This window comes from Chiloscyllium plagiosum, unplaced genomic scaffold (genome assembly GCF_037043375.1).
Source record: "Chiloscyllium plagiosum isolate Xiang-an unplaced genomic scaffold, Cpla_swu_hap1 HiC_scaffold_53X, whole genome shotgun sequence".
NCBI lineage: Eukaryota > Metazoa > Chordata > Chondrichthyes > Orectolobiformes > Hemiscylliidae > Chiloscyllium > Chiloscyllium plagiosum.
The window spans coordinates 26,931,272-27,003,360 of record NW_028270191.1 but is presented as its reverse complement, the minus strand read 5'-3'; the positions used below and the strand labels follow the sequence as shown (position 1 = coordinate 27,003,360).

General features: G+C 46.0%; 2 protein-coding genes across 2 annotated transcripts; one reads left to right on the top strand and one right to left on the bottom strand.

The window, feature by feature from the left end:
* Nucleotides 1–1,519: 1,519 nt before the first annotated feature.
* On the bottom strand, nucleotides 1,520–4,411 carry LOC148134700 (G protein-coupled receptor 84-like). Its single transcript, XM_087985513.1, has 2 exons — nucleotides 2,162–4,411; nucleotides 1,520–2,118 (listed from the first exon to the last, which is right to left on the bottom strand). The coding sequence occupies exon 1, from the start codon at nucleotides 4,293–4,295 to the stop codon at nucleotides 2,814–2,816; it is 1,482 nt and encodes a 493-aa protein (XP_087841639.1). The 5' UTR covers nucleotides 4,296–4,411; the 3' UTR covers nucleotides 1,520–2,118; nucleotides 2,162–2,813.
* A 53,927-nt stretch (nucleotides 4,412–58,338) lies between these two features.
* On the top strand, nucleotides 58,339–61,118 carry LOC148134699 (G protein-coupled receptor 84-like). Its single transcript, XM_087985512.1, has one exon. It carries the CDS (start codon nucleotides 58,482–58,484, stop codon nucleotides 59,610–59,612), a length of 1,131 nt encoding a protein of 376 aa, XP_087841638.1. The 5' UTR covers nucleotides 58,339–58,481; the 3' UTR covers nucleotides 59,613–61,118.
* The last annotated feature ends 10,971 nt before the right edge of the window (nucleotides 61,119–72,089 follow it).

Sequence of the window (72,089 nt, the reverse complement as noted above, 5' to 3'; positions counted from 1 at the left end):
TGCTGAGGGAGTGGGTGCTGTGGGAGGGTCAGTGCTGAGGGAGTGGGTGCTGTTTGAGGGTCAGTGCTGAGGGAGTGGGTGCTGAGGGAGGGTCAGTGCTGAGGCAGTGGGCGCTGTGGGAGGGTCAGCGCTGAGGGAGTGTGTGCTGTGGGAGGGTCAGCGCTGAGGGAGTGGGTGCTGTGGGAGGGTCAGTGCTGAGGGAGCGGCTGCTGCGGGAGGGTCAGTGCTGAGGGAGCGGCTGCAGAGGGAGGGTCAGTGTTGAGGGAGTGGGTGCTGTGGGAGGGTCAGCGCTGAGGGAGTGGGTGCTGTGGGAGGGTCAGCGCTGAGGGAGTGGGTGCTGTGTGAGGGTCAGTGCTGAGGGAGCGGGTGTTGTGTGAGGGTCAGTGCTGAGGGAGTGGGTGCTGTGTGAGGGTCAGCGCTGAGGGAGCAGGTGCTGTGGGAGGGTCAGTGCTGATGGAGCGGGTGCTGTGGGAGGGTCAGTGCTGATGGAGCGGGTGCTGTGGGAGGGTCAGCGCTGAGGGAGCGGGTGCTGTGGGAGGGTCAGTGCTGAGGGAGTGGGTGCTGTGGGAGGGTCAGTGCTGAGGGAGTGGGTGTTGTGGGAGGGTCAGCGCTGAGGGAGCGGGTGCTGTGGGAGGGTCAGTGCTGAGGCAGTGGGAGCTGTGGGAGGGTCAGTGCTGAGGGAGTGGGTGCTGTGGGAGGGTCAGTGCTGAGGGAGTGGGTGCTGTGGGAGGGTCAGGGCTGATGGTGCGGGTGCTGTGGGAGGGTCAGCGCTGAGGGAGTGTGTGCTGTGGGAGGGTCAGTGCTGAGGGAGCGGGTGCTGTGGGAGGGTCAGTGCTGAGGGAGGGTCAGTGCTGAGGGAGCGGGCGCTGTGGGAGGGTCAGTGCTGAGGGAGGGACAGTGCTGTGGGAGGGTCAGCGCTAATGGAGTGTCAGTGCTGTGGGAGTGGGTGCTGTGGGAGGGTCAGTGCTGAGGGAGTGGGTGCTGTGGGAGGGTCAGTGCTGTGGGAGTGGGCGCTGTGGGAGAGTCAGTGCTGAGGGAGCGGGTGCTGTGGGAGGGTCAGCGCTGAGGGAGTGGGAGCTGTGGGAGGGTCAGCGCTGAGGGAGTGGGCGCTGTGGGAGGGTCAGTGCTGAGGGAGTGGGCGCTGTGGGAGAGTCAGTGCTGAGGGAGTGGGTGCTGTGGGAGGGTCAGTGCTGAGGGAGTGGGTGCTGTGGGAGGGTCAGCGCTGAGGGAGTGGGAGCTGTGGGAGGGTCAGCGCTGAGGGAGTGGGCGCTGTGGGAGGGTCAGTGCTGAGGGAGTGGGCGCTGTGGGAGGGTCAGCGCTGAGGGAGTGGGTGCTGTGGGAGGGTCAGTGCTGAGGGAGTGGGTGCTGTGGGAGGGTCAGTGCTGAGGGAGTGGGTGCTGTGGGAGGGTCAGTGCTGAGGGAGTGGGTGCTGAGGGAGGGTCAGTGCTGAGGGACCGGGTGCTGTGGGAGGTCAGCGCTGAGGGAAGGGGGTACAGAGCTGACAGCCAACAACAAACTGTTTTGTAGAAAATCGAGCTGCTTTATTTGTGAGTTGCTGTACACTTGGACGAAGGCAAAGCGAACACATTAAATAACTCGTTGAGTGATCCCACGGGGCGTGGAAATCCTCCCCAGGGGGTGGGGGGAGTGTGGCGTGGGTGTGTTGATGGGTGTTAAACCCCACTCAGACTTATCGGGCATCGCCTGCTTTCTCCCCTCGGATGCCCACCTCCGTCCGTGGGCTCTCTCCAGACGTGGCGTTGGGTTAGTATGTCCCCGGGGCCACTTGGGGAGGAGGCACGTGGGGTGGGGTGGGTCAGTTTGCGGTTTGGGGCGAGGGCCGGGAATCTGTTTTCCCCGCGGGTGGGCTTCGGCGTTCCGGGAGCTGGGAGTGGTGACGGTGCAACGTCGGTAGGAGTTGAAGGAATCTCCGCAGAGTTGGGAACGGGTTGGACAGCAGGGTGGGCCGAGTGGCCTCTTTCTGCCATTTCCCTGGGACGGGCTGGAGGAGAGGGGCTGAATGGCCTCCTGTTCCCGTGTAACTGGCCGGAGGATGGGTACAGGGGCTGAATGGCCTCCTGTTTCTTTTTGACAGGCTGGAGGACGGGGCTGAATGGCCTCCTGTTCCTTTGGGTCAGGCTGGAGGAGGGGGCTGAATGGCCTCCTGTTCCTTCGGAACAGGCTGCAGGAGGAGAGGGGGCTGAATGGCCTCCTGTTCCCATGTGACTGACTGGAGGAGGGAGACAGGGACTGAATGGCCTACTGTTCCTTTGTGACCGACTGGAGGAGGGGGTGGGGTCTGAATAGCCTCCTGCTATTCCTTTGGGACGGGCTGGAGCAGAGGGGCTGAATGGCCTCCTGTTCTCGTGTAACAGGCTGGAGGAGGGGGCTGAATGCCCTCCTGTCCCTTTGGGTCAGGCTGGAGGAGGATGGAGAGGGGGCTGATTGGCCTCCTGCTGTTCCCTGTGTGACAGGCTGGAGAAGGGGGCTGAATGGCCTCCTGCTGTTCCCATGTGACAGGCTGGAGGAGGGGGCTGAATGGCCTCCTGCTGTTCCCATGTGACAGGCTGGAGGAGGGGTGGGGGGCTGAATGGCCTCCTGCTATTCCTTTGGGACAGGCTGGAGGAGGGGTGGGGGGCTGAATGGCCTCCTGCTGTTCCTTTGGGACAGGCTGGAGGAGGGGGAGCTGAGTGGGGTGGGGGAGCAGGCCGAAGGAGATGGTGGGGGGGGGGAAATAGGGGAAGAAGGGGAGGGCAGAACCGAACTGCACACCTCCCCCCCCAACCCGCCCCAACCCCACCTCGACTCCGGGCCTAGCGCCGGCAGAAGCAGAGGCGGTAGGCCTTGAGCAGCACCCCGTGGTAGGCCTCGCGGAACTGTCGGTTCATGACAGCGTACAGCACAGGGTTGATGCAGCTGTTCAGCCAGGTGAAGTTACCAGCCACCATGTGGAGTAGCACCGGGAACCGCTTCTTACCGTCCACCACATGGAGGACGCAGAAGGGCATGTAGCAGGTGACGTAGACCAGGAACATGGCAAAACACATCCGCGTCACCTTGCGGAAGTCCCTGACGCCTCCTCTGCAGCCCCCCCCCCCGCCCCCCTGCGCCATGGGGACCTCCCCCTGCTGCTGGCGCGGGCCGGGGGTGGACTCCTCGTCAGCCACGCTGGTCCCCTCCGTCTCCCGGGAGGCCTCGTCGCCGTAGCCGCTGTCCGGGGCGCGAGGCCTGCCCTTCCCGGCCCTCTTGCTGCGCCGGCCCTGGCGGCTGGAGGAGGAGGAGGAGGAGGAGGGGACGTCTGGGTTAGCCTGAGGCCCGCTGTTCCCGTCTGGAGGAGCCTGAGGCCCGCTGTTCCCGTCTGGAGGAGCCTGAGGCCCGCTGTTCCCGTCTGGCGGAGCCTGAGGCCCGCTGTTCCCGTCTGGAGGAGCCTGAGGCCCGCTGTTCCCGCCTGGAGGAGCCTGAGGCCTACTGCCCGCACCCGGGCCCAGCGAGGAGGAGAGATCCGACAGAGCCTGAGGCCTACTGTCCGCTGCTGTCCCTTGCGAGGAGGAGTGGTCCAGCGCGGCCCGGGGGCCGGCCTTCCCGCCTGCCTTGCACCCCCCGTCGCCGCGCCGGTGCATCTTCAGGGCCCGGGAGGCGGCCCGCACCCTGCGGTCGATGAGGTAGTAGAAGACGCCAATGCAGCCCAGGCCCAGGACGAACATGAAGAACATCAGGATGGTGGTGTAGGGCTTGCCCCGGCTGCGGTGGAAGCTGCAGGTGCAGACGGCCGGCAGGAATACGTAGATGCGCCAGAGGGGCCCGAAGAGGGCCAGGCCCAGGGCCCAGGGCAGGGCCACAAATAAGGGCATGGTCCGGCGCTGGAACACCCTCTCGTAGGCCTGGGGGTTGGCGATGAGGGTGTAGCGGCTGCCGGCGATCAGCACCAGGTTGAAGATGGAGACGGCGTTGGCGACGAAGATGAGCAGGCCCACGCTCCGGCAGGCGGTGGGGCCCCAGGCCCAGCCGTTGCGCAGGAAGGTGGCGGAGGTGAACGGCTGCAGGAAGCCGCAGTAGAGCAGGTCGGCCGCCGTCAGGTTCAGGATGAGCAGGTTGAAGCGGCTGCGGAGGCGGGGATCCGCGGCGAAGGCCAGCAGCGTCATGACGTTGCCGACGGTGCCCACCAGGGTCACCGCAAGGCCCAGCGCCGCACCGAAGTAGCGGTAGCTGTGCACGTCCGGGTGGCAGGTGGCGTTGGGGGAGAAGAGGTCGTCGCCCTCGAAGAAGTGGAAGGACGAGGCGTTGGCCGAATCCATAGCCCACCGCTCACACCACCAACCCCCGCCCAGAGAGACACAGAAAGCAGCACCTCCGATGCTGTAACGGCAGCGCTCTGTCCCTCTCCCCAGCTCCCTCTGTCCGTCCGCCTCTCCCTGGCTGTTCTGACCTGGAACCGCCAGACCGAAGCCGATTTATAGGCGGCTCTGGGGACAACGAGAGCACTTCCCCCTTCCTGAACGCACGTGCGTTTCACAAAATGTACTTCCCCATCTGTCACAAGAACAAGGCCGAGGCGGAAGGGGGTGGGGAATTAGGGGGAACCGAGGAGCGAGAAAATCTGGGCTTACGACATACACTCCATTACAGAGAGAAGCAGTCCCTGTGTGTATTATAGAGAACAGCAGTCCCTGTGTGTATTATAGAGAATAGCAGTCCCTGTGTATATTATAGTGAACAGCAGTCCCTGTGTGTATTATAGTGAACAGCAGTCCCTGTGTGTATTATAGAGAACAGCAGTCCCTGTGTGTATTATAGAGAACAGCAGTCCCTGTGTGTATTATAGTGAACAGCAGTCCCTGTGTGTATTATAGTGAACAGCAGTCCCTGTGTGTATTAAAGTAAAATGCAGTCCCTGTGTATATTATAGAGAACAGCAGTCCCTGTGTGTATTATAGTGAACAGCAGTCCCTGTGGATATTATAGTGAACAGCAGTCCCTGTGTGTATTATAGTGAACAGCAGTCCCTGTGTATATTATAGTGAACAGCAGTCCCTGTGTGTATTATAGTGAACAGCAGTCCCTGTGTGTATTATAGTGAACAGCAGTCCCTGTGTGTATTATAGAGAACACCACTCCCTGTGTGTATTATAGTGAACAGCAGTCCCTGTGTGTATTATAGTGAACAGCAGTCCCTGTGTATATTATAGAGAACAGCAGTCCCTGTGTGTATTATAGTGAACAGCAGTCCCTGTGTGTATTATAGTGAACAGCAGTCCCTGTGGATATTATAGTGAACAGCAGTCCCTGTGTGTATTATAGTGAACAGCAGTCCCTGTGTATATTATAGTGAACAGCAGTCCCTGTGTGTATTATAGTGAACAGCAGTCCCTGTGTGTATTATAGTGAACAGCAGTCCCTGTGTATATTATAGTGAACAGCAGTCCCTGTGTGTATTATAGTGAACAGCAGTCCCTGTGTGTATTATAGTGAACAGCAGTCCCTGTGTGTATTAAAGTAAAATGCAGTCCCTGTGTATATTATAGTGAACAGCAGTCCCTGTGTATATTATAGAGAACAGCAGTCCCTGTGTGTATTATAGTGAACAGCAGTCCCTGTGTTTATTACAGAGAACAGCAGACCCTGTGTGTATTATAGTGAACAGCAGTCCCTGTGTATATTATAGTGAACAGCAGTCCCTGTGTGTATTATAGTGAACAGCAGTCCCTGTGTATATTATAGTGAACAGCAGTCCCTGTGTTTATTATAGAGAACAGCAGTCCCTGTGTGTATTATAGTGAACAGCAGTCCCTGTGTGTATTATAGTGAACAGCAGTCCCTGTGTGTATTATAGTGAACAGCAGTCCCTGTGTGTATTATAGTGAACAGCAGTCCCTGTGTATATTATAGTGAACAGCAGTCCCTGTGTATATTATAGTGAACAGCAGTCCCTGTGTGTATTATAGTGAACAGCAGACCCTGTGTGTATTATAGTGAACAGCAGTCCCTGTGTATATTATAGAGAACAGCAGTCCCTGTGTATATTATAGAGAACAGCAGTCCCTGTGTATATTATAGTGAACAGCACTCCCTGTGTATATTATAGAGAACAGCAGTCCCTGTGTGTATTATAGTGAACAGCAGTCCCTGTGTATATTATAGAGAACAGCAGTCCCTGTGTGTATTATAGTGAACAGCAGTCCCTGTGTGTATTATAGTGAACAGCAGTCCCTGTGTATATTATAGTGAACAGCAGTCCCTGTGTGTATTATAGTGAACAGCAGTCCCTGTGTGTATTATAGTGAACAGCAGTCCCTGTGTGTATTAAAGTAAAATGCAGTCCCTGTGTATATTATAGTGAACAGCAGTCCCTGTGTATATTATAGAGAACAGCAGTCCCTGTGTGTATTATAGAGAACAGCAGTCCCTGTGTTTATTATAGAGAACAGCAGTCCCTGTGTGTATTATAGTGAACAGCAGTCCCTGTGTATATTATAGTGAACAGCAGTCCCTGTGTGTATTATAGTGAACAGCAGTCCCTGTGTGTATTATAGTGAACAGCAGTCCCTGTGTTTATTATAGAGAACAGCAGTCCCTGTGTGTATTATAGTGAACAGCAGTCCCTGTGTGTATTATAGTGAACAGCAGTCCCTGTGTGTATTATAGTGAACAGCAGTCCCTGTGTGTATTATAGTGAACAGCAGTCCCTGTGTGTATTATAGAGAACAGCAGTCCCTGTGTGTATTATAGTGAACAGCAGTCCCTGTGTGTATTATAGTGAACAGCTGTCCCTGTGTGTATTATAGTGAACAGCAGTCCCTGTGTGTATTATAGTGAACAGCAGTCCCTGTGTATATTATAGTGAACAGCAGTCCCTGTGTATATTATAGTGAACAGCAGTCCCTGTGTGTATTATAGTGAACAGCAGTCCCTGTGTGTATTATAGTGAACAGCAGTCCCTGTGTATATTATAGAGAACAGCAGTCCCTGTGTATATTATAGTGAACAGCACTCCCTGTGTATATTATAGAGAACAGCAGTCCCTGTGTGTATTATAGTGAACAGCAGTCCCTGTGTATATTATAGAGAACAGCAGTCCCTGTGTGTATTATAGTGAACAGCAGTCCCTGTGTGTATTATAGAGAACAGCAGTCCCTGTGTGTATTATAGTGAACAGCAGTCCCTGTGTGTATTATAGTGAACAGCAGTCCCTGTGTTTATTATAGAGAACAGCAGTCCCTGTGTATATTATAGTGAACAGCAGTCCCTGTGTGTATTATAGTGAACAGCAGTCCCTGTGTGTATTATAGTGAACAGCAGTCCCTGTGTATATTATAGTGAACAGCAGTCCCTGTGTGTATTATAGTGAACAGCAGTCCCTGTGTGTATTATAGTGAACAGCAGTCCCTGTGTGTATTATAGAGAACAGCAGTCCCTGTGTATATTATAGAGAATAGCAGTCCCTGTGTATATTATACAGAACAGCAGACCCTGTGTGTATTATAGTGAACAGCAGTCCCTGTGTATATTATAGAGAACAGCAGTCCCTGTGTGTATTATAGAGAACAGCAGTCCCTGTGTATATTATAGAGAATAGCAGTCCCTGTGTATATTATACAGAACAGCAGACCCTGTGTGTATTATAGTGAACAGCAGTCCCTGTGTATATTATAGTGAACAGCAGTCCCTGTGTGTATTATAGTGAACAGCAGTCCCTGTGTGTATTATAGTGAACAGCAGTCCCTGTGTGTATTATAGAGAACAGCAGTCCCTGTGTGTATTATAGTGAACAGCAGTCCCTGTGTGTATTATAGTGAACAGCAGTCCCTGTGTGTATTATAGTGAACAGCAGTCCCTGTGTATATTATAGTGAACAGCAGTCCCTGTGTATATTATAGAGAACAGCAGTCCCTGTGTGTATTATAGAGAACAGCAGTCCCTGTGTGTATTATAGTGAACAGCAGTCCCTGTGTGTATTATAGTGAACAGCAGTCCCTGTGTATATTATAGTGAACAGCAGTCCCTGTGTGTATTATAGTGAACAGCAGTCCCTGTGTGTATCATAGTGAACAGCAGTCCCTGTGTGTATCATAGTGAACAGCAGTCCCTGTGTGTATTATAGTGAACAGCAGTCCCTGTGTATATTATAGTGAACAGCAGTCCCTGTGTATATTATAGTGAACAGCAGTCCCTGTGTGTATTATAGTGAACAGCAGTCCCTGTGTGTATTATAGTGAACAGCAGTCCCTGTGTGTATCATAGTGAACAGCAGTCCCTGTGTGTATTATAGTGAACAGCAGTCCCTGTGTATATTATAGAGAACAGCAGTCCCTGTGTATATTATAGTGAACAGCAGTCCCTGTGTATATTATAGTGAACAGCAGTCTCTGTGTGTATTATAGTGCACAGCAGTCCCTGTGTATATTATAGTGAACAGCAGTCCCTGTGTATATTATAGTGAACAGCAGTCCCTGTGTGTATTATAGTGAACAGCAGTCCCTGTGTATATTATAGTGAACAGCAGTCCCTGTGTGTATTATAGTGAACAGCAGTCCCTGTGTATATTATAGAGAACAGCAGTCCCTGTGTATATTATAGTGAACAGCAGTCCCTGTGTGTATTATAGTGAACAGCAGTCCCTGTGTGTATCATAGTGAACAGCAGTCCCTGTGTGTATTATAGTGAACAGCAGTCCCTGTGTGTATTATAGTGAACAGCAGTCCCTGTGTATATTATAGTGAACAGCAGTCCCTATGTGTATTATAGTGAACAGCAGTCCCTGTGTGTATTATAATGAACAGCAGTCCCTGTGTTTATTATAGTGAACAGCAGTCACTGTGTATATTATAGTGAACAGCAGACCCTGTGTATATTATAGAGAACAGCAGTCCCTGTGTATATTATAGTGAACAGCAGTCCCTGTGTGTATTATAGTGAACAGCAGTCCCTGTGTGTATTATAGTGAACAGCAGTCCCTGTGTGTATTATAGTGAATAGCAGTCCCTGTGTGTATTATAGTGAACAGCAGTCCCTGTGTATATTATAGAGAACAGCAGTCCCTGTGTATATTATAGTGAACAGCAGTCCCTGTGTGTATTATAGTGAACAGCAGTCCCTGTGTGTATTATAGTGAACAGCAGACCCTGTGTGTATTATAGTGAACAGCAGTCCCTGTGTGTATTATAGTGAACAGCAGTCCCTGTGTGTATTATAGTGAACAGCAGTCCCTGTGTATATTATAGTGAACAGCAGTCCCTGTGTGTATTATAGTGAACAGCAGTCCCTGTGTGTATTATAGTGAACAGCAGTCCCTGTGTGTATCATAGTGAACAGCAGTCCCTGTGCGTATTATAGTGAACAGCAGTCCCTGTGTATATTATAGTGACCAGCAGTCCCTGTGTGTATTATAGTGAACAGCAGTCCCTGTGTATATTATAGTGAACAGCAGTCCCTGTGTGTATTATAGTGAACAGCAGTCCCTGTGTATATTATAGTGAACAGCAGTCCCTGTGTGTATTATAGTGAACAGCAGTCCCTGTGTGTATTATAGTGAACAGCAGTCCCTGTGTATATTACAGTGAACAGCAGTCCCTGTGTGTATTATAGTGAACAGCAGTCCCTGTGTATATTATAGAGAACAGCAGTCCCTGTGTGTATTATAGTGAACAGCAGTCCCTGTGTATATTATAGTGAACAGCAGTCCCTGTGTGTATTATAGTGAACAGCAGTCCCTGTGTGTATTATAGTGAACAGCAGTCCCTGTGTGTATTATAGTGAACAGCAGTCCCTGTGTATATTATAGTGAACAGCAGTCCCTGTGTGTATTATAGTGAACAGCAGTCCCTGTGTATATTATAGTGAACAGCAGTCCCTGTGTGTATTATAGTGAACAGCAGTCCCTGTGTGTATTATAGTGAACAGCAGTCCCTGTGTATATTACAGTGAACAGCAGTCCCTGTGTGTATTATAGTGAACAGCAGTCCCTGTGTATATTATAGAGAACAGCAGTCCCTGTGTGTATTATAGTGAACAGCAGTCCCTGTGTATATTATAGTGAACAGCAGTCCCTCTGTGTATTATAGTGAACAGCAGTCCCTGTGTGTATTATAGTGAACAGCAGTCCCTGTGTGTCATCTAGTGAACAGCAGTCCCTGTGTATATTATAGTGAACAGCAGTCCCTGTGTATATTATAGTGAACAGCAGTCCCTGTGTGTATTATAGAGAACAGCAGTCCCTGTGTGTATTATAGAGAACAGCAGTCCCTGTGTGTATTATAGTGCACAGCAGTCCCTGTGTATATTATAGTGAACAGCAGTCCCTGTGTGTATTATAGTGAACAGCAGTCCCTGTGTATATTATAGAGAACAGCAGTCCCTGTGTGTATTATAGTGAACAGCAGTCCCTGTGTATATTATAGTGAACAGCAGTCCCTGTGTATATTATAGTGAACAGCAGTCCCTGTGTGTATTATAGTGAACAGCAGTCCCTGTGTATATTATAGTGAACAGCAGTCCCTGTGTGTATTATAGTGAACAGCAGTCCCTGTGTATATTATAGAGAACAGCAGTCCCTGTGTATATTATAGTGAACAGCAGTCCCTGTGTGTATTATAGTGAACAGCAGTCCCTGTGTGTATCATAGTGAACATCAGTCCCTGTGTGTATTATAGTGAACAGCAGTCCCTGTGTGTATTATAGTGAACAGCAGTCCCTGTGTATATTATAGTGAACAGCAGTCCCTGTGTGTATTATAGAGAACAGCAGTCCCTGTGTATATTATAGTGAACAGCAGTCCCTGTGTGTATTATAGTGAACAGCAGTCCCTGTGTGTATTATAGTGAACAGCAGTCCCTGTGTATATTATAGTGAACAGCAGTCCCTGTGTGTATTATAGTGAACAGCAGTCCCTGTGTGTATTATAGTGAACAGCAGTCCCTGTGTATATTACAGTGAACAGCAGTCCCTGTGTGTATTATAGTGAACAGCAGTCCCTGTGTATATTATAGAGAACAGCAGTCCCTGTGTGTATTATAGTGAACAGCAGTCCCTGTGTATATTATAGTGAACAGCAGTCCCTGTGTGTATTATAGTGAACAGCAGTCCCTGTGTGTATTATAGTGAACAGCAGTCCCTGTGTGTATTATAGTGAACAGCAGTCCCTGTGTATATTATAGTGAACAGCAGTCCCTGTGTATATTATAGTGAACAGCAGTCCCTGTGTGTATTATAGAGAACAGCAGTCACTGTGTGTATTATAGAGAACAGCAGTCCCTGTGTGTATTATAGTGAACAGCAGTCCCTGTGTATATTATAGTGAACAGCAGTCCCTGTGTGTATTATAGTGAACAGCAGTCCCTGTGTATATTATAGAGAACAGCAGTCCCTGTGTGTATTATAGTGAACAGCAGTCCCTGTGTATATTATAGTGAACAGCAGTCCCTGTGTATATTATAGAGAACAGCAGTCCCTGTGTATATTATAGTGAACAGCAGTCCCTGTGTGTATTATAGTGAACAGCAGTCCCTGTGTGTATTATAGTGAACAGCAGTCCCTGTGTGTATTATAGAGAACAGCAGTCACTGTGTGTATTATAGAGAACAGCAGTCCCTGTGTATATTATAGTGAACAGCAGTCCCTGTGTATATTATAGTGAACAGCAGTCCCTGTGTGTATTATAGTGAACAGCAGTCCCTGTGTATATTATAGAGAACAGCAGTCCCTGTGTGTATTATAGTGAACAGCAGTCCCTGTGTATATTATAGAGAACAGCAGTCCCTGTGTGTATTATAGAGAACAGCAGTCCCTGTGTGTATTATAGTGAACAGCAGTCCCTGTGTGTATTATAGTGAACAGCAGTCCCTGTGTATATTATAGTGAACAGCAGTCCCTGTGTGTATTATAGTGAACAGCAGTCCCTGTGTATATTATAGTGAACAGCAGTCCCTGTGTGTATCATAGTGAACAGCAGTCCCTGTGTGTATTATAGTGAACAGCAGTCCCTGTGTATATTATAGTGAACAGCAGTCCCTGTGTATATTATAGTGAACAGCAGTCCCTGTGTGTATCATAGTGAACAGCAGTCCCTGTGTATATTATAGTGAACAGCAGTCCCTGTGTGTATTATAGAGAACAGCAGTCCCTGTGTGTATTATAGTGAACAGCAGTCACTGTGTGTATTATAGTGAACAGCAGTCCCTGTGTATATTATAGTGAACAGCAGTCCCTGTGTGTATTATAGTGAACAGCAGTCCCTGTGTATATTATAGTGAACAGCAGTCCCTGTGTATATTATAGTGAACAGCAGTCCCTGTGTGTATTATAGTGAACAGCAGTCCCTGTGTGTATCATAGTGAACAGCAGTCCCTGTGTGTATTATAGTGAACAGTAGTCCCTGTGTATATTATAGAGAGCAGCACTCCCTGTGTGTATTATAGTGAACAGCAGTCCCTGTGTGTATCATAGTGAACAGCAGTCCCTGTGTGTATTATAGTGAACAGCAGTCCCTGTGTATATTATAGTGAACAGCAGTCCCTGTGTGTATTAGAGTGAACAGCAGTCCCTGTGTGTATTATAGAGAGCAGCACTCCCTGTGTGTATTATAGTGAACAGCAGTCCCTGTGTGTATCATAGTGAACAGCAGTCCCTGTGTGTATTATAGTGAACAGCAGTCCCTGTGTGTATTATAGAGAGCAGCAGTCCCTGTGTGTATTATAGTGAACAGCAGTCCCTGTGTATATTATAGTGAACAGCAGTCCCTGTGTATATTATAGTGAACAGCAGACCCTGTGTGTATTATAGAGAGCAGCACTCCCTGTGTGTATTATAGTGAACAGCAGTCCCTGTGTGTATCATAGTGAACAGCAGTCCCTGTGTGTATTATAGTGAACTGCAGTCCCTGTGTGTATTATAGAGAGCAGCAGTCCCTGTGTGTATTATAGTGAACAGCAGTCCCTGTGTATATTATAGTGAACAGCAGTCCCTGTGTATATTATAGTGAACAGCAGACCCTGTGTGTATTATAGTGAACAGCAGTCCCTGTGTGTATTGTAGTGAACAGCAGTCCCTGTGTGTATTATAGTGAACAGCAGTCCCTGTGTGTATTATAGTGAACAGCAGTCCCTGTGTATATTATAGTGAACAGCAGTCCCTGTGTGTATCATAGTGAACAGCAGTCCCTGTGTGTATTATAGTGAACAGCAGTCCCTGTGTGTATTATAGTGAACAGCAGTCACTGTGTGTATTATAGTGAACAGCAGTCCCTGTGTGTATTATAGTGAACAGCAGGCCCTGTGTGTATTAGAGAGAACAGCAGTCCCTGTGTTTATTATAGTGAACAGCAGTCCCTGTGTGTATTATAGTGAACAGCAGTTCCTGTGTGTATTATAGTGAACAGCAGTCCCTGTGTGTATTATAGTGAACAGCAGTCCCTGTGTGTATTATAGTGAACAGCAGTCCCTGTGTGTATTATAGAGAACAGCACTCCCTGTGTGTATTATAGTGAACAGCAGTCCCTGTGTGTATTATAGTGAACAGCAGTCCCTGTGTGTATTATAGTGAACAGCAGTCCCTGTGTGTATCATAGTGACCAGCAGTCCCTGTGTGTATTATAGAGAACAGCAGTCCCTGTGTGTATTATAGTGAACAGCAGTCCCTGTGTGTATTATAGTGAACAGCAGTCCCTGTGTGTATTATAGTGAAAAGCAGTCCCTGTGTGTATTATAGTGAACAGCAGTCCCTGTGTGTATTATAGTGAACAGCAGTCACTGTGTGTATTATAGTGAACAGCAGTCCCTGTGTATATTATAGAGAACAGCACTCCCTGTGTGTATTGTAGTGAACAGCAGTCCCTGTGTGTATTATAGTGAACAGCAGTCCCTGTGTGTATTACAGTGAACAGCAGTCCCTGTGGATATTATAGTGAACAGCAGTCCCTGTGTGTATTATAGTGAACAGCAGTCCCTGTGTATATTATAGAGAACAGCAGTCCCTGTGTGTATTATAGTGAACAGCAGTCCCTGTGTGTATTATAGTGAACAGCAGTCCCTGTGTGTATCATAGTGAACAGCAGTCCCTGTGTGTATTATAGTGAACAGCAGTCCCTGTGTGTATCATAGTGAACGGCAGTCCCTGTGTGTATTATAGTGAACAGCAGTCCCTGTGTGTATTATAGTGAACAGCAGTCCCTGTGTGTATTATAGTGAACAGCAGTCCCTGTGTGTATTATAGTGAACAGCAGTCCCTGTGTATATTATAGAGAACAGCAGTCCCTGTGTGTATTGTAGTGAACAGCAGTCCCTGTGTGTATTATAGTGAACAGCAGTCCCTGTGTGTATTATAGTGAACAGCAGTCCCTGTGTGTATCATAGTGAACAGCAGTCCCTGTGTGTATTATAGTGAACAGCAGTCCCTGTGTGTATTATAGTGAACAGCAGTCCCTGTGTGTATCATAGTGAACAGCAGTCCCTGTGTGTATTATAGTGAACAGCAGTCCCTGTGTGTATCATAGTGAACAGCAGGCCCTGTGTGTATTATAGTGAACAGCAGTCCCTGTGTGTATTATAGTGAACAGCAGTCCCTGTGTATATCATAGTGAACAGCAGTCCCTGTGTATATTATAGAGAACAGCAGTCCCTGTGTGTATTATAGAGAACAGCAGTCCCTGTGTGTATTATAGTGAACAGGAGTCCCTGTGTGTATTATAGTGAACAGCAGTCCCTGTGTGTATTATAGTGAACAGCAGTCCCTGTGTGTATTATAGTGAACAGCAGTCCCTGTGTATATTATAGTGAACAGCAGTCCCTGTGTGTATTATAGTGAACAGCAGTCCCTGTGTGTATCATAGTGAACAGCAGTCCCTGTGTGTATCATAGTGAACAGCAGTCCCTGTGTGTATTATAGTGAACAGCAGTCCCTGTGTATATTATAGTGAACAGCAGTCCCTGTGTATATTATAGTGAACAGCAGTCCCTGTGTGTATTATAGTGAACAGCAGTCCCTGTGTGTATTATAGTGAACAGCAGTCCCTGTGTGTATCATAGTGAACAGCAGTCCCTGTGTGTATTATAGTGAACAGCAGTCCCTGTGTATATTATAGAGAACAGCAGTCCCTGTGTATATTATAGTGAACAGCAGTCCCTGTGTATATTATAGTGAACAGCAGTCCCTGTGTGTATTATAGTGAACAGCAGTCCCTGTGTGTATTATAGTGAACAGCAGTCCCTGTGTATATTCTAGTGAACAGCAGTCCCTGTGTATATTATAGTGAACAGCAGTCCCTGTGTATATTATAGTGAACAGCAGTCCCTGTGTGTATTATAGTGAACAGCAGTCCCTGTTTATATTATAGTGAACAGCAGTCCCTGTGTGTATTATAGTGAACAGCAGTCCCTGTGTATATTATAGAGAACAGCAGTCCCTGTGTATATTATAGTGAACAGCGGTCCCTGTGTGTATTATAGTGAACAGCAGTCCCTGTGTGTATCATAGTGAACAGCAGTCCCTGTGTGTATTATAGTGAACAGCAGTCCCTGTGTGTATTATAGTGAACAGCAGTCCTTATGTATATTATAGTGAACAGCAGTCCCTGTGTGTATTATAGTGAACAGCAGTCCCTGTGTATATTATAGAGAACAGCAGTCCCTGTGTGTATTATAGTGAACAGCAGTCCCTGTGTATATTATAGTGAACAGCAGTCCCTGTGTGTATTATAGTGAACAGCAGTCCCTGTGTGTATTATAGTGAACAGCAGTCCCTGTGTGTATTATAGTGAACAGCAGTCCCTGTGTGTATTATAGTGAACAGCAGTCCCTGTGTATATTATAGTGAACAGCAGTCCCTGTGTGTATTATCGAGAACAGCAGTCCCTGTGTATATTATAGTGAACAGCAGTCCCTGTGTGTATTATAGTGAACAGCAGTCCCTGTGTGTATTATAGTGAACAGCAGACCCTGTGTATATTATAGAGAATAGCAGTCCCTGTGTGTATGATAGACGGCAGCAGTCCCAGTGCGTATTATACAGAACAGCAGACACTGTGTATATTATAGAGAGCAGCAGTCCCTGTGTATATTATAGAGAGCAGCAGTCCCTGTGTATATTATAGAGAACAGCAGTCCCTGTGTGTATTATAGAGAACAGCAGTCCCTGTGTGTATTATCGTGAACAGCAGTCCCTGTGAAAATTATAGAGAACAGCAGTCCCTGTGTATATTATAGAGAACAGCAGTCCCTGTGTGTATTATGGAGAACAGCAGTCCCTGTGTATATTATAGAGAACAGCAGTCCCTGTGTGTATTATAGTGAACAGCAGTCCCTGTGTATATTATAGTGAACAGCAGTCCCTGTGTGTATTATAGTGAACAGCAGTCCCTGTGTATATTATAGTGAACAGCAGTCCCTGTGTGTATTATAGTGAACAGCAGTCCCTGTGTGTATTATAGAGAACAGCAGTCCCTGTGTATATTATAGTGAACAGCAGCCCCTGTGTATATTATAGTGAACAGCAGTCCCTGTGTGTATTATAGTGAACAGCAGTCCCAGTGCGTATTATAGTGAACAGCAGTCCCTGTGTATATTATAGTGAACAGCAGTCCCTCTGTGTATTATAGTGAACAGCAGTCCCTGTGTGTTTTATAGTGAACAGCAGTCCCTGTGTGTATTATAGTGAACAGCAGTCCCTGTGTGTATTATAGTGAACAGCAGCCCCTGAGTGTATTATAGTGAACAGCAGTCCCTGTGTGTATTATAGAGAACAGCAGTCCCTGTGTGTATTATAGTGAACAGCAGTCCCTGTGTATATTATAGTGAACAGCAGTCCCTGTGTGTATTATAGTGAACAGCAGTCCCTGTGTATATTATAGAGAACAGCAGTCCCTGTGTGTATTATAGAGAACAGCAGTCCCTGTGTATATTATAGAGAACAGCAGTCCCTGTGTGTATTATAGTGAACAGCAGTACCTGTGTATATTATAGAGAACAGCAGTCCCTGTGTGTATTATAGTGAACAGCAGTCCCTGTGTGTATTATAGTGAACAGCAGTCCCTGTGTATATTATAGTGAACAGCAGTCCCTGTGTGTATTATAGTGAACAGCAGCCCCTGTGTATATTGTAGTGAACAGCAGCCCCTGTGTATATTATAGTGAACAGCAGTCCCTGTGTATATTATAGTGAACAGCAGTCCCTGTGTGTATTATAGTGAACAGCAGTCCCTGTGTGTATTACAGTGAACAGCAGTCCCTGTGTGTATTGTAGTGAACAGCAGTCCCTGTGTGTATTGTAGTGAACAGCAGTCCCTGTGTGTATTATAGTGAACAGCAGTCCCTGAGTGTATTATAGTGAACAGCAGTCCCTGTGTGTATTATAGTGAACAGCAGTCCCTGTGTATATTATAGTGAACAGCAGTCCCTGTGTGTATTATAGGGAACAGCACTCCCTGTGTGTATTATAGTGAACAGCAGTCCCTGTGTGTATTATAGAGAACAGCAGTCCCTGTGTATATTATAGTGAACAGCAGTCCCTGTGTGTATTATAGTGAACAGCAGTCCCTGTGTGTATTACAGTGAACAGCAGTCCCTGTGTGTATTGTAGTGAACAGCAGTCCCTGTGTGTATTATAGTGAACAGCAGTCCCTGTGTGTATTATAGAGAACAGCAGTCCCTGTGTATATTATAGAGAACAGCAGTCCCTGTGTATATTATAGTGAACAGCAGTCCCTGTGTGTATTATAGTGAACAGCAGTCCCTGTGTGTATTATAGAGAACAGCAGTCCCTGTGTGTATTATAGTGAACAGCAGTCCCTGTGTATATTATAGTGAACAGCAGTCCCTGTGTGTATTATAGTGAACAGCAGTCCCTGTGTATATTATAGTGAACAGCAGTCCCTGTGTGTATTATAGTGAACAGCAGTCCCTGTGTGTATTACAGTGAACAGCAGTCCCTGTGTATATTATAGTGAACAGCAGTCCCTGTGTGTATTATAGTGAACAGCAGTCCCTGTGTGTATTACAGTGAACAGCAGTCCCTGTGTGTATTATAGTGAACAGCAGTCCCTGTGTGTATTATAGTGAACAGCAGTCCCTGTGTATATTATAGAGAGCAGCAGTCCCTGTGTATATTATAGAGAGCAGCAGTCCCTGTGTATATTATACAGAACAGCAGTCCCTGTGTATATTATAGACAGCTGCAGTCCCTGTGTGTATTACAGTGAACAGTAGTCCCTGTGTATATTATAGTGAACAGCAGTCCCTGTGTGTATTACAGTGAACAGCAGTCCCTGTGTGTATTATAGTGAACAGCAGTCCCTGTGTGTATTACAGTGAACAGCAGTCCCTGTGTATATTATAGTGAACAGCAGTCCCTGTGTGTATTATAGTGAACAGCAGTCCCTGTGTGTATTACAGTGAACAGCACTCCCTGTGTATATTATAGTGAACAGCAGTCCCTGTGTATATTATAGTGAACAGCAGTCCCTGTGTGTATTATAGTGAACAGCAGTCCCTGTGTATATTATAGTGAACAGCAGTCCCTGTGTGTGTTATAGTGAACAGCAGTCCCTGTGTATATTATAGTGAACAGCAGTCCCTGTGTGTATTATAGTGAACAGCAGTCCCTGTGTGTATTACAGTGAACAGCAGTCCCTGTGTATATTATAGTGAACAGCAGTCCCTGTGCGTATTATAGTGAACAGCAGTCCCTGTGTATATTATAGTGAACAGCAGTCCCTGTGTATATTATAGAGAGCAGCAGTCCCTGTGTATATTATAGTGAACAGCAGTCCCTGTGTGTATTATAGTGAACAGCAGTCCCTGTGTATATTATAGTGAACAGCAGTCCCTGTGTGTATATTATAGAGAGCAGCCGTCCCTGTGTATATTATAGTGAACAGCAGTCCCTGTGTATATTATAGAGAGCAGCAGTCCCTGTGTATATTATAGTGAACAGCAGTCCCTGTGTGTATTATAGTGAACAGCAGTCCCTGTGTGTATTATAGTGAACAGCAGTCCCTGTGTATACTATACAGAACAGCAGTCCCTGTGTGTATTATAGAGAACAGCAGTCCCTGTGTATACTATACAGAACAGCAATCCCTGTATATATTATAGATAGCAGCAGTCCCGGTGTATATTATAGAGAACAGCAGTCCTTGTGTATATTATAGAGAGCTGCAGTCCCTGTGTATATTATAGAGAATAGCGGTCCCTGTGTGTATTAGAGAGAACAGCAGTCCCTGTGTATATTATACAGAACAGCAGTCCCTGTGTACATTATAAAGAACAGCAGTCCCTGTGTATATTATAGTGAACAGCAGTCCCTGTGTGTATTATAGAGAACAGCAGTCCCTGTGTGTATTATAGAGAACAGCAGTCCCTGTGTGTATTATAGTGAACAGCAGTCCCTGTGTATATTATAGTGAACAGCAGTCCCTGTGTATATTATAGTGAACAGCAGACCCTGTGTGTATTATAGTGAACAGCAGTCCCTGTGTGTATTGTAGTGAACAGCAGTCCCTGTGTGTATTATAGTGAACAGCAGTCCCTGTGTGTATTATAGTGAACAGCAGTCCCTGTGTATATTATAGTGAACAGCAGTCCCTGTGTGTATCATAGTGAACAGCAGTCCCTGTGTGTATTATAGTGAACAGCAGTCCCTGTGTGTATTATAGTGAACAGCAGTCCCTGTGTGTATTATAGTGAACAGCAGTCCCTGTGTGTATTATAGAGAACAGCAGTCCCTGTGTGTATTATAGTGAACAGCAGTCCCTGTGTGTATTATAGTGAACAGCAGTTCCTGTGTGTATTATAGTGAACAGCAGTCCCTGTGTGTATTATAGTGAACAGCAGTCCCTGTGTGTATTATAGTGAACAGCAGTCCCTGTGTGTATTATAGAGAACAGCAGTCCCTGTGTGTATTATAGTGAACAGCAGTCCCTGTGTGTATTATAGTGAACAGCAGTCCCTGTGTGTATTATAGTGAACAGCAGTCCCTGTGTGTATCATAGTGAACAGCAGTCCCTGTGTGTATTATAGAGAACAGCAGTCCCTGTGTGTATTATAGTGAACAGCAGTCCCTGTGTGTATTATAGTGAACAGCAGTCCCTGTGTGTATTATAGTGAAAAGCAGTCCCTGTGTGTATTATAGTGAACAGCAGTCCCTGTGTGTATTATAGTGAACAGCAGTCACTGTGTGTATTATAGTGAACAGCAGTCCCTGTGTATATTATAGAGAACAGCACTCCCTGTGTGTATTGTAGTGAACAGCAGTCCCTGTGTGTATTATAGTGAACAGCAGTCCCTGTGTGTATTACAGTGAACAGCAGTCCCTGTGGATATTATAGTGAACAGCAGTCCCTGTGTGTATTATAGTGAACAGCAGTCCCTGTGTATATTATAGAGAACAGCAGTCCCTGTGTGTATTATAGTGAACAGCAGTCCCTGTGTGTATTATAGTGAACAGCAGTCCCTAAGTGTATCATAGTGAACAGCAGTCCCTGTGTGTATTATAGTGAACAGCAGTCCCTGTGTGTATCATAGTGAACGGCAGTCCCTGTGTGTATTATAGTGAACAGCAGTCCCTGTGTGTATTATAGTGAACAGCAGTCCCTGTGTGTATTATAGTGAACAGCAGTCCCTGTGTGTATTATAGTGAACAGCAGTCCCTGTGTATATTATAGAGAACAGCAGTCCCTGTGTGTATTGTAGTGAACAGCAGTCCCTGTGTGTATTATAGTGAACAGCAGTCCCTGTGTGTATTATAGTGAACAGCAGTCCCTGTGTGTATCATAGTGAACAGCAGTCCCTGTGTGTATTATAGTGAACAGCAGTCCCTGTGTGTATTATAGTGAACAGCAGTCCCTGTGTGTATCATAGTGAACAGCAGTCCCTGTGTGTATTATAGTGAACAGCAGTCCCTGTGTGTATCATAGTGAACAGCAGGCCCTGTGTGTATTATAGTGAACAGCAGTCCCTGTGTGTATTATAGTGAACAGCAGTCCCTGTGTATATTATAGTGAACAGCAGTCCCTGTGTATATTATAGAGAACAGCAGTCCCTGTGTGTATTATAGAGAACAGCAGTCCCTGTGTGTATTATAGTGAACAGGAGTCCCTGTGTGTATTATAGTGAACAGCAGTCCCTGTGTGTATTATAGTGAACAGCAGTCCCTGTGTGTATTATAGTGAACAGCAGTCCCTGTGTATATTATAGTGAACAGCAGTCCCTGTGTGTATTATAGTGAACAGCAGTCCCTGTGTGTATCATAGTGAACAGCAGTCCCTGTGTGTATCATAGTGAACAGCAGTCCCTGTGTGTATTATAGTGAACAGCAGTCCCTGTGTATATTATAGTGAACAGCAGTCCCTGTGTATATTATAGTGAACAGCAGTCCCTGTGTGTATTATAGTGAACAGCAGTCCCTGTGTGTATTATAGTGAACAGCAGTCCCTGTGTGTATCATAGTGAACAGCAGTCCCTGTGTGTATTATAGTGAACAGCAGTCCCTGTGTATATTATAGAGAACAGCAGTCCCTGTGTATATTATAGTGAACAGCAGTCCCTGTGTATATTATAGTGAACAGCAGTCCCTGTGTGTATTATAGTGAACAGCAGTCCCTATGTGTATTATAGTGAACAGCAGTCCCTGTGTATATTATAGTGAACAGCAGTCCCTGTGTATATTATAGTGAACAGCAGTCCCTGTGTATATTATAGTGAACAGCAGTCCCTGTGTGTATTATAGTGAACAGCAGTCCCTGTGTATATTATAGTGAACAGCAGTCCCTGTGTGTATTATAGTGAACAGCAGTCCCTGTGTATATTATAGAGAACAGCAGTCCCTGTGTATATTATAGTGAACAGCAGTCCCTGTGTGTATTATAGTGAACAGCAGTCCCTGTGTGTATCATAGTGAACAGCAGTCCTTGTGTGTATTATAGTGAACAGCAGTCCCTGTGTGTATTATAGTGAACAGCAGTCCTTATGTATATTATAGTGAACAGCAGTCCCTGTGTGTATTATAGTGAACAGCAGTCCCTGTGTATATTATAGAGAACAGCAGTCCCTGTGTGTATTATAGTGAACAGCAGTCCCTGTGTGTATTATAGTGAACAGCAGTCCCTGTGTGTATTATAGTGAACAGCAGTCCCTGTGTGTATTATAGTGAACAGCAGTCCCTGTGTATATTATAGTGAACAGCAGTCCCTGTGTGTATTATCGAGAACAGCAGTCCCTGTGTATATTATAGTGAACAGCAGTCCCTGTGTGTATTATAGTGAACAGCAGTCCCTGTGTGTATTATAGTGAACAGCAGACCCTGTGTATATTATAGAGAATAGCAGTCCCTGTGTGTATGATAGACGGCAGCAGTCCCAGTGCGTATTATACAGAACAGCAGACACTGTGTATATTATAGAGAGCAGCAGTCCCTGTGTATATTATAGAGAGCAGCAGTCCCTGTGTATATTATAGAGAACAGCAGTCCCTGTGTGTATTATAGAGAACAGCAGTCCCTGTGTGTATTATCGTGAACAGCAGTCCCTGTGAAAATTATAGAGAACAGCAGTCCCTGTGTATATTATAGAGAACAGCAGTCCCTGTGTGTATTATGGAGAACAGCAGTCCCTGTGTATATTATAGAGAACAGCAGTCCCTGTGTGTATTATAGTGAACAGCAGTCCCTGTGTATATTATAGTGAACAGCAGTCCCTGTGTATATTATAGTGAACAGCAGTCCCTGTGTGTATTATCGAGAACAGCAGTCCCTGTGTGTATTATAGTGAACAGCAGTCCCTGTGTGTATTATAGTGAACAGCAGACCCTGTGTATATTATAGAGAATAGCAGTCCCTGTGTGTATGATAGACGGCAGCAGTCCCAGTGCGTATTATACAGAACAGCAGACACTGTGTATATTATAGAGAGCAGCAGTCCCTGTGTATATTATAGAGAGCAGCAGTCCCTGTGTATATTATAGAGAACAGCAGTCCCTGTGTGTATTATAGAGAACAGCAGTCCCTGTGTGTATTATCGTGAACAGCAGTCCCTGTGAAAATTATAGAGAACAGCAGTCCCTGTGTATATTATAGAGAACAGCAGTCCCTGTGTGTATTATGGAGAACAGCAGTCCCTGTGTATATTATAGAGAACAGCAGTCCCTGTGTGTATTATAGTGAACAGCAGTCCCTGTGTATATTATAGTGAACAGCAGTCCCTGTGTGTATTATAGTGAACAGCAGTCCCTGTGTATATTATAGTGAACAGCAGTCCCTGTGTGTATTATAGTGAACAGCAGTCCCTGTGTGTATTATAGAGAACAGCAGTCCCTGTGTATATTATAGTGAACAGCAGCCCCTGTGTATATTATAGTGAACAGCAGTCCCTGTGTGTATTATAGTGAACAGCAGTCCCAGTGCGTATTATAGTGAACAGCAGTCCCTGTGTATATTATAGTGAACAGCAGTCCCTCTGTGTATTATAGTGAACAGCAGTCCCTGTGTGTATTATAGTGAACAGCAGTCCCTGTGTGTATTATAGTGAACAGCAGTCCCTGTGTGTATTATAGTGAACAGCAGCCCCTGAGTGTATTATAGTGAACAGCAGTCCCTGTGTGTATTATAGAGAACAGCAGTCCCTGTGTGTATTATAGTGAACAGCAGTCCCTGTGTATATTATAGTGAACAGCAGTCCCTGTGTGTATTATAGTGAACAGCAGTCCCTGTGTGTATTATAGTGAACAGCAGTCCCTGTGTGTATTATAGTGAACAGCAGTCCCTGTGTATATTATAGTGAACAGCAGTCCCTGTGTGTATTATAGTGAACAGCAGCCCCTGTGTATATTGTAGTGAACAGCAGCCCCTGTGTATATTATAGTGAACAGCAGTCCCTGTGTATATTATAGTGAACAGCAGTCCCTGTGTGTATTACAGTGAACAGCAGTCCCTGTGTGTATTGTAGTGAACAGCAGTCCCTGTGTGTATTGTAGTGAACAGCAGTCCCTGTGTGTATTATAGTGAACAGCAGTCCCTGAGTGTATTATAGTGAACAGCAGTCCCTGTGTGTATTATAGTGAACAGCAGTCCCTGTGTATATTATAGTGAACAGCAGTCCCTGTGTGTATTATAGGGAACAGCACTCCCTGTGTGTATTATAGTGAACAGCAGTCCCTGTGTGTATTATAGAGAACAGCAGTCCCTGTGTATATTATAGTGAACAGCAGTCCCTGTGTGTATTATAGTGAACAGCAGTCCCTGTGTGTATTACAGTGAACAGCAGTCCCTGTGTGTATTGTAGTGAACAGCAGTCCCTGTGTGTATTATAGTGAACAGCAGTCCCTGTGTGTATTATAGAGAACAGCAGTCCCTGTGTATATTATAGAGAACAGCAGTCCCTGTGTATATTATAGTGAACAGCAGTCCCTGTGTGTATTATAGTGAACAGCAGTCCCTGTGTGTATTATAGAGAACAGCAGTCCCTGTGTGTATTATAGTGAACAGCAGTCCCTGTGTATATTATAGTGAACAGCAGTCCCTGTGTGTATTATAGTGAACAGCAGTCCCTGTGTATATTATAGTGAACAGCAGTCCCTGTGTGTATTATAGTGAACAGCAGTCCCTGTGTGTATTACAGTGAACAGCAGTCCCTGTGTATATTATAGTGAACAGCAGTCCCTGTGTGTATTATAGTGAACAGCAGTCCCTGTGTGTATTACAGTGAACAGCAGTCCCTGTGTGTATTATAGTGAACAGCAGTCCCTGTGTGTATTATAGTGAACAGCAGTCCCTGTGTATATTATAGAGAGCAGCAGTCCCTGTGTATATTATAGAGAGCAGCAGTCCCTGTGTATATTATACAGAACAGCAGTCCCTGTGTATATTATAGACAGCTGCAGTCCCTGTGTATATTACAGTGAACAGTAGTCCCTGTGTATATTATAGTGAACAGCAGTCCCTGTGTGTATTACAGTGAACAGCAGTCCCTGTGTGTATTATAGTGAACAGCAGTCCCTGTGTGTATTACAGTGAACAGCAGTCCCTGTGTATATTATAGTGAACAGCAGTCCCTGTGTGTATTATAGTGAACAGCAGTCCCTGTGTGTATTACAGTGAACAGCACTCCCTGTGTATATTATAGTGAACAGCAGTCCCTGTGTATATTATAGTGAACAGCAGTCCCTGTGTGTATTATAGTGAACAGCAGTCCCTGTGTATATTATAGTGAACAGCAGTCCCTGTGTGTGTTATAGTGAACAGCAGTCCCTGTGTATATTATAGTGAACAGCAGTCCCTGTGTGTATTACAGTGAACAGCAGTCCCTGTGTATATTATAGTGAACAGCAGTCCCTGTGCGTATTATAGTGAACAGCAGTCCCTGTGTATATTATAGTGAACAGCAGTCCCTGTGTATATTATAGAGAGCAGCAGTCCCTGTGTATATTATAGTGAACAGCAGTCCCTGTGTGTATTATAGTGAACAGCAGTCCCTGTGTATATTATAGTGAACAGAAGTCCCTGTGTGTATATTATAGAGAGCAGCCGTCCCTGTGTATATTATACAGAACGGTAGTCCCTGTGTATACTATACAGAACAGCAGTCCCTGTGTGTATTATAGAGAACAGCAGTCCCTGTGTATACTATACAGAACAGCAATCCCTGTATATATTATAGATAGCAGCAGTCCCGGTGTATATTATAGAGAACAGCAGTCCTTGTGTATATTATAGAGAGCTGCAGTCCCTGTGTATATTATAGAGAACAGCAGTCCCTGTGTGTATTATAGTGAACAGCAGTCCCTGTGTGTATTAGAGAGAACAGCAGTCCCTGTGTATATTATACAGAACAGCAGTCCCTGTGTACATTATAAAGAACAGCAGTCCCTGTGTGTATTATAGTGAACAGCAGTCCCTGTGTGTATTATAGAGAACAGCAGTCCCTGTGTGTATTATAGAGAACAGCAGTGCCTGTGTATTACAGAGAGCAGCAGTCCCTGTGTATATAATAGACGACAGCAGTCCCTGTGTATAATTTACAGAACAGCAGTCCCTGTGTGTATTATCGAGAACAGCAGTCCCTGTGTATATTATAGTGAACAGCAGTCCCTGTGTATATTATAGTGAACAGCAGCCCTGTGTATATTATAGAGAGCAGCAGTCCCTGTGTATATTATAGTGAACAGCAGTCCCTGTGTGTATTATAGTGAACAGCTGTCCCTGTGTGTGTATTATAGAGAGCAGCAGTCCCTGTGTGTATTATAGAGAACAGTAGCCCTGTGTATATTATAGAGAACAGCAGTCCCTGTGTGTATATTAGAGAGAACAGCAGACGCTGTGTGTATTATAGAGCAGCAGTCCCTGTGCATATTACAGTGAACAGCAGTCCCTGTTTATATTATACAGAACAGCAGTCCCTGTGTGTATTATAGTGAACAGCAGTCCCTGTGTGTATTATAGTGAACAGCAGTCCCTGTGTGTATTATAGAGAACAGCAGTCCCTGTGTATATTATAGGGAGCAGCAGTCCCTGTGTATCTTATAGTGAACAGTAGTCCCTGAGTGTATTATAGTGAACAGCTGTCCCTGTGTGTGTATTATAGAGAGCAGCAGTCCCTGTGTATATTATACAGAACAGCAGTCCCTGTGTATATTATAGACGACAGCAGTCCTTGTGTGTATAATATACAGAACAGCAGTCCCTGTGTATTATAGAGAGCAGCAGTTCCTGTGTATATTATAGTGAACAGCAGTCCCTGTGTATATTATAGAGAACAGCAGTCCCCGTGTGTATTATAGAGAACAGCAGTCCCTGTGTATATTACAGTGAACAGCAGTCCCTGTGTATATTATAGAGAACAGCAGTCCCTGTGTATATTATACAGAACAGCAGTCCCTGTATATATTATACAGAACAGCAGTCCCTGTGTATTATAGAGAGCAGCAGTCCCTGTGTATATTATAGTGAACAGCAGTCCCTGTGTATATTATAGTGAACAGCAGTCCCTGTGTGTATCATAGTGAACAGCAGTCCCTGTGTGTATTATAGAGAGCAGCAGTCCCTGTGTATATTATAGAGAACAGCAGCCCTGTGTATATTATAGAGAGCAGCAGTCCCTGTGTATATTATAGAGAACAGCAGTCCCTGTGTATATTATACAGAACAGCAGACCCTGTGTGTATTATAGAGAGCAGCAGTCCCTGTGTATATTACAGTGAACTGCAGTCCCTGTGTATATTATACAGAACAGCAGTCCCTGTATATATTATAGAGATCAGCAGTCCCTGTGTGTATTGTAATGAACAGCAGTCCCTGTGTATATTATAGAGAACAGCAGTCCCTGTGTATAATCTTCAGAACAGCAGACCCTGTGTGTCTTTTAGAGAGCAGCAGTCCCTGTGTATATTACAGTGAACAGCAGTCCCTGTGTATATTATACAGAACAGCAGTTCCTGTGTGTATTATAGTGAACAGCAGTCCCTGTGTGTATTATAGTGAACAGTAGTCCCTGTGCGTATTATAGAGAGCAGCAGTCCCTATGTGTATTATAGAGAATAGCTGTCCCTTTGTATATTATAATGAACAGCAGTCCTTGTGTGTATATTATAAAGGACAGCAGTCCCTGTGTATATTATAGAGAGCAGCAGTCCCTGTGTATCTTATAGTGAACAGCAGTCCCTGTGTGTATTATAGTGAACAGCTGTCCCTTGTGTATATTATAGTGAACAGCAGTCCCTGTGTGTATTATAGAGAACAGCAGTCCCTGTGTGTATTATAGAGAACAGCAGTGCCTGTGTACATTATAGAGAACAGCAGTCCCTGTGTGTATTATAGAAAACAGCAGTCCGTGTGTGTATGATAGAGAGCAGCAGTCCCTGTGTATATTATACAGAACAGCAGTACCTGTGTATTACAGTGAACAGCAGTCCCTGTGTATATTATAGAGAACAGCAGTCCCTGTGTATATTATACAGAACAGCAGTCCCTGTGTATATTATAGAGAGCAGCAGTCCCTGTGTATATTATAGAGAACAGCAGTACCTGTGTATTACAGTGAACAGCAGTCCCTATGTATATAATAGACGACAGCAGTCCCTGTGTATATTATACAGAACAGCAGTCCCTGTGTATATTATAGAGAGCAGCAGTCCCTGTGTATATTATAGAGAACAGCAGTCCCTGTGTGTATTATAGTGAACAGCAGTCCCTGTGTATATTATAGTGAACAGCAGCCCCTGTGTATATTATAGAGAACAGCAGTCCCTGTGTATATTATACAGAACAGCAGTACCTGTGTATTACAGTGAACAGCAGTCCCTGTGTATATTATACAGAACAGCAGTCCCTGTGTATATTATAGAGAGCAGCAGTCCCTGTGTATATTATAGAGAACAGCAGTCCCTGTGTATATTATAGAGAATAGCAGTCCCTGTGTGTATTATAGAGAACAGCAGTCCCTGTGTGTATTATAGAGAACAGCAGTACCTGTGTATTACAGTGAACAGCAGTCCCTATGTATATAATAGACGACAGCAGTCCCTGTGTATATTATAGTGAACAGCAGTCCCTGTGTGTATTATAGTGAACAGCAGTCCCTGTGTGTATCATAGTGAACAGCAGTCCTTGTGTGTATTATAGTGAACAGCAGTCCCTGTGTGTATTATAGTGAACAGCAGTCCTTATGTATATTATAGTGAACAGCAGTCCCTGTGTGTATTATAGTGAACAGCAGTCCCTGTGTATATTATAGAGAACAGCAGTCCCTGTGTGTATTATAGTGAACAGCAGTCCCTGTGTGTATTATAGTGAACAGCAGTCCCTGTGTGTATTATAGTGAACAGCAGTCCCTGTGTGTATTATAGTGAACAGCAGTCCCTGTGTGTATTATAGTGAACAGCAGTCCCTGTGTATATTATAGTGAACAGCAGTCCCTGTGTGTATTATCGAGAACAGCAGTCCCTGTGTATATTATAGTGAACAGCAGTCCCTGTGTGTATTATAGTGAACAGCAGTCCCTGTGTGTATTATAGTGAACAGCAGACCCTGTGTATATTATAGAGAATAGCAGTCCCTGTGTGTATGATAGACGGCAGCAGTCCCAGTGCGTATTATACAGAACAGCAGACACTGTGTATATTATAGAGAGCAGCAGTCCCTGTGTATATTATAGAGAGCAGCAGTCCCTGTGTATATTATAGAGAACAGCAGTCCCTGTGTGTATTATAGAGAACAGCAGTCCCTGTGTGTATTATCGTGAACAGCAGTCCCTGTGAAAATTATAGAGAACAGCAGTCCCTGTGTATATTATAGAGAACAGCAGTCCCTGTGTGTATTATGGAGAACAGCAGTCCCTGTGTATATTATAGAGAACAGCAGTCCCTGTGTGTATTATAGTGAACAGCAGTCCCTGTGTATATTATAGTGAACAGCAGTCCCTGTGTGTATTATAGTGAACAGCAGTCCCTGTGTATATTATAGTGAACAGCAGTCCCTGTGTGTATTATAGTGAACAGCAGTCCCTGTGTGTATTATAGAGAACAGCAGTCCCTGTGTATATTATAGTGAACAGCAGCCCCTGTGTATATTATAGTGAACAGCAGTCCCTGTGTGTATTATAGTGAACAGCAGTCCCAGTGCGTATTATAGTGAACAGCAGTCCCTGTGTATATTATAGTGAACAGCAGTCCCTCTGTGTATTATAGTGAACAGCAGTCCCTGTGTGTATTATAGTGAACAGCAGTCCCTGTGTGTATTATAGTGAACAGCAGTCCCTGTGTGTATTATAGTGAACAGCAGCCCCTGAGTGTATTATAGTGAACAGCAGTCCCTGTGTGTATTATAGAGAACAGCAGTCCCTGTGTGTATTATAGTGAACAGCAGTCCCTGTGTATATTATAGTGAACAGCAGTCCCTGTGTGTATTATAGTGAACAGCAGTCCCTGTGTATATTATAGAGAACAGCAGTCCCTGTGTGTATTATAGTGAACAGCAGTCCCTGTGTATATTATAGTGAACAGCAGTCCCTGTGTGTATTATAGAGAACAGCAGTCCCTGTGTATATTATAGAGAACAGCAGTCCCTGTGTGTATTATAGTGAACAGCAGTACCTGTGTATATTATAGAGAACAGCAGTCCCTGTGTGTATTATAGTGAACAGCAGTCCCTGTGTGTATTATAGTGAACAGCAGTCCCTGTGTGTATTATAGTGAACAGCAGTCCCTGTGTATATTATAGTGAACAGCAGTCCCTGTGTGTATTATAGTGAACAGCAGCCCCTGTGTATATTGTAGTGAACAGCAGCCCCTGTGTATATTATAGTGAACAGCAGTCCCTGTGTATATTATAGTGAACAGCAGTCCCTGTGTGTATTATAGTGAACAGCAGTCCCTGTGTGTATTACAGTGAACAGCAGTCCCTGTGTGTATTGTAGTGAACAGCAGTCCCTGTGTGTATTGTAGTGAACAGCAGTCCCTGTGTGTATTATAGTGAACAGCAGTCCCTGAGTGTATTATAGTGAACAGCAGTCCCTGTGTGTATTATAGTGAACAGCAGTCCCTGTGTATATTATAGTGAACAGCAGTCCCTGTGTGTATTATAGGGAACAGCACTCCCTGTGTGTATTATAGTGAACAGCAGTCCCTGTGTGTATTATAGAGAACAGCAGTCCCTGTGTATATTATAGTGAACAGCAGTCCCTGTGTGTATTATAGTGAACAGCAGTCCCTGTGTGTATTACAGTGAACAGCAGTCCCTGTGTGTATTGTAGTGAACAGCAGTCCCTGTGTGTATTATAGTGAACAGCAGTCCCTGTGTGTATTATAGAGAACAGCAGTCCCTGTGTATATTATAGAGAACAGCAGTCCCTGTGTATATTATAGTGAACAGCAGTCCCTGTGTGTATTATAGTGAACAGCAGTCCCTGTGTGTATTATAGAGAACAGCAGTCCCTGTGTGTATTATAGTGAACAGCAGTCCCTGTGTATATTATAGTGAACAGCAGTCCCTGTGTGTATTATAGTGAACAGCAGTCCCTGTGTATATTATAGTGAACAGCAGTCCCTGTGTGTATTATAGTGAACAGCAGTCCCTGTGTGTATTACAGTGAACAGCAGTCCCTGTGTATATTATAGTGAACAGCAGTCCCTGTGTGTATTATAGTGAACAGCAGTCCCTGTGTGTATTACAGTGAACAGCAGTCCCTGTGTGTATTATAGTGAACAGCAGTCCCTGTGTGTATTATAGTGAACAGCAGTCCCTGTGTATATTATAGAGAGCAGCAGTCCCTGTGTATATTATAGAGAGCAGCAGTCCCTGTGTATATTATACAGAACAGCAGTCCCTGTGTATATTATAGACAGCTGCAGTCCCTGTGTATATTACAGTGAACAGTAGTCCCTGTGTATATTATAGTGAACAGCAGTCCCTGTGTGTATTACAGTGAACAGCAGTCCCTGTGTGTATTATAGTGAACAGCAGTCCCTGTGTGTATTACAGTGAACAGCAGTCCCTGTGAACAGCAGTCCCTGTGTGTATTATAGTGAACAGCAGTCCCTGTGTGTATTACAGTGAACAGCACTCCCTGTGTATATTATAGTGAACAGCAGTCCCTGTGTATATTATAGTGAACAGCAGTCCCTGTGTGTATTATAGTGAACAGCAGTCCCTGTGTATATTATAGTGAACAGCAGTCCCTGTGTGTGTTATAGTGAACAGCAGTCCCTGTGTATATTATAGTGAACAGCAGTCCCTGTGTGTATTACAGTGAACAGCAGTCCCTGTGTATATTATAGTGAACAGCAGTCCCTGTGCGTATTATAGTGAACAGCAGTCCCTGTGTATATTATAGTGAACAGCAGTCCCTGTGTATATTATAGAGAGCAGCAGTCCCTGTGTATATTATAGTGAACAGCAGTCCCTGTGTGTATTATAGTGAACAGCAGTCCCTGTGTATATTATAGTGAACAGAAGTCCCTGTGTGTATATTATAGAGAGCAGCCGTCCCTGTGTATATTATACAGAACGGTAGTCCCTGTGTATACTATACAGAACAGCAGTCCCTGTGTGTATTATAGAGAACAGCAGTCCCTGTGTATACTATACAGAACAGCAATCCCTGTATATATTATAGATAGCAGCAGTCCCGGTGTATATTATAGAGAACAGCAGTCCTTGTGTATATTATAGAGAGCTGCAGTCCCTGTGTATATTATAGAGAATAGCGGTCCCTGTGTGTATTAGAGAGAACAGCAGTCCCTGTGTATATTATACAGAACAGCAGTCCCTGTGTACATTATAAAGAACAGCAGTCCCTGTGTGTATTATAGTGAACAGCAGTCCCTGTGTGTATTATAGAGAACAGCAGTCCCTGTGTATATTATAGAGAACAGCAGTCCCTGTGTGTATTATAGTGAACAGCAGTCCCTGTGTATATTATAGTGAACAGCAGTCCCTGTGTGTATTATAGAGAACAGCAGTCCCTGTGTATATTATAGAGAACAGCAGTCCCTGTGTGTATTATAGTGAACAGCAGTACCTGTGTATATTATAGAGAACAGCAGTCCCTGTGTGTATTATAGTGAACAGCAGTCCCTGTGTGTATTATAGTGAACAGCAGTCCCTGTGTGTATTATAGTGAACAGCAGTCCCTGTGTATATTATAGTGAACAGCAGTCCCTGTGTGTATTATAGTGAACAGCAGCCCCTGTGTATATTGTAGTGAACAGCAGCCCCTGTGTATATTATAGTGAACAGCAGTCCCTGTGTATATTATAGTGAACAGCAGTCCCTGTGTGTATTATAGTGAACAGCAGTCCCTGTGTGTATTACAGTGAACAGCAGTCCCTGTGTGTATTGTAGTGAACAGCAGTCCCTGTGTGTATTGTAGTGAACAGCAGTCCCTGTGTGTATTATAGTGAACAGCAGTCCCTGAGTGTATTATAGTGAACAGCAGTCCCTGTGTGTATTATAGTGAACAGCAGTCCCTGTGTATATTATAGTGAACAGCAGTCCCTGTGTGTATTATAGGGAACAGCACTCCCTGTGTGTATTATAGTGAACAGCAGTCCCTGTGTGTATTATAGAGAACAGCAGTCCCTGTGTATATTATAGTGAACAGCAGTCCCTGTGTGTATTATAGTGAACAGCAGTCCCTGTGTGTATTACAGTGAACAGCAGTCCCTGTGTGTATTGTAGTGAACAGCAGTCCCTGTGTGTATTATAGTGAACAGCAGTCCCTGTGTGTATTATAGAGAACAGCAGTCCCTGTGTATATTATAGAGAACAGCAGTCCCTGTGTATATTATAGTGAACAGCAGTCCCTGTGTGTATTATAGTGAACAGCAGTCCCTGTGTGTATTATAGAGAACAGCAGTCCCTGTGTGTATTATAGTGAACAGCAGTCCCTGTGTATATTATAGTGAACAGCAGTCCCTGTGTGTATTATAGTGAACAGCAGTCCCTGTGTATATTATAGTGAACAGCAGTCCCTGTGTGTATTATAGTGAACAGCAGTCCCTGTGTGTATTACAGTGAACAGCAGTCCCTGTGTATATTATAGTGAACAGCAGTCCCTGTGTGTATTATAGTGAACAGCAGTCCCTGTGTGTATTACAGTGAACAGCAGTCCCTGTGTGTATTATAGTGAACAGCAGTCCCTGTGTGTATTATAGTGAACAGCAGTCCCTGTGTATATTATAGAGAGCAGCAGTCCCTGTGTATATTATAGAGAGCAGCAGTCCCTGTGTATATTATACAGAACAGCAGTCCCTGTGTATATTATAGACAGCTGCAGTCCCTGTGTATATTACAGTGAACAGTAGTCCCTGTGTATATTATAGTGAACAGCAGTCCCTGTGTGTATTACAGTGAACAGCAGTCCCTGTGTGTATTATAGTGAACAGCAGTCCCTGTGTGTATTACAGTGAACAGCAGTCCCTGTGTATATTATAGTGAACAGCAGTCCCTGTGTGTATTATAGTGAACAGCAGTCCCTGTGTGTATTACAGTGAACAGCACTCCCTGTGTATATTATAGTGAACAGCAGTCCCTGTGTATATTATAGTGAACAGCAGTCCCTGTGTGTATTATAGTGAACAGCAGTCCCTGTGTATATTATAGTGAACAGCAGTCCCTGTGTGTGTTATAGTGAACAGCAGTCCCTGTGTATATTATAGTGAACAGCAGTCCCTGTGTGTATTACAGTGAACAGCAGTCCCTGTGTATATTATAGTGAACAGCAGTCCCTGTGCGTATTATAGTGAACAGCAGTCCCTGTGTATATTATAGTGAACAGCAGTCCCTGTGTATATTATAGAGAGCAGCAGTCCCTGTGTATATTATAGTGAACAGCAGTCCCTGTGTGTATTATAGTGAACAGCAGTCCCTGTGTATATTATAGTGAACAGAAGTCCCTGTGTGTATATTATAGAGAGCAGCCGTCCCTGTGTATATTATACAGAACGGTAGTCCCTGTGTATACTATACAGAACAGCAGTCCCTGTGTGTATTATAGAGAACAGCAGTCCCTGTGTATACTATACAGAACAGCAATCCCTGTATATATTATAGATAGCAGCAGTCCCGGTGTATATTATAGAGAACAGCAGTCCTTGTGTATATTATAGAGAGCTGCAGTCCCTGTGTATATTATAGAGAATAGCGGTCCCTGTGTGTATTAGAGAGAACAGCAGTCCCTGTGTATATTATACAGAACAGCAGTCCCTGTGTACATTATAAAGAACAGCAGTCCCTGTGTGTATTATAGTGAACAGCAGTCCCTGTGTGTATTATAGAGAACAGCAGTCCCTGTGTGTATTATAGAGAACAGCAGTGCCTGTGTATTACAGAGAGCAGCAGTCCCTGTGTATATAATAGACGACAGCAGTCCCTGTGTATAATTTACAGAACAGCAGTCCCTGTGTATTATAGAGAGCAGCAGTCCCTGTGTATATTATAGTGAACAGCAGTCCCTGTGTATATTATAGTGAACAGCAGCCCTGTGTATATTATAGAGAGCAGCAGTCCCTGTGTATATTATAGTGAACAGCAGTCCCTGTGTGTATTATAGTGAACAGCTGTCCCTGTGTGTGTATTATAGAGAGCAGCAGTCCCTGTGTGTATTATAGAGAACAGTAGCCCTGTGTATATTATAGAGAACAGCAGTCCCTGTGTGTATATTAGAGAGAACAGCAGACGCTGTGTGTATTATAGAGCAGCAGTCCCTGTGCATATTACAGTGAACAGCAGTCCCTGTTTATATTATACAGAACAGCAGTCCCTGTGTGTATTATAGTGAACAGCAGTCCCTGTGTGTATTATAGTGAACAGCAGTCCCTGTGTGTATTATAGAGAACAGCAGTCCCTGTGTATATTATAGGGAGCAGCAGTCCCTGTGTATCTTATAGTGAACAGTAGTCCCTGAGTGTATTATAGTGAACAGCTGTCCCTGTGTGTGTATTATAGAGAGCAGCAGTCCCTGTGTATATTATACAGAACAGCAGTCCCTGTGTATATTATAGACGACAGCAGTCCTTGTGTGTATAATATACAGAACAGCAGTCCCTGTGTATTATAGAGAGCAGCAGTTCCTGTGTATATTATAGTGAACAGCAGTCCCTGTGTATATTATAGAGAACAGCAGTCCCCGTGTGTATTATAGAGAACAGCAGTCCCTGTGTATATTACAGTGAACAGCAGTCCCTGTGTATATTATAGAGAACAGCAGTCCCTGTGTATATTATACAGAACAGCAGTCCCTGTATATATTATACAGAACAGCAGTCCCTGTGTATTATAGAGAGCAGCAGTCCCTGTGTATATTATAGTGAACAGCAGTCCCTGTGTATATTATAGTGAACAGCAGTCCCTGTGTGTATCATAGTGAACAGCAGTCCCTGTGTGTATTATAGAGAGCAGCAGTCCCTGTGTATATTATAGAGAACAGCAGCCCTGTGTATATTATAGAGAGCAGCAGTCCCTGTGTATATTATAGAGAACAGCAGTCCCTGTGTATATTATACAGAACAGCAGACCCTGTGTGTATTATAGAGAGCAGCAGTCCCTGTGTATATTACAGTGAACTGCAGTCCCTGTGTATATTATACAGAACAGCAGTCCCTGTATATATTATAGAGATCAGCAGTCCCTGTGTGTATTGTAATGAACAGCAGTCCCTGTGTATATTATAGAGAACAGCAGTCCCTGTGTATAATCTTCAGAACAGCAGACCCTGTGTGTCTTTTAGAGAGCAGCAGTCCCTGTGTATATTACAGTGAACAGCAGTCCCTGTGTATATTATACAGAACAGCAGTTCCTGTGTGTATTATAGTGAACAGCAGTCCCTGTGTGTATTATAGTGAACAGTAGTCCCTGTGCGTATTATAGAGAGCAGCAGTCCCTATGTGTATTATAGAGAATAGCTGTCCCTTTGTATATTATAATGAACAGCAGTCCTTGTGTGTATATTATAAAGGACAGCAGTCCCTGTGTATATTATAGAGAGCAGCAGTCCCTGTGTATCTTATAGTGAACAGCAGTCCCTGTGTGTATTATAGTGAACAGCTGTCCCTTGTGTATATTATAGTGAACAGCAGTCCCTGTGTGTATTATAGAGAACAGCAGTCCCTGTGTGTATTATAGAGAACAGCAGTGCCTGTGTACATTATAGAGAACAGCAGTCCCTGTGTGTATTATAGAAAACAGCAGTCCGTGTGTGTATGATAGAGAGCAGCAGTCCCTGTGTATATTATACAGAACAGCAGTACCTGTGTATTACAGTGAACAGCAGTCCCTGTGTATATTATACAGAACAGCAGTCCCTGTGTATATTATAGAGAGCAGCAGTCCCTGTGTATATTATAGAGAACAGCAGTACCTGTGTATTACAGTGAACAGCAGTCCCTATGTATATAATAGACGACAGCAGTCCCTGTGTATATTATACAGAACAGCAGTCCCTGTGTATATTATAGAGAGCAGCAGTCCCTGTGTATATTATAGAGAACAGCAGTCCCTGTGTGTATTATAGTGAACAGCAGTCCCTGTGTATATTATAGTGAACAGCAGCCCCTGTGTATATTATAGAGAACAGCAGTCCCTGTGTATATTATACAGAACAGCAGTACCTGTGTATTACAGTGAACAGCAGTCCCTGTGTATATTATACAGAACAGCAGTCCCTGTGTATATTATAGAGAGCAGCAGTCCCTGTGTATATTATAGAGAACAGCAGTCCCTGTGTATATTATAGAGAATAGCAGTCCCTGTGTGTATTATAGAGAACAGCAGTCCCTGTGTGTATTATAGAGAACAGCAGTACCTGTGTATTACAGTGAACAGCAGTCCCTATGTATATAATAGACGACAGCAGTCCCTGTGTATATTATACAGAACAGCAGTACCTGTGTATTACAGTGAACAGCAGTCCCTGTGTATATTATAGTGAACAGCAGTCCCTATGTATATAATAGACGACAGCAGTCCCTGTGTATATTATACAGAACAGCAGTCCCTGTGTATATTATAGAGAACAGCAGCCCTGTGTAAATTATAGAGAGCAGCAGTCCCTGTGTATATTATAGTGAACAGCAGTCCCTGTGTGTATTATAGTGAACAGCTGTCCCTGTGTGTGTATTATAGAGAGCAGCAGTCCCTGAGTGTATTATAGAGAACAGTAGCCCTGTGTATATTATAGAGAGCAGCAGTCCCTGTGTATATTATAGAGAACAGCAGATGCTGTGTGTATTATAGAGCAGCAGTCCCTGTGCATATTACAGTGAACAGCAGTCCCAGTTTATATTATACAGAACAGCAGTCCCTGTGTGTATTATAGAGAGCAGCAGTCCCTGTGTGTATTATAGTGAACAGCAGTCCCTGTGTGTATTATAGAGAACAGCAGTCCCTGTGTGTATTATAGTGAACAGCAGTCCCTGTGTGTATTATAGTGAACAGCAGTCCCTGTGTATATTATACAGAACAGCAGTCCCTGTGTATTAGAGAGAGCAGCAGTCCCTGTGTATATTACAGTGAACAGCAGTCCCTGTGTATATTATAGAGAACAGCAGTCCCTGTGTATATTATACAGAACAGCAGTCCCTGTATATATTATAGAGATCAGCAGTCCCTGTGTGTATTATAGAGAGCAGCAGTCCCTGTGTATATTATAGAGAACAGCAGCCCTGTGTATATTCTTCAGAACAGCAGTCCCTGTGTATATTATACAGAACAGCAGTCCCTGTGTATATTATAGAGAGCAGCAGTCCCTGTGTATATTACAGTGAACTGCAGTCCCTGTGTATATTATACAGAACAGCAGTCCCTGTGTGTATTATAGTGAACAGCAGTCCCTGTGTATATTATAGTGAACAGCAGTCCCTGTGTATATTATAGTGAACAGCAGTCCCTGTGTATATTATAGTGAACAGCAGTCCCTGTGTATATTATAGTGAACAGCAGTCCCTGTGTATATTATAGTGAACAGCAGTCCCTGTGTGTATTATAGAGAACAGCAGTCCCTGTGTATATTACAGTGAACAGCAGTCCCTGTGTATATTATAGTGAACAGCAGTCCCTGTGTGTATTATAGTGAACAGCAGTCCCTGTGTGTATTATAGTGAACAGCAGTCCCTGTGTGTATTATAGAGAACAGCAGTCCCTGTGTGTATTATAGTGAACAGCAGTCCCTGTGTGTATTATAGTGAACAGCAGTCCCTGTGTGTATTATAGTGAACAGCAGTCCCTTGTGTATATTATAGTGAACAGCAGTCCCTGTGTGTATTATAGAGAACAGCAGTCCCTGTGTGTATTATAGAGAACAGCAGTGCCTGTGTATTACAGAGAGCAGCAGTCCCTATGTATATAATAGACGACAGCAGTCCCTGTGTATAATATACAGAACAGCAGTCCCTGTGTATTATAGAGAGCAGCAGTCCCTGTGTATATTACAGTGAACAGCAGTCCCTGTGTATATTATACAGAACAGCAGTCCCTGTGTGTATTATAGAGAACAGCAGTCCCTGTGTGTATTATAGTGAACAGCAGTCCCTGTGTGTATTATAGTGAACAGCAGTCCCTGTGTGTATTATAGAGAACAGCAGTCCCTGTGTGTATTATAGTGAACAGCAGTCCCTGTGTATATTATAGTGAACAGCAGTCCCTGTGTGTATTATAGTGAACAGCAGTCCCTTGTGTATATTATAGTGAACAGCAGTCCCTGTGTGTATTATAGAGAACAGCAGTCCCTGTGTGTATTATAGAGAACAGCAGTGCCTGTGTATTACAGAGAGCAGCAGTCCCTATGTATATAATAGACGACAGCAGTCCCTGTGTATAATATACAGAACAGCAGTCCCTGTGTATTATAGAGAGCAGCAGTCCCTGTGTATATTACAGTGAACAGCAGTCCCTGTGTATATTATAGAGAACAGCAGCCCTGTGTATATTATAGAGAGCAGCAGTCCCTGTGTATATTATAGAGAACAGCAGTCCCTGTGTGTATTATAGAGCAGCAGTCCCTGTGCATATTACAGTGAACAGCAGTCCCTGTTTATATTATAGAGAACAGCAGTCCCTGTGTGTATTATAGTGAACAGCAGTCCCTGTTTATATTATAGTGAACAGCAGTCCCTGTGTATCTTATAGTGAACAGTAGTCCCTGTGTGTATTATAGTGAACAGCTGTCCCTGTGTGTGTATTATAGAGAGCAGCAGTCCCTATGTGTATTATAGAGAATAGCAGTCCCTTTGTATATTATAATGAACAGCAGTCCTTGTGTGTATATTATAGAGAACAGCAGTCCCTGTGTATATTATAGAGAACAGCAGTCCCAGTGTATATTATAGAGAGCAGCAGTCCCTGTGTATAATATAGTGAACAGCAGTCCCTGTGTGTATTATAGTGAACAGCTGTCCCTGTGTGTGTATTATAGTGAACAGCAGTCCCTGTGTGTATTATAGTGAACAGCTGTCCCTGTGTGTGTATTATAGAGAGCAGCAGTCCCTGTGTATATTATACAGAACAGCAGTCCCTGTGTTTTATAGAGAGCAGCAGTCCCTGTGTATATTATAGTGAACAGCAGTCCCTGTGTGTATTATAGTGAACAGCTGTCCCTGTGTGTGTATTATAGAGAGCAGCAGTCCCTGTGTATATTATAGACGACAGCAGTCCCTGTGTATAATATACAGAACAGCAGTCCCTGTGTATTATAGAGTGCAGCAGTCCCTGTGTATATTACAGTGAACAGCAGTCCCTGTGTATATTACAGAGAACAGCAGTCCCTGTGTATATTATACAGAACAGCAGTCCCTGTATATATTATAGAGAACAGCAGTCCCTGTGTATATTATAGAGAACAGCAGTCCCTGTGTATATTATAGAGAACAGCAGTCCCTGTGTGTATTATAGAGAGCAGCAGTCCCTGTGTATATTATAGTGAACAGCAGCCCTGTGTATATTATAGAGAGCAGCAGTCCCTGTGTATATTATAGAGAACAGCAGCCCTGTGTATATTATAGAGAGCAGCAGTCCCTGTGTATATTATAGAGAACAGCAGTCCCTGTGTATATTATACAGAACAGCAGACCCTGTGTGTATTATAGAGAGCAGCAGTCCCTGTGTATATTACAGTGAACAGCAGTCCCTGTGTATATTATACAGAACAGCAGTCCCTGTGTATATTATAGTGAACAGCAGTCCCTGTGTGTATTATAGTGAACAGCTGTCCCTGTGTGTGTATTATAGAGAGCAGCAGTCCCTGTGTATATTATAGTGAACAGCAGTCCCTGTGTGTATTATAGTGAACAGCTGTCCCTGTATATATTATAGAGATCAGCAGTCCCTGTGTGTATTACAGAGAGCAGCAGTCCCTGTGTATATTATAGAGAACAGCAGTCCCTGTGTATATTCTTCAGAACAGCAGACCCTGTGTGTATTATAGAGAGCAGCAGTCCCTGTGTATAGTACAGTGAACAGCAGTCCCTGTGTATATTATACAGAACAGCAGTTCCTGTGTGTATTATAGTGAACAGCAGTCCCTGTGTGTATTATAGTGAACAGCAGTCCCTGTGCGTATTATAGAGAGGAGCAGTCCCTATGTGTATTATAGAGAATAGCTGTCCCTTTGTATATTATAATGAACAGCAGTCCTTGTGTGTATATTATAAAGGACAGCAGTCCCTGTGTATATTATAGAGAGCAGCAGTCCCTGTGTGTATTATAGAGAACAGCAGTCCCTGTGTGTATTATAGAGAACAGCAGTGCCTGTGTACATTATAGAGAACAGCAGTCCCTGTGTGTATTATAGAAAACAGCAGTCCGTGTGTGTATGATAGAGAACAGCAGTCCCTGTGTATATTATACAGAACAGCAGTCCCTGTGTATTACAGAGAGCAGCAGTCCCTATGTATATAATAGACGACAGCAGTCCCTGTGTATAATATACAGAACAGCAGTCCCTGTGTATTATAGAGAGCAGCAGTCCCTGTGTATATTACAGTGAACAGCAGTCCCTGTGTATATTATACAGAACAGCAGTCCCTGTGTATATTATAGAGAGCAGCAGTCCCTGTGTGTATTACAGTGATGATCAGTCCCCGTGTGTATTATAGTGATGATCAGTCTCTGTGTGTATTATAGTGATGATCAGTCCCTGTGTGTATTATAGTGATGATTAGGGCCCGTGTGTATTATAGTGATGATCAGTCCCTGTGTGTATTATAGTGATGATCAGTCTCTGTGTGTATTATAGCGATGATCAGTCCCTGTGTGTATTATAGTGATGATGAGGCCCCGTGTGTATTATAGTGATGATCAGTCCCTGTGTGTATTATAGTGATGATCAGTCCCTGTGTGTATTATAGTGATGATCAGTCCCTGTGTGTATTATAGTGATGATCAGTCCCTGTGTGTATTTTAGTGATGATGAGTCCCTGTGTGTATTATAGTGATGATCAGTCCCTGTGTGTATTATAGTGATGATCAGTCTCCGTGAGTATTATAGTGATGATCAGGCCCCGTGTGTATTATAGTGATGATCAGTCCCTGTGTGTATTATAGTGATGATCAGTCCCTGTGTGTATTATAGTGATGATCAGGCCCCGTGTGTATTATAGTGATGATCAGTCCCTGTGTGTATTACAGTGATGAACAGTCCCCGTGTGTATTATAGTGATGATCAGGCCCCGTATGTATTATAGTGATGGTCAGTCCCTGTGTGTATTATAGTGATGATCAGTCTCTGTGTGTATTATAGTGATGATCAGTCCCTGTGTGTATTATAGTGATGATCAGTCTCTGTGTGTATTATAGTGATGATCAGTCTCTGTGTGTATTATAGTGATGATCAGTCCCTGTGTGTATTATAGTGATGATCAGTCTCTGTGTGTATTATAGTGATGATCAGTCTCTGTGTGTATTATAGTGATGATCAGTCTCTGTTTGTATCATAGCGATGATCAGTCCCTGTGTGTATTATAGTGATGATCAGTCCCTGTGTGTATTATAGTGATGATCAGTCCCTGTGTGTATTATAGTGATGATCAGGCCCCGTGTGTATTATAGTGATGATCAGTCCCTGTGTGTATTATAGTGATGATCAGTCCCTGTGTGTATTATAGTGATGAACAGTCCCTGTGTGTATTATAGTGATGATCAGTCCCTGTGTGTATTATAGTGATGATCAGTCCCCGTGTGTATTATAGTGATGATCAGTCTCTGTGTGTATTATAGTGATGATCAGTCCCTGTGTGTATTATAGTGATGATCAGTCCCTGTGGGTATTATAGTGATGATCAGTCTCTGTGTGTATTATAGTGATGATCAGTCCCCGTGTGTATTATAGTGATGATCAGTCCCCGTGTGTATTATAGTGATGATCAGTCTCTGTGTGTATTATAGTGATGATCAGTCCCTGTGTGTATTATAGTGATGATCAGTCCCTGTGGGTATTATAGTGATGATCAGTCTCTGTGTGTATTATAGTGATGATCAGTCCCCGTGTGTATTATAGTGATGATCAGTCCCTTTGTGTATTATAGTGATGGTCAGTCCCTGTGTGTATTATAGTGATGATCAGTCCCTGTGTGTATTACAGTGATGATCAGTCCCTGTGTGTATTATAGTGATGATGAGGCCCCGTGTGTATTATAGTGATGATCAGTCCCTGTGTGTATTATAGTGATGATCAGTCCCTGTGTGTATTATAGTGATGAACAGTCCCTGTGTGTATTATAGTGATGATCAGTCCCTGTGTGTATTATAGTGATGATCAGTCCCTGTGTGTATTATAGTGATGATCAGTCCCTGTGTGTATTATAGTGATGAACAGTCCCTGTGTGTATTATAGTGATGATCAGTCCCCGTGTGTATTATAGTGATGATCAGTCCCTGTGTGTATTATAGTGATGATCAGTCCCTGTGTGTATTATAGTGATGATCAGGCCCTGTGTGTATTATAGTGATGATCAGTCCCTGTGTGTATTATAGTGATGATCAGTCCCTGTGTTTATGATAGTGATGATCAGTCCCTGTGTGTATTACAGTGATGAACAGTCCCCGTGTGTATTATAGTGATGATCAGTCCCTGTGTGTATTATAGTGATGATCAGTCCCTGTGTGTATTATAGTGATGATCAGTCCCTGTGTGTATTATAGTGATGATCAGTCCCTGTGTGTATTATAGTGATGATCAGTGCCTGTGTGTATTATAGTGATGAACAGTCCCCGTGTGTATTCTAGTGATGATGAGTCCCTGTGTGTATTATAGTGATGATCAGTCCCCGTGTGTATTATAGTAATGATCAGTCCCTGTGTGTATTATAGTGATGATCAGTCCCCGTGTGTATTATAGTGTTTATCAGTCTCGGTGTGTATTATAGTGATGATCAGTCTCTGTGTGTACTATAGTGATTATCAGTCTCTGTGTGTATTATAGTGATGATCAGTCTCTGTGTGTATTATAGTGATGATCAGTCCCTGTGTGTATTATAGTGATGATCAGTCTCTGTGTGTATTATAGTGTTGATCAGTCTCTGTGTGTATTATAGTGATGATCAGTCCCTTTGTGTATTATAGTGATGATCAGTCTCTGTGTGTATTATAGTGATTATCAGTCCCTGTGTGTATTATAGTGATGATCAGTCTCTGTGTGTATTATAGTGATGGTCAGTCCCTGTGTGTATTATAGTGATGATCAGTCTCTGTGTGTATTATAGTGATGATGAGTCCCTGTGTGTATTATAGTGATGATCAGTCCCTGTGTGTATTATAGTGATGATCAGTCCCTGTGTGTATTATAGTGATGATCAGTCCCTGTGTGTATTATAGTGATGATCAGTCCCTGTGTGTATTATAGTGATGATCAGTCCCTGTGTGTATTATAGTGATGATCAGTCCCTGTGTGTATTATAGTGATGATCAGTCCCTGTGTGTATTATAGTGATGATCAGTCCCTGTGTGTATTATAGTGATGATCTGTCCCTGTGTGTATTATAGTGATGATCAGTCACTGTGTGTATTATAGTGATGATCAGTCCCTGTGTGTATTATAGTGATGATCAGTCCCTGTGTATATTATAGTGATGATCAGTCTCTGTGTGTATTATAGTGATGATCAGTCCCTGTGTGTATTATAGTGATGATCAGTCCCTGTGTGTATTATAGTGATGATCAGTCCATGTGTGTATTATAGTGATGATCAGTCTCTGTGTGTATAAAAGTGATGACCAGTCTCTGTGTGTATTATCGTGATGATCAGTCCCTGTGTGTATTATAGTGATGATCAGTCTCTGTGTGGAATATATTGATGATCAGTCTCTGTTTGTAATATCGTGATGATCAGTCCCCGTGTGTATTGTCATGATGATCAGTCCCTGTGTGTATTATAGTGATGATCAGTCTCTGTGTGTATAAAAGTGATGATCAGTCTCTGTGTCTATTATAGTGATGATCAGTCCCTGTGTGTATTATAGTGATGATCAGTCTCTGTGTGTATTATAATGATGATGAGTCCCTGTGTGTATTGTAGTGATGATCCGTCCCTGTGTGTATTCTAGTGATGATCAGTCCCTGTGTGTATTATAGTGATGATCAGACTCTGTGTGTATTATAGTGATGATCAGTCCCTGTGTGTATTACAGTGATTATCATTCCCTGTGTGTATTATAGTGATGATTAGTCTCTGTGTGTATTATAGTGATGATCAGTCTCTGTGGGTATTATAATAATGATCAGTCCGTATGTATTATAGTGATGGTCAGTCCCTGTGTGTATTATAGTGATGATCAATCTCTGTGTGTATTATAGTGATGATCAGTCTCTGTGTGTATTATAGTGATGATCAGTCCCTGTGTGTATTATAGTGATGATCAGTCTCTGTGTGTATTATAGTGATGATCAGTCCCTGTGTGTATTACAGTGATGATCAGTCTCAGTGTGTTATTATAGTGATGATCAGTCCCTGTGTGTATGATAGTGATGATCAGTCTCTGTGTGTATAAAAGTGATGATCAGTCTCTGTGTGTATTATAGTGATGATCAGTCCCTGTGTGTACTATAGTGATGATCAGTCTCTGTGTGTAATATATTGATGATCAGTCTTTGTTTGTAATATAGTGATGATCAGTCTCTGTGTATTATCGTGATGATCAGTCCCTGTGTGTATAATAGTGATTATCAGTCCCTGTGTGTATTATAGTGATGATCAGTCTCTGTGTGTATTATAGTGATGGTCAGTCCCTGTGTGTATTATCGTGACGATCAGTCTCTGTGTGTATTATAGTGATGATCAGTTCCCGTGTGTATTATAGTGATGATCAGTCCCTGTGTGTATTATAGTGATGATCAGTCCCCGTGTGTATTATAGTGATGATCAGTCCCTGTGTGTATTATAGTGATGATCAGTCTCTGTGTGTATTATAGTGATGATCAGTCCCTGTGTGTATTATAGTGATGATCAGTCCCTGTGTGTATTATAGTGATGATCAGTCTCTGTGTGTATTATAGTGATGATCAGTCTCTGTGTATTATCGTGATGATCAGTCCCTGTGTGTATTATAGCGATGGTCAGTCCCCGTGTGTATTATAGTGATGATCAGGCCCTGTGTGTATTATAGTGATGATCAGTCCCCATGTGTATTATAGTGATGATCAGTCCCTGTGTGTATTATAGTGATGATCAGTCTCTGTGTGTATTATAGTGATGATCAGTCCCTGTGTGTATTATAGTGATGATCAGACCCCGTGTGTATTATAGTGATGATCAGTCCCTGTGTGTATGATAGTGATGATCAGTCCAAGTGTTTATTATAGTGATGATCAGTCTCTGTGTGTATTATAGTGATGATCAGTCCCTGTGTGTATTATAGTGATGATCAGTCTCTGTGTGTATTAAAGTGATGATCAGTCCCTGTGTGTATTATAGTGATGATCAGTCCCCATGTGTATTATAGTGATGATCAGTCCCTGTGTGTATTATAGTGATGATCAGTCTCTGTGTGTATTATAGTGATGATCAGTCCCTGTGTGTATTATAGTGATTATCAGTCTCTGTGTGTATTAAAGTGAGGATCAGTCCCTGTGTGTATTATAGTGATGATCAGTCCCTGTGTGTAATATAGTGATGATCAGTCCCTGTGTGTATTATAGTGATGATCAGTCTCTGTGTGTATGATAGTGATGATCAGTCCAAGTCGGTATTATAGTGATGATCAGTCTCCGTGTATTATAGTGATGATCAGTCCCCGTGTGTATTATAGTGATGATCAGTCTCTGTGTGTATTATAGTGATGATCAGTCCCCGTGTGTATTATAGTGATGATCAGTCTCTGTGTGTATTATAGTGATGATCAGTCCCTGTGTGTAATATAGTGATGATCAGTCCCCGTGTGTATTATAGTGATGATCAGTCTCTGTGTGTATTATAGTGATGATCAGTCCCTGTGTGTATTATAGTGATGATCAGTCCCTGTGTGTATTATAGTGATGATCAGTCCCTGTGTGTATTATAGTAATGATCAGTCTCTGTGTGTATTATAGTGATGATGAGTCCCTGTGTGTATTATAGTGATGATCAGTCCCCGTGTGTATTATAGTGATGATCAGTCCCTGTGTGTATTATAGTGATGATCAGTCCCTGTGTGTATTTGTAGTGACGATCAGTCCCTGTGTGTATGATAGTGATGATCAGTCCAAGTGTGTATTATAGTGATGATCTGTCCCTGTGTGTATTATAGTGATGATCAGGCCCCGTGTGTATTATAGTGATGATCAGGCCCCGTGTGTATTATAGTGATGATCAGGCCCCGTGTGTATTATAGTGATGATCAGTCTCTGTGTGTATTATAGTGATTATCAGTCTCTGTGTGTATTATAGTGATGATCAGTCCCTGTGTGTATTATAGTGATGATCAGGCCCCGTGTGTATTATAGTGATGATCAGGCCCCGTGTGTATTATAGTGATGATCAGTCTCTGTGTGTATTATAGCGATGATCAGTCCCTGTGTGTCTTGTCGTGATGATCAGTCCCTGTGGGTATTATAGTGATGATCAGTCCCTGTGTGTATTATAGTGATGATCAGTCCCCGTGTGTATTATAGTGATGATCAGTCTCTGTGTGTATTATAGTGATGATCAGTCCCTGTGTGTATTATAGTGATGATCAGTCCCCGTGTGTATTATAGTGATGATCAGTCCCTGTGTGTATTATAGTGATGATCAGTCCCTGTGTGTATTATAGTGATGATCAGTCCCTGTGTGTATTATAGTGATGATCAGTCTCAGTGTGTATTATAGTGATGATCAGTCCCTGTGTGTATTATAGTGATGATCAGTCCCAGTGTGTATTATAGTGATGATCAGTCCCCGTGTGTATTATAGTGATGATCAGTCCCTGTGTGTATTATAGTGATGATCAGTCCCTGTGTGTATTATAGTGATGATCAGTCCCTGTGTGTATTATAGTGATGATCAGTCTCAGTGTGTATTATAGTGATGATCAGTCTCTGTGTGTATTATAGTGATTATCAGACTCTCTGTATTATAGTGATGATCAGTCTCAGTGTGTATTATAGTGATGATCAGTCCCCGTGTGTATTATAGTGATTATCAGACTCTGTGTGTATTATAGTGATGATCAGTCTCTGTGTGTATTATAGTGATGATCAGTCCCCGTGTGTACTATAGTGATGATCAGGCCCCGTGTGTATTATAGTGATGATCAGTCTCTGTGTGTATTATAGTGATGATCAGTCTCTGTGTGTATTATAGTGATGATCAGTCCCTGTGTGTATTATAGTGATGATCAGTCCCCGTGTGTATTATAGTGATGATCAGTCACTGTGTGTATTATAGTGATGATCAGTCCCCGTGTGTATTATAGTGATGATCAGTCCCTGTGTGTATTATAGTGATGATCAGTCCCTGTGTGTAATATAGTGATGATCAGTCCCTGTGTGTATTTGTAGTGATGATCAGTCTCTGTGTGTATGATAGTGATGATCAGTCCCCGTGTGTAATATAGTGATGATCAGTCCCTGTGTGTATTATAGTGATGATCAGTCCCTGTGTGTAATATAGTGATGATCAGTCCCTGTGTGTATTTGTAGTGACGATCAGTCCCTGTGTGTATGATAGTGATGATCAGTCCAAGTGTGTATTATAGTGATGATCAGTCCCTGTGTGAATTATAGTGATGATCAGTCTCTGTGTGTATTATAGTGATGATCAGTCCCTGTGTGTATTATAGTGATGATCAGTCCCTGTGGGTATTATAGTGATGATCAGTCCCTGTGTGTGTTATAGTGATGATCAGTCCCTGTGTGTATTATAGTGATGGTCAGTCCCTGTGTGTATTATAGTGATGATCAGTCCCCGTGTGTATTATAGTGATGATCAGTCTCTGTGTGTATTATAGTGATGATCAGTCTCTGTGTGTATGAAAGTGATTATCAGACTCTGTGTGTATTATAGTGATGATCAGTCTCAGTGTGTATTATAGTGATGATCAGTCTCTGTGTGTATTATAGTGATTATCAGACTCTGTTTGTATTATAGAGATGATCAGTCCCTATGTGTATTATAGTGATGATCAGTCCCCGTGTGTATTATAGTGATGATCAGTCTCTGTGTGTATTATAGTGATTATCAGACTCTGTGTGTATTATAGTGATGATCAGTCTCAGTGTGTATTATAGTGATGATCAGTCTCTGTGTGTATTATAGTGATTATCAGACTCTGTGTGTATTATAGTGATGATCAGTCCCTGTGTGTATTATAGTGATTATCAGTCCCTGTGTGTATTATAGTGATGATCAGTCCCAGTGTGTATTATAGTGATGATCAGTCCCTGTGTGTATTATAGTGATTATCAGACTCTGTGTGTATTATAGTGATGATCAGTCCCTGTGTGTATTATAGTGATTATCAGTCCCTGTGTGTATTATAGTGATGATCAGTCCCAGTGTGTATTATAGTGATGATCAGTCCCTGTGTGTATTATAGTGATTATCAGACTCTGTGTGTATTATAGTGATGATCAGTCCCTGTGTGTATTATAGTGATGAACAGTCCCCGTGTGTATTTTAGTGATGATCAGTCCCCGTGTGTATTATAGTGATGATCAGTCCCAGTGTGTATTATAGTGATGATCAGTCCCAGTGTGTATTATAGTGATGATCAGTCCCTGTGTGTATTATAGTGATGATCAGTCCCCGTGTGTATTATAGTGATGAACACTCCCAGTGTGTATTATAGTGATGATCAGTCCCCGTGTGTATTATAGTGATGATCAGTCCCAGTGTGTATTATAGTGATGATCAGTCCCTGTGTGTATTATAGTGATTATCAGTCTCTGTGTGTATTATAGTGATGATCAGTCCCTGTGTGTATTATAGTGATTATCAGACTCTGTGTGTATTATAGTGATGATCAGTCTCTGTGTGTATTATAGTGATGATCAGTCCCCGTGTGTATTATAGTGATGATCAGTCCCTGTGTGTATTATAGTGATGGTCAGTCCCTGTGTGTATTATAGTGATGATCAGTCTCTGTGTGTATTATAGTGATTATCAGTCCCTGTGTGTATTATAGTGATGATCAGTCTCTGTGTGTATTATAGTGATGTTCAGTCCCTGTGTGTATTATAGTGATGATCAGTCCCTGTGTGTATTATAGTGATGATCAGTGTCTGTGTGTATTATAGTGATGATCAGTCCCTGTGTGTATTATAGTGATGATCAGTCCCAGTGTGTATTATAGTGATGATCAGTCCCAGTGTGTATTATAGTGATGATCAGTCCCTGTGTGTATTATAGTCATGATCAGTCCCTGTGTGTATTATAGTGATGATCAGTCCCTGTGTGTATTATAGTGATGATCAGGCCCCGTATGTATTATAGTGATGATCAGTCCCTGTGTGTATTATAGTGATTATCAGTCTCTGTGTGTATTATAGTGATGATCAGTCCCTGTGTGTATTATAGTGATGATGAGTCTCTGTGTGTATTATAGTGATGGTCAGTCCCTATGTGTATTATAGTGATGATCAGTCCCCGTGTGTATTATAGTGATGATCAGTCTCTGTGTGTATTATAGTGATGATCAGTCTCTGTGTGTATTATAGTGATGATCAGTCTCTGTGTGTATTATAGTGATGGTCAGTCCCTGTGTGTATTATAGTGATGATCAGTCCCCGTGTGTATTATAGTGATGGTCAGTCCCTGTGTGTATTATAGTGATGATCAGTCCCTGTGTGTAGTATAGTGATGATCAGTCCCTGTGTGTAGTATAGTGATGATCAGTCCCTGTGTGTATTATAGTGATGATCAGTCTCTGTGTGTATTATAGTGATGGTCAGTCCCTGTGTGTATTATAGTGATGATCAGTCCCCGTGTGTATTATAGTGATGGTCAGTCCCTGTGTGTAGTATAGTGATGATCAGTCCCTGTGTGTATTATAGTGATGGTCAGTCCCTGTGTGTATTATAGTGATGGTCAGTCCCTGTGTGTAGTATAGTGATGATCAGTCCCCGTGTGTATTATAGTGATGATCAGTCCCCGTGTGTATTACAGTGATGATCAGTCCCTGTGTGTATTATAGTGATGATCAGTCTCTGTGTGTATTATAGTGATGATCAGTCTCTGTGTGTATTATAGTGATGATCAGTCTCTGTGTGTATTATAGTGATGATCAGTCCCTGTGTGTATTATAGTGATGATCAGTCCCTGTGTGTATTATAGTGATGATCAGTCCCTGTGTGTATTATAGTGATGATCAGTCTCTGTGTGTATTATAGTGATGATCAGTCCCTGTGTGTATTATAGTGATGATCAGGCCCCGTGTGTATTATAGTGATGATCAGTCCCTGTGTGTATTATAGTGATGATCAGTCCCTGTGTGTATTATAGTGATGATCAGTCCCTGTGTGTATTATAGTGATGGTCAGTCCCCGTGTGTATTATAGTGATGATCAGTCCCTGTGTGTATTATAGTGATGATCAGTCCCTGTGTGTATTATAGTGATGATCAGGCCCCGTGTGTATTATAGTGATGATCAGTCCATGTGTGTATTATAGTGATGATCAGTCCCTGTGTGTATTATAGTGATGATCAGTCCCTGTGTGTATTATAGTGATGATCAGTCCCCGTGTGTATTATAGTGATGATCAGTCCCTGTGTGTATTATAGTGATTATCTGTCTCTGACACGGAAACTGCAGACACCACAGTTGTGGTCTCTTTCATCATTTTATTGCAAAGCACGTTCTTTAAATACACATTTCAGTAATTCATTCGCAATGTACTTGGTCGGAATCAAAATTTCGCACTCTTTAAATAGATTTTTACAACAGCGATGATTTGACCTTTACAGTTACTGTTCATTTTATGGAGAACATCAGCGCCTGGGTATGTTTTGGTGAATTGCGAAGACTGTGTGTATTATAGAGAACAGCAGTCCCTGTGTGTATTATAGAGAACAGCAGTCGCTTTCTTTATATTATAGAGAGCAACAGTCCCTGTGTATATTATAGAGAGCAGCAGTCCCTGTGTGTATTATAGAGAATAGCAGTCCCTGTGTGTATATTATAGTGAACAGCAGTCCCTGTGTATATTATAGAGAATAGCAGTCCCTGTGTGTATTATAGAGAATAGCAGTCCCTGTGTGTATTATAGAGAATAGCAGTCCCTGTGTATATTATAGAGAATAGCAGACCCTGTGTATATTATAGAGAGCAGCAGTCCCTGTGTGTATTATAGAGAACAGCAGTCCCTGTGTGTATTATAGAGAATAGCATTCCCGTGTATATTATAGAGAGCAGCAGTCCCTGTGTGTATTATAGAGAACAGCAGTCCCTGTGTATATTATAGAGAACAGCAGTCCCTGTGTGTATGACAGAGAACAGCAGTCCCTGTGTATATTATAGAGAACAGCAGTCCCTGTGTATATTATAGAGAACAGCAGTCCCTGTGTGTATTATAGAGAATAGCAGTCCCCGTGTATATTATAAAGAGCAGCAGTCCCTGTGTGTAATATGGAGAATAGCAGTCCCTGTGTATATTATAGAGAATAGTCGTCCGTGTGTATATTACAGACAATAGTAGTCCCTGTGTGATTTGTAGAGAATAGCAGTCCCTGTGGGTATTACAGTGAGCAGCAGTCCCTGTGTATATTATAGTGAACAGCAGTCCCTGTGTGTATTACAGTGAACAGCAGTCCCTGTGTGTGTTACAGTGAACAGCAGTCCCTGTGTGTATTATAGTGAACAGCAGTCCCTGTGTATATTATAGAGAACAGCAGTCCCTGTGTGTATTGCAGTGAACAGCAGTCCCTGTGTGTATTATAGAGAGCAGCAGTCCCTGTGTATATTATAGTGAACACAGTCCCTGTATGTATTATAGAGAACAGCGGTCCCTGTGTATATTATAGGGAATAGCAGTCCCCTGTGTGTATTACAGAGAACAGCAGTCCCTGTGAGTATTATAGTGATGGTCAGTCTCTGTGTATATTATAGTGATGATCAGTCCCTGTGTGTATTCTAGTGATGATGAGTCCCTGTGTGTATTATAGTGATGATCAGTCCCCGTGTGTATTATAGTGATTATCAGTCTCGGTGTGTATTATAGTGATGATCAGTCCCTGTGTATTATAGTGATGATTAGTCCCGTGTGTATTCTAGTGATGATGAGTCCCTGTGTGTATTATAGCGATGATCAGTCTCTGTGTGTATTATAGTGATTATCAGTCCCCGTGTCTATTACAGTGATGATCAGTCCCTCTATGTATTATAGTGATGATCAGTCCCTGTGTGTATTATAGTGATGATCAGTCCCTGTGTGTATTATAGTGATGGTCAGTCCCCGTGTGTATTGTAGTGATGATGAGTCCCTGTGAGTATTATAGTGATGATCAGTCTCTGTGAGTATTATAGTGATGATCAGTCCCTGTGTGTATTATAGTGATGATCAGTCCCGTGTGTATTATAGTGATTATCAGTCCCTGTGTGTATTATAGTGATGATCAGCCCCTGTATGTATTATAGTGATGATCAGTCCCTGTGTGTATTATAGTGATGGTCAGTCTCTGTGTGTATTATAGTGATTATCAGTCCCTGTGTGTATTATAGTGATGATCAGTCCCTGTATGTATTATAGTGATGATCAGTCCCTGTGTGTATTATAGTGATGGTCAGTCTCTGTGTGTATTATAGTGATGATCAGTCCCTGTGTGTATTATAGTGATGATCGGTCCCTGTGTGTATTATAGTGATGATCAGTCCCTGTGTGTATTATAGTGATGATCAGTCCCTGTGTGTACTATAGTGATTATCTGTCTCTGATACGGAACTGCAGAAACCACACTTGTGGTCTCTTTCATAGTTTATTGCAAAACATGTTCATCAAATACACACATTCCAGTAATTCATTCGCAATATACTTGGTATGAATCAAAACTCTGCACTCTTGAAATAGCTTCATAAAACAGTGATGATTTCACAAAAACAGTTACTGAATATCTTATGGAGAACAGGAGACCCTGTGTATAATATAGTGAATAGCAGCTCCTGTGTGTATTATAGTGATGATCAGTCTCTGTGTGTATTATAGTGATGATCAGTCCCTGTGTGTATTATAGTGAACAGCAGTCCCTGTGTTTATTATAGTGAACAGCAGTCCCTGTGTATATTATAGAGAACGCAGTCCCTGTGTATATTATAGAGAACAGCAGTCCCTGAGTATATTATAGTGAACAGCAGTCCCTGTGTATATTATAGAGAACAGCAGTCCCTGTGTGTATTGTAATGAACAGCAGTCCCTGTGTTTATTATAGAGAAGAGCAGTCCCTGTGTATATTATAGTGAACAGCAGTCCCTGTGTATATTATAGAGAACAGCAGTCCCTGTGTATATTATAGTGAACAGCAGTCCCTGTGTATATTATAGAGACAGCAGTCCCTGTGTTTATTATAGAGAAGAGCAGTCCCTGTGTATATTATAGTGAACAGCAGTCCCTGTGTATATTATAGACAACAGCAGTCCCTGTGTGTATTACACTGAACAGCAGTCCCTGTGTTTATTATAGAGAAGAGCAGTCCCTGTGTATATTATAGTGAACAGCAGTCCCTGTGTATATTATAGAGAACAGCAGTCCCTGTGTGTATTACACTGAACAGCAGTCCCTGTGTATAATAGAGAGAACAGCAGTCCCTGTGTATATTATAGTGAACAGCAGTCCCTGTGTGTATTATAGAGAGCAGCAGTCCCTGTGTATATTATAGAGAATAGCAGTCCCTGTGTATATTATAGTGAACAGCAGTCCCTGTGTGTATTATAGTGAACAGCAGTCCCTGTGTATATTATACAAAACAGCAGTCCCTGTGTGTATTGTAGAGAGCAGCAGTCCCTGTGTGTATTATAGAGAACAGCAGTCCCTGCGTGTCTTATAGAGAACAGCAGTCCCTGTGTGTATTATACAGAACAGCAGCCCTGTGTATATTACAGAGAACAGCAGTCCCTGTGTACTGAATAGAGAGCAGCAGTCCCTGTGTGTATTATAGTGAACAGCAGTCCCTGTGTATATTATACAAAACAGCAGTCCCTGTGTGTATTGTAGAGAGCAGCAGTCCCTCTGTGTATTATAGAGAACAGCAGTCCCTGCATGTCTTATAGAGAACAGCAGTCCCTGTGTGTATTATACAGAACAGCAGCCCTGTGTATATTACAGAGAACAGCAGTCCCTGTGTACTGAATAGAGAGCAGCAGTCCCTGTGTATATTATAAAGAGCAGCAGTCCCTGTGTGTAATATGGAGAATAGCAGTCCCTGTGTGTATTGTAGAGAATAGCAGTCCGTGTGTATATTATAAAGAGCAGCAGTCCCTGTGTGTAATATGGAGAATAGCAGTCCCTGTGTATATTATAGAGAATAGCAGTCCCTGTGTATATTACAGACAATAGCAGTCTCTGTGTGATTTGTAGAGAATAGCAGTCCCTGTGGAAATTGCAGACAATAGCAGTCCCTGTGTGATTTGTAGAGAATAGCAGTCCCTGTGTGTATTACAGTGAACAGCAGTCCCTGTGTGTATTATACAAAACAGCAGTCCCTGTGTGTATTATATAGAACAGCAGTCCCTGTGTATATTACAGTGAACAGCAGTCCCTGTGTATATTATAGTGAACAGCAGTCCCTGTGTGTATTATACAGAGCAGCAGTCCCTGTGTGTATTATAGAGAACAGCAGTCCCTGTGTGTATTATAGTGAACAGCAGTCCCTGTGTGTATTATAGTGAACAGCAGTCCCTGTGTGTATTACAGTGAACAGCAGTCCCTGTGTGTATTACAGTGAACAGCAGTCCCTGTGTGTATTATAGCGAACAGCAGTCCCTGTGTATATTATAGAGAGCAGCAGTCCCTGTGTATATTATAGTGAACAGCAGTCCCTGTGTGTATTATAGTGAACAGCAGTCCCTGTGTGTATTATAGTGAACAGCAGTCCCTGTGTATATTATAGTGAACAGCAGTCCCTGTGTATATTATACAGACCAGCAGTCCCTGTGTGTATATTATAGTGAACAGCAGTCCCTGTGTGTATTATAGAGAGCAGCAGTCCCTGTGTATATTATAGTGAAAAGCAGTCCCTGTGTATATTATACAGACCAGCAGTCCCTGTGTGTATATTATAGTGAACAGCAGTCCCTGTGTGTATTATAGAGAGCAGCAGTCCCTGTGTATATTATAGTGAACAGCAGTCCCTGTGTATATTATACAGACCAGCAGTCCCTGTGTGTATATTATAGTGAACAGCAGTCCCTGTGTGTATTATAGAGAGCAGCAGTCCCTGTGTATATTATAGTGAACAGCAGTCCCTGTATGTATTATAGAGAGCAGCAGTCCCTATGTGTATTATAGAGAATATCAGTCCCCATGTATATTGTAGAGAATATCAGTCCCCATGTATATTACAGAGAATAGCTGTCCCTGTGTATATTATAGAGAACAGCAGTCCCTATGTGTATTATAGAGAGCAGCAGTCCCTGTGTTCATATTATTGAGAACAGCAGTCCCTGTCAATATTATAGAGAGCAGCAGTCCCTTTATATATTAAAGAGAATTGCAGTCCCTGTGTATATTATAGAGAACAGCAGACCCTGTGTATATCATAGAGAATAGCTGTTCCTGTGTATATTATAGTGAATAGCAGTCCCTGTGTACAGAATAGAGAGCAGCAGTCCCTGTGTGTAATATGGAGAATAGCAGTCCCTGTGTGTATTATAGAGAGCAGCAGTCCCTTTATATATTAAAGAGAATTGCAGTTCCTGTGTATATTATAGAGAACAGCAGACCCTGTGTATATTATAGAGAATAGCTGTCCCTGTGTATATTATAGTGAACAGCAGTCCCTGTGTGTGTTATAGAGAACAGCCATCTCTTTATATATTGTAGAGAATAGCACCCAATGTATTTTAGTACACTTTAGAAACATGTTCCGGAGTGTGGACTGTGGTGTTACTATGTGTTAGGGGAAATTTTTTTCCAGTCTCGGTTTCAGAGACATGTCAATGTTTCCGAAATCAGCAATCTGACGCCTCATACCCAGCGATGATGCTTTTGGGTATTTTAAGGTCAGGACAGTCTGTACCTCACTGACTATCACCCACGTGTTCTTAGTCCTGGCACTGTTCACTGCCCTGAACCCTCCACGCCAGTATACTCTTCACAATGTCCTACCGTTGCTACGTTGCACAATTCTCTCTCTCTCTCTGTGTCTCATCTGTTCCTGAACTTGATGTTGCCATCGGGTGTCTGAGGCAACATTTCTGAAATCTTACATCATTCCGAAAATACCGCAAGCCAATCATTTATCCGCCTCACTAAACCTATCGCAGTTCCCCTCTTGTGTCTCAATCTCTCTATCTGTTTAATCTGACCCTTGATCTCTCTCTGTCTCTTTCTCTACCCATCTCACACAATCTGTTGATCTCTGTCTCAGTCTCTTCATCTGTCAGAGAGCCACAGAGAAACCCTTCGGTCCAACTCGTCCATGCCGACCAGATATCCTAAACTAATCTAGTCCCATTTGCCAGCACTTGACCCATATCCCACTAAACCCTTCCTGTTCATATACCCATCCAGTTGCATTGAGTACAGGGGTTGGGAGGTCATGTTGCGGCTGTACAGGACATTGGTTAGGGGCCCCTGTTGGAATATTGTGTTCAATCCCGGTCTCCCCGCTACAGGAAGGATGTTGTGGAAGGGTTCGGAAAAGATTGACAAGGATGTTGGAGGGTTTGAGCTACAGGGAGAGGCTGGACAGGCTGGGGCTGTTTTCCCTGGGAGCGTCGGAGGCTGAGGGGGTGACCTTATAGAGGTTTACAAAATCACGAGGGGGGCGTGGCCCGTCCCGTCCGTGCTGACCCAGATACCCCTAACCTAATCCAGCCCCCATTCCCCAGCACTTGGCCCATCTCCCTCTAAACCCTTCCTGTTCCTGTCCCCCATCCAGATGCCTTTTAAATGCTGTCATTGTACCAGCCCCCACCACTTCCTCTGGCAGCTCCTCCCACACACGCACCACCCTCTGGGGGGAAAAGTTCCCCCTCGGGTCCCTTTTAAATCTTTCTCCTATCACCTTAAACCTAACTCTTGAGTTGAGGGGACTCTGTGTTTGAACGTGTTAGTGGGGGGGGGGGGGGGGAACTTTAACTTTCCTCTCCAGGGAGCAGAGCCTTGCCCTGCCCTGTATCGGACTTACCCCGGACTACGGTGTCAGAGGGGAGTCCACGCTTTGGGAGGGAGAGGGCAGAGCAAGTCGCGCAGGAGTCCGGAAGGGCCGGGTCTGGGAGGGGACGGGGATTGTGGGGGTGGTGAGGAAGTGGCGCCAGAGATTTCAGCAGCTGGGCAGGAAATGGTGCGGTCACGCGAGTTTGAGGAACACTGGTGGGTAACTCGCTTTTCTCAAATCGCTCCGCAGACGTTCGGAGAGAGAGAGAGAGAGACATTGGTGTCCCTGCAGTTTCCCCAGGAGCTCACGCCACATCTCCTTGGGTGGATGGAGTCTAACTGGAGCTGCGACCCATCGCTGTCTGGATACCGCTACTTCGGGGCATCGCTGGGGCTGTCGGTGACCGCGGTGGGAGGCGCGGGGAATCTGCTGACCGTCCTGGCTTTCGCGGTGGACCCCCGCCTGAGGAGCCGCTTCAACCTGCTGATCCTGAACCTGACGCTGTCCGACCTGCTCTACTGCGCGTTCCTGCAGCCCGTGACCGCGGCCAGCTACCTGAGGATGGGCTGGAGGGGGGGCCGCACGGCCTGCCGGGTCTTCGGCCTCCTGCTGTTCACCTCCAACTCCACCTCCATCCTCTCGCTGGGGCTGATCGCCGGGGCCCGGTACGCCCTGGTGCGGGGGTTAGGGCGCTCGCGCCGGGCCCTCCGCTGCTGCCCCCGGGGGGTCCTGATGCCCGTCCTCCTGGCGGGCACCTGGCTCCTCTCTCTGGCCCTCTTCACCCCTCTCTGGCCCGTCTTTGAGTTTCAGCCGGCTGTCTGCACCTGCAGCTTCAACCGCGAGACAGGGAGGCCGTACACCAGCGTCCTGATGGTGCTGCTCTTCGGGGTGGGCCTGTCCTCCATTGGCGTCTTCTACTGCCTCCTGGCCAAGAGGGTGAGCGACGCACGCCGCGCTCTGGACGCGCACCGGCAGCAAAGGACGGCCCCGGGTGAGATCGAGCGCTCCACCGCCTCCTGGCAGTCCGAGGGAGCTTCGGCGCCCCCTCCTCCGCAACCCCGGGCGGGGGGGTCGGACTCCCACCGCGTCACCCGGATGTGCGTCGCCTCCTTCTGCGTCTTCGTGGCCTGCTACCTGCCCTTCTGCCTCCTCAACGTCCTGGACCGCGGCTCCCGGGCTCCGGTGATGGTCCACGCCATCGTTGCCGGCCTCACCTGGCTCAACGGCTGCGTCAACCCCTTCCTCTACGCCTTCATGAACCGCCAGTTCTCCCAGGCCTACCGTCGGCTTTTCCACAAGGTGTGGGCATGGTGTGCGCAGCGGAGCCCCAACATCCTCAGTCACCGGGCTGTAGACCAATCCGCCAGCGGGCAGATCCTAAGCTCGTCGGGACCTGCAGAAATGACACGGACAACACTTCCCCCAAGTCAACAGCCGTCTCACTGTTCTACGCAGTAAAAGGGATTTTTTTTGAGGAGGTTCTAAATCCTTTGTCTGGATATTTCTTCTTAAATTCCTGATTTTAGACATTTTATTCTGAAATCCCACGCTTTATTGTAAATCTCCTGCTTATATGTTATTTTTCCTAAATCCCTGCTATACACATTTCCCCCTAAATCCCTTATTGATATAACATTTTCCCAAAATCCCCTGTTGTTACGTTGTTTTCCTAATTCTCATGTTTACCTGTATATGCATTTTCCCTAAATCCCTTATTGATATAATACTTTCAATATATTCCTGTTGATAAATTGTTTCCCTAAATCCCCTGTTGATATATTGTTTTCCAAAATCTCCTGTTAATAATTTGTTTCCCTAAGTCCAGGCACAATTTAGCACGGCCAATCCCACCCTAACTTGCACATCCCTGGGCACTACGGGGACAATTTAGCACGGCCAATCCACCCTCACCTGCACATCCCTGGACACTACGGGACAATTTAGCACGGCCAATCCACCCTAACCTGCACGTCCCTGGGCACTACGGGACAATTTAGCACGGCCAATCCCACCCTAACCTGCACATCCCTGGGCACTACGGGGACAATTTAACACGGCCAATCCCACCCTAACCTGCACATCCCTGGGCACTATGGGGACAATTTAGCACGGCCAATCCCACCCTAACCTGCACATTCCTGGGCACTACGGGACAATTTAGCACGGCCAATCCCACCCTAACCTGCACATCCCTGGGCACTACGGGGACAATTTAGCACGGCCAATCCCACCCTAACGTGTACATCCCTGGGCACTACGGGGACAATTTAGCACGGCCAATCCCACCCTAACCTGCACATCCCTGGGCACTACGGGGACAATTTAGCACGGCCGATCCACCCCGAAACCTGCACATCTTGGGATGCCCACTGCCACCGGCCTGGGAAATCCCTTGCTTTGATGTGGAGGGATCCTCTCTCCCGAAGAGGGGGCCCACACCCGCCGGCTGTGTTGCCTTTTCTTGCTTATTCCAGTTGTGTGCAGCTGATTGGGAGTCAGACTGTGGAGAGTCAAGGAGCCCCTGTTTATGTTCCACACAGCAAGGAGGGGGGGGGGTGCTTGTCCCCACTCCGCACCCCCCCCCCAATATACCTGTGTGCGTGTAAGTCCGTGTGGTGCGTGCGAAGACTCCATTTGCGGATATAGTCGATTCATTATTTCCAGCACCTGGCGTCGTTTAATCTTCCATCCAGCGACTGCTAGTCACTCCAGCCTTTAATTGACTGTCGGGAGAGAGCTGGAGGCCTATGCACCACACAGCATCCTGACTGGTGTGTGAATGATCTCAGTGAGGACTCAGCTGCCTTTGCGATCTTCCCCTCCGTCCGGGTACACCCAGGTCTCCCACTCGGGTCTCAGTGCGGGGCCAGACATCAGAGCTTTGACTTTCATCGTGTATCATGGTGAATTCTCCTTTACCTGTTGCTGGATTCTCCCCGAATAAACATCGGGTCCTTACGGAAATCTGACCTGTGCTTTTCAAATTACCTGGGTCAAAAAGACCCGCCAACTCTCCGCAATGCAGCCTTTTTGTCGGACCTGGGCTCAGCGTTTATCGCCCCGTCGCTAGTTGCCCTCTCCCCCCTCCTTGAGAAGGTGGGGGTGAGCTGCCTTCTTGAACCGCTGCAGTCCCAGCTGCTGTGAGTTGACCCACAATGTCCCTCGGGGAGGGAATTCCAGGATTCGGACCCTGAAGGAACGGCCGATGTATGTGCATGTCAGGAGAGTGAGGTGCTCGGAGGTTGGGGGTGGGGAGCTCACAGGGGGTGGTGTTCCCCATGTGTCTGCTGCCCCTCGTAGATCCAGATGGAAGTGGGTGTGGGGTTTCGAAGGTGCTGCCTGAGAATCTTTGGTGAGTTTCCGCGGCGCGTCTTGTAGAGGGGACAGGCAGCTGCTACTGAGCGTCGAGGGGGTGTTGGACCTCAGCCCAGCATTCCTAATGAGCCTAGCTGCCAGCGATGGGAAGGAGGGAGTGTGGCAGGTGGGGGGGAAGGGGTCACGATTGAGAGGGAAAAGGGCTGTTCTGTTTCCCCCCTCCCCCCCCTCTGGACAGTGTGGAGCTTTTTGAGTGTATGTGGGAGCCAGCCCCCCGCCCCCCCCCCCAATCCGGGCGAGCGGGGAGTGTTCCCTTACCCTCCTGACTCGTGCCTTGTCGATGGTGGGACAGGCTTCAGGGGAGGGAGGGAGGAGGGGAGTTACTCGCTGCAGGATTCCCAGCCTCTGACCTGCTCCTGTAGCCACAGGATTGATATGGGGCTGGGTCCCAGTTCAGTTTCTGCTCAATGGGAACCCCCAGGATGTTGATAGTGGGGGGGGAGGGGGATTCAGTGACGGTAACGCCATTGACGTCAAGGGGGTGATGGTTAGATTCTCTCTCTCTCTCTTGTTGGAGACGGTAACCCCCAGGATGTTGATAGTGGGGGGGAGGGGGATTCAGTGACGGTAACGCCATTGAACGTCAAGGGGGTGATGGTTAGATTCTCTTTCTCTCTTGTTGGAGACGGTAACCCCCAGGATGTTGATAGTGGGGGGGGGGGGGGGGAGGAGATTCAGTGACACTAACGCCATTGAACGTCAAGGGAGCGATGGTTAGATTCTCTCTCTCTCTCTCGTTGGAGACAGTAACCCCCAGGATGTTGATAGTGGGGGGGGGGGAGGGGATTCAGTGATGGTAACGCCATTGAACGTCAAGGGGACGATGGTTAGATTCTCTCTCTCTCTCTCGCTGGAGACGGTAACCCCCAGGATGTTGATAGTGGGGGGGAAGGGGATTCAGTGACGGTAACGCCATTGAACGTCAAGGGGGTGATGGTTAGATTCTCTCTCTCTCGTTGGAGACGGTAACCCCCAGGATGTTGATAGTGGGGGGGAAGGGGATTCAGTGACGGTAACGCTATTGAACGTCAAGGGGGCGATGGTTAGATTCTCTCTCTCTCTCTCGTTGGATACAGTAACCCCCAGGATGTTGATAGTGGGTGGGGGGAGGGGATTCAGTGATGGTAACGCCATTGAATGTCAAGGGGGCGATGGTTAGATTCTCTCTCTCTCTCTCGTTGGAGACGGTAACCCCCAGGATGTTGATAGTGGGGGGGGAGGGGGATTCAGTGACGGTAACGCCATTGACGTCAAGGGGGTGATGGTTAGATTCTCTCTCTCTCTCTTGTTGGAGACGGTAACCCCCAGGATGTTGATAGTGGGGGGGAGGGGGATTCAGTGACGGTAACGCCATTGAACGTCAAGGGGGTGATGGTTAGATTCTCTTTCTCTCTTGTTGGAGACGGTAACCCCCAGGATGTTGATAGTGGGGGGGGGGGGGGGAGGAGATTCAGTGACACTAACGCCATTGAACGTCAAGGGAGCGATGGTTAGATTCTCTCTCTCTCTCTCGTTGGAGACAGTAACCCCCAGGATGTTGATAGTGGGGGGGGGGGAGGGGATTCAGTGATGGTAACGCCATTGAACGTCAAGGGGACGATGGTTAGATTCTCTCTCTCTCTCTCGCTGGAGACGGTAACCCCCAGGATGTTGATAGTGGGGGGGAAGGGGATTCAGTGACGGTAACGCCATTGAACGTCAAGGGGGTGATGGTTAGATTCTCTCTCTCTCGTTGGAGACGGTAACCCCCAGGATGTTGATAGTGGGGGGGAAGGGGATTCAGTGACGGTAACGCTATTGAACGTCAAGGGGGCGATGGTTAGATTCTCTCTCTCTCTCTCGTTGGATACAGTAACCCCCAGGATGTTGATAGTGGGTGGGGGGAGGGGATTCAGTGATGGTAACGCCATTGAATGTCAAGGGGGCGATGGTTAGATTCTCTCTCTCTCTCTCGTTGGAGACGGTAACCCCCAGGATGTTGATAGTGGGGGGGGAAGGGGATTCAGTGACGGTAACGCCATTGAACGTCAAGGGGGCGATGGTTAGATTCTCTCTCTCTCTCTCTCTCGTTGGAGACGGTAACCCCCAGGATGTTGATAGTGGGGGGGAAGGGGATTCAGTGACGGTAACGCTATTGAACGTCAAGGGGGCGATGGTTAGATTCTCTCTCTCTCTCTCGTTGGAGACGGTAACCCCCAGGATGTTGATAGTGGCGGGGGGAGGGGATTCAGTGATGGTAACGCCATTGAACGTCAAGGGGACGATGGTTAGATTCTCTCTCTCTCTCGTTGGAGACGGTAACCCCCAGGATGTTGATAGTGGGGGGAAGGGGGATTCAGTGACGGTAACGCCATTGAACATCAAGGGGGCGATGGTTAGATCCTCTCCCTCATTGGAGACGGTCATAGCCTGGTGTTTGTGGGGCGTGAATGTTACTTTCCCCTCGTCTGCCCAAGCTTGGCTATTGGCCAGATCTTGCTGCGTTTGGACACGGACTGCCTCAGTGTCTGAGGGAGTGGCGAAGGATATTGTGTAACCTTCAGCGAACATCCCTCACTTTTGACGTTGCGATGGAGGGGAAGGTCATTGATGAAGCAGCTGCAGGATGTTGGGTCTGAGGACACTCCCCTGAGGGACTCCTGCAGAGAGGTCCTGGATCTCGAGATGACTCACCTCCGAGAACCACCACCATCTTCCTCTTGCAAGGTTTCGGTTCAGGGGCTACCACATCACCAACGCCTCCCCCCCACCCCCCAAAGTGAGGGGGTGATGAATTATCGACCCGCTGCATTCACTGATCCCCAGCAAGCCCCCTCAGTCTGTCCTCGGCTTGCAACAGGGACGTTTAGTGGCTCCCTCCACCACATCCACTGCTCCCAACGTCACCCTGCGATCCCGACGAACCGGGCCAGGGAGTATTTACAACGCGGGGCGGGGGGAAGAGACCCTTCGGCCTGCGGTTTCCGTTCTGGCCGCTAAACCCCTTCCAATCCCGTCTCCCAGAGCGCGCGTGCTACACCTACTGGAACGGAAGGGAGGTACATCGTAGGAACCGGTGCCTCTTCCACCCTCTAAGACTGTCCTCACGCTCTGGCAAAACCGAGAAACAAACCCTTTGCCCTTTCCCGGTGCAGATCCCTCTATCCCCTCCCCGTTTGTGTACCCTTCCACGTGCCTCTTGCCAATGCGGCTCCATTCCCATCGCCCCTTCTGATGGCACATTCTGGGCACCCACTACCCTCTGGGGAGGGGAACGGCCCTCGCACACCTCCCTTAAACTCTCCCCTGCCCCATCGAACCAACGACCCGGGGTGGGGGGGGAGAGTCATAAAGATTCTGACCGTCCTGCCCTACCCAGGCCTCTCGTAGATTTGTACGTCTCCCCACGCCCGCTGTCTTTCCCTGGGAAAACAATGGCAAGGTCTAACAATTGGAAGTGCCACAGGGCTCCGTCCTTGGACCTCTCCTTCAGCAATTCACAATCTACGTCAACAACTTGGATACAGGGACAGAAAACTCCATGGACAAATTTGCAGATGATGCACACTGTAGGCGGGACTGTACATCACACTGAGGAAGAGACTCAGGTCGATAGGATAGTGAAGGAGGCGTTGGGTATGCTTTCCTTTATCGGTCAGAGTATTGAGTACAGGGGTTGGGAGGTCATGTTGCGGCTGTACAGGACATTGGTTAGGGGCCACTGTTGGAATACTGTGTTCAATCCCGGTCTCCCCGCTACAGGAAGGATGTTGTGGAAGGGTTCGGAAAAGATTGACAAGGATGTTGGAGGGGTTTGAGCTACAGGGAGAGGCTGGATTGATTAGATTAGATTGCCTACAGTGTGGAAACAGGCCCTTCGGCCCAACAAGTCCACACCGACCCTCCGAAGAGTAACCCACCCAGACCCATCTCCCTCTGACTAGTGCGCCTAACACTACGGGCAATTTAGCATGACCAATCCACCTGACCTGCACATCTTTGGACTGTGGGAGCAAACCCACACAGACGCGGGGAGAATGTGCAAACTCCACACAGACAGTCGCCCCGAGGCTGGGATTGAACCCGGGTCCCTGGAGCTGTGAGGCAGCAGTGCTGACCACTGAGCCACGGTGCCACCCCTAGGAGGGGCTGTTTTTCCCTGGAGCGTCGGAGGCCGAGGGGTGACCTTATAGAGGTTTATAAGATCACGAGGGTGGGGTAAATTGACAAGGTCTTTTCCCCCCCTTGGGGTGGGGGGGAGTCCAGAACTAGAGGGGGGGTAGGTTTAAGGTGAGAGGGGGGGAAAGGGACCCGAGGGGCAACTTTTCCCCCCAGAGGGTGGTGCGTGCGTGGGACGAGCTGCCAGAGGAAGTGGTGGGGGCTGGTACAATGACAGGGAGACCAGAACTGAACGCAATATTTCAAAAGTGGCCCCTAACCAATGGGTGAGACGATAAAAGGCATAGATAAAATAGACGTGGAGCGGTCACTTCCTCTTCTGGGGGCGGTCTGGGGCCAGAGGTCGGGGATAAGGGGTTGGAAAATCGAAACAAGAGTTGAGGAGATCCGGATTCTCCCAAAGGATCGTGAATCTGCGCAATTTGTGAACCCTGAGGTGCGGTGGATGCCGGGACAGTGAGTGAATTTCAGAAGGAGTTGGACATAAGTTTGCAATGAGTTGAAGAGATACAGGGGAGGCAGGAGGACAAAGGGATGAGGAGCAGATCAGCCACGATGGGCCGAACGGCCTGTCTCGGCTCCCGCATCTCACAAAGCAACCCGGGTTCTTTTACCCCCCCCCCTCGCAGCCCACTGGAACGGGCAATGTCCTGATGCAGCTTCTCCGCGCTCTCTCTCTCTCTCCCTCTCTCTCTCTCTCGCCGAAGTTCCCAGGTCCTTGCAGCCAGGTAGCGACGGGACACGCGCACGCAACGCTCCGAGTGCGTTCGGGACGAGGGTTGGAGGTAGGTTGCTGTGCGGGTGGTCGATTCCTGTGGCCGGGCTAAAATATCCCCGTAGTGCCCAGGGATGTGCAGGTTAGGGTGGGATTGGCCGTGCTAAATTGTCCCCGTAGTGCCCAGGGGTGTGCAGGTTAGGGTGGGATTGGCCGTGCTAAATTGTCCCCGTAGTGCCCAGGGGTGTGCAGGTTAGGGTGGGATTGACCGTGCTAAATTGTCCCCGTAGTGCCCAGGGATGTGCAGGTTAGGGTGGGATTGACCGTGCTAAATTGTCCCCGTAGTGCCCAGGGGTGTGCAGGTTAGGGTGGGATTGGCCGTGCTAAATTGTCCCCGTAGTGCCCAGGGGTGTGCAGGTTAGGGTGGGATTGGCCGTGCTAAATTGTCCCCGTAGTGCCCAGGGGTGTGCAGGTTAGGGTGGGATTGACCGTGCTAAATTGTCCCCGTAGTGCCCAGGGATGTGCAGGTTAGGGTGGGATTGACCGTGCTAAATTGTCCCCGTAGTGCCCAGGGGTGTGCAGGTTAGGGTGGGATTGACCGTGCTAAATTGTCCCCGTAGTGCCCAGGGGTGTGCAGGTTAGGGTGGGATTGTCCGTGCTAAATTGTCCCATAGTGCCCAGGGATGTGTAGGTTAGGGTGGGATTGGCCGTGCTAAATTGTCCCATAGTGCCCAGGGATGTGCGGGTTAGGGTGGGATTGGCCGTGCTAAATTGTCCCCGTAGTGCCCAGGGATGTGCAGGTTAGGGTGGGATAGGCCGTGTTAAATTGTCCCATAGTGCCCAGGGATGTGCAGGTTAGGGTGGGATTGGCCGTGCTAAATTGTCCCATAGTGCCCAGGGATGTGCAGGTTAGGGTGGGATTGGCCGTGCTAAATTGTCCCCGTAGTGCCCAGGGATGTACAGGTTAGGGTGGGATTGGCCGTGCTAAATTGTCCCCGTAGTGCCCAGGGATGTACAGGTTAGGGTGGGATTGGCCGTGCTAAATTGTCCCCGTAGTGCCCAGGGATGTGCAGGTTCGGGTGGGATTGGCCGTGCTAAATTGTCCCCGTAGTGCCCAGGGATGTGCAGGTTAGGGTGGGATTGGCCGTGCTAAATTGCCCCCGTAGTGCCCAGGGATGTGCAGGTTAGGGTGGGATTGGCCGTGCTAAATTGTCCCCGTAGTGCCCAGGGATGTGCAGGTTAGGGTGGGATTGGCCGTGCTAAATTGTCCCCGTAGTGCCCAGGGATGTGCAGGTTAGGGTGGGATTGGCCGTGCTAAATTGTCCTGTAGTGCCCAGGGATGTGCAGGTTAGGGTGGGATTGGCCGTGCTAAATTGTCCGACGCTCCAGGGAAAACAGCCCCAGCCTCTCTCTCTCCCAAACCCCCCAACTCCGGCAACATCCTGGGAAATTTCTCCATGCCCCTCTCCGGTTTTAATAACATCCTTCCTCGAATAGGGAGACGCGAACTGCGCACGGTATTCCAGTCTCTCTGCCTTTTCCTCCCTGTCTGTCACTCTCTCTGCGTCTCTCTCTCTCTCTCTCTCTCTCTCCCCCCCCCTTCAGTTCACCCGCCACTTGCTAGCAGGGGACATCCACTTTTAGAGACACTAGCTTCCTTGACAATTTCCATCCCATTTCTGACACATTGCCTGTATTGTTCTTTAATGCCCTCCATCACTTCACTGCGGGACTGACTCTTCCACACAACCTCCACCAACCCCTACATCCCCTCCCTAACTCCATCACCTATCTCTCTCAATGGCTGGCTCTCTCTGTCCCTCCTTCTGTCTCTCTCTCTCTCTCCCTCGCTGTCTCTCTCTCTCTCCATCTGTGTGTGTCTCCCTGTCTCTCCATTTCTGTGTCTCTCTCTCTCCTTCAGTCTCTCTCTCTCCTGTGTCGCCTGCTGTCAGTCTATCTTTCTCTCCCTCTCTCCCCCCCTCCTATATCTCTCCCCCTCTATCTCTCTCCACTCTCTCTCCCCATCTCTCTTCTGCCCTCTCTCTGTGTCTCTCCATCTCTCTCTGTCTTTCCCCATCCCCCTCTATCTATCTCTCTGTCTCTCCCTCTATCCATCTCCCCCTGTCTTTCTCCCTCTCTGCCTCTCTCCATCTCTCTCTATCTTTCTCTCTGTCACCCTCCCTCTCTCCCTTGTCTCTCTGTCTCTCTCTCTCTCATTCCCCCCACCTCCCCTGTCCCCTCTCTCTATATATCTATCTCTCCCTCTCTCTCTGTTTATCACTATCTCTGCCTCTCTGCTCTTCTCCCTCCTTTCTCGATCTCTTTCTGTAAACCCCTCTCTCTCTCTCTTAGCACCCCATTCCCTCTCTCTCTGTCTATCTCTCTCTCATTCCCCGCACCCTTCTCTCTCTGACTCTGTCTCTCTAGCTCTTTCTCTGTCCCCGCATGTTACTCTCTCTCTGACTCTCTATCTCTCTCTCACTATCTCTCTCTCTGAGCACCCCCTTCTCTCTCTCTCTACCTCTCTCTCTCTGTCCCCGCACCCTTCTCTCTCTCAGTCCCCGGACCCTTCTCTCTCTCTGTCTCTGTCCCCGCACCCTTCTCTCCCTCTCTCTCTATCTCTCTCACTATCTCTCTCTCTCACTATCGCTCTCTCTGAGCACCCCTTCCCCCTCTCTCTGTCTCTCTATCTCTCTCTCTCTGTCCCTGCACCTTTCTCTCCCTGTCTTTCTCACTGTGTGTGTCTCTCTCTCTCTGTCCTGCACCCTTTTCTCTCTGTCTCTCTCTCTCTGTCTCTCTCTCTCTGTCTGTCTCTCTCTCTATCTGTCTCTCCCTGTCTCTCTCTCTCTCTCTGTCTCTCTCTGTCTCTGTCTCTCTCTGTGTCTCTCTCATTGTGTGTCTTTCTCTCTGTCTCTGTCTCTCTCTCTCTGTCTCTCTGTGTCTCTGTCTCTCTCTCTCTCTGTGTCTCTGTCTCTCTCTCTCTCTCTCACTGTGGCTCTGTCTCTGTCTCTCTCTCTGTCTCTCTCTCTGTCTCTCTGAGTCTCTCTCTCTCTGTGTGACCTCTGAATGTTCCTGGATTATCAGATTCTCTCCGTGGACCATCCATGACTGGTTTTACACGTTTCTCTCAGAGCTCAGAGTCCTGGCAGTGACTGTCTGAGAGACTAACTCCCCCCAGAAGGGCAATAAACCCTCACCTACCCGCAGGGCTGGGAGCTGCAATAACACTCACTTACAGATTCCGAAGAAATAACCAATAACTCAGAGAGCTGTGACCTTTCTCAGTAGCTGCTGCTGCTGGATTTCAGTGACATCTAGGTAATAGCTGTGCTCAGGTACGGAGGGGGAGATGTTGAGGGAAGATGGAAGTGTTGGGGACAAATCCCCCACCCACAACATCCACATTCTCCCCCCCCACCCCCGCAACATCTCCATCTCTCCCCACGTCCCCAACATCTCCATCCCTCCCCCAACATCTCCATCCCTCCCCACGTCCCCAACATCTCCATCACTCCCTCAACATCTCCATCCCTCCCCACGTCCCCAACATCTCCATCTCTCCCCCAACATCTCCATCCCTCCCCACGTCCCCAATATCTCCATCCCTCCCCCAACATCTCCATCCCTCCCCACGTCCCCAACATCTCCATCTCTCCCCCAACATCTCCATCCCTCCCCACGTCCCCAATATCTCCATCCCTCCCCCAACATCTCCATCCCTCCCCACGTCCCCAACATCTCCATCACTCCACCAACATCTCCACCCCTCCCCCACCATCTCCATCCCTCCCCACGTCCTCAACATCTCCATCCCTCCCCCAACATCTCTATCCCTCCCCACGTCCCCAACATCTCCATCCCTCCCCCACCATCTCCATCCCTCCCCACGTCCTCAACATCTCCATCCCTCCCCCAACATCTCTATCCCTCCCCACGTCCCCAACATCTCCACCCCTCCCCCACCATCTCCATCCCTCCCCACGTCCTCAACATCTCCATCCCTCCCCCAACATCTCTATCCCTCCCCACGTCCCCAACATCTCCATCCCTCCCCCAACATCTCCATCCCTCCCCACGTCCCCAACATCTCCATCACTCCCCCAACATCTCCATCCCTCCCCACGTCCCCAACATCTCCATCACTCCACCAACATCTCCACCCCTCCCCCACCATCTCCATCCCTACCCAAGTCCCCAATATCTCCACCCCTCCCCCACCATCTCCATCCCTCCCCACGTCCCCAACATCTCCATCCCTCCCCCAACATCTCCATCCCTCCCCACGTCCCCAATATCTCCATCCCTCCCCCAACATCTCCATCCCTCCCCACGTCCCCAACATCTCCATCACTCCCCCAACATCTCCATCCCTCCCCACGTCCCCAACATCTCCATCACTCCCCCAACATCTCCATCCCTCCCCACGTCCCCACCATCTCCATCCCTCCCCACGTCCCCAACATCTCCATCCCTCCCCCAACATCTCCATCCCTCCCCCAACATCTCCATCTCTCCCCCAACATCTCCATCCCTCCCCCAACATCTCCATCTCTGCCCCAACATCTCCATCCCTCCCCCAACATCTCCATCCCTCCCCACGTCCCCAACATCTCCATCCCTCCCCCAACATCTCCATCCCTCCCCCAACATCTCCATCCCTCCCCCAACATCTCCATCCCTCCCCACGTCCCCAACATCTCCATCCCTCCCCCAACATCTCCATCTCTGCCCCAACATCTCCATCTCTCCCCCACCATCTCCACCTCTCCCCACGTCCCCAACATCTCCATCTCTCCCCCAACATCTCCATCCCTCCCCCAACATCTCCACCCCTCCCCCAACATCTCCACCCCTCCCCCAACATCTCCACTCCTCCCCCAACATCTCCATCTCTCCCCCACCATCTCCACCTCTCCCCACGTCCCCAATATCTCCATCTCTCCCCCAACATCTCCATCTCTCCCCCAACATCTCCACACCTCCCCACATCTGACATCCCCAACATCTCCACCCCTCCCCACATCTCCACCCCTCCCCATATCCCCAACATCTCCCCCCTCCCCCAACATCTCCATCTCTTCCCCACCATCTCCACCTCTCCCCACGTCCCCAATGTCTCCATCTCTCCCCCAACATCTCCATCTCTCCCCCAACATCTCCACCCCTCCCCACATCTCTCCAGACATCCCCAACATCTCCACCCCTTCCCACATCTCTACAAACATCCCCAACATCTCCATCCCTCCCCCAACTTCTCCACCCCTCCCCACATCCCCAACATCTCCACCCTCCCCCAACATCTCCATCCCTCCCCCACCATCTCCACCTCTCCCCAATGTCTCCACTTCTCCACCAACATCTCCACCTCTCCCCACATCTCTCCAGACGTCCCCAATATCTCCATCCCTTCCCCAACATCTCCATCTCTCCCCCAACATCTCCACCTCTCCCCACGTCCCCAATGACTCCATCTCTCCCCCAACATCTCCATCTCTCCCCCAACATCTCCACCCCTCCCCACATCTCTCCAGACGTCCCCAACATCTCCATCCCTCCCCATCATCTCCATCTCTCCCCCAACATCTCCATCTCTCCCCACGTCCCCAACATCTCCATCTCTCCCCCAACATCTCCACCTCTCCCCACGTCCCCAATATCTCCATCTCTCCCCCAACATCTCCATCTCT

Excerpts from the sequence above, each read along its gene's own strand:
- LOC148134700 (XM_087985513.1), bottom strand. The coding sequence starts at position 4,295 with ATGGATTCGGCCAACGCCTCGTCCTTCCACTTCTTCGAGGGCGACGAC.
- LOC148134699 (XM_087985512.1), top strand. The coding sequence starts at position 58,482 with ATGGAGTCTAACTGGAGCTGCGACCCATCGCTGTCTGGATACCGCTAC.